The sequence below is a fragment of the Silene latifolia genome, chromosome 7, assembly GCF_048544455.1.
Source record: "Silene latifolia isolate original U9 population chromosome 7, ASM4854445v1, whole genome shotgun sequence".
Lineage (NCBI taxonomy): Eukaryota > Viridiplantae > Streptophyta > Magnoliopsida > Caryophyllales > Caryophyllaceae > Silene > Silene latifolia.
Genome location: NC_133532.1, coordinates 115,490,486 through 115,553,305, shown reverse-complemented (window position 1 = coordinate 115,553,305; position 62,820 = coordinate 115,490,486). Strand labels below are relative to the sequence as shown.

The 62,820-nt window shown below is 37.0% G+C and overlaps 2 protein-coding genes and 1 long non-coding RNA gene across 3 annotated transcripts; 1 reads left to right on the top strand and 2 right to left on the bottom strand.

Moving 5' to 3' along the window:
• Nucleotides 1-23,330: 23,330 nt before the first annotated feature.
• LOC141592633 (tyrosine decarboxylase 1-like) lies at nt 23,331-44,815 on the bottom strand. The gene is made up of 3 exons (XM_074413373.1): nt 44,334-44,815; nt 24,224-24,604; nt 23,331-24,047 (listed from the first exon to the last, which is right to left on the bottom strand). Exons 1-3 carry the CDS (start codon nt 44,797-44,799, stop codon nt 23,410-23,412), a joined length of 1,485 nt encoding a protein of 494 aa, XP_074269474.1. The 5' UTR covers nt 44,800-44,815; the 3' UTR covers nt 23,331-23,409.
• A 6,617-nt stretch (nt 44,816-51,432) lies between these two features.
• On the bottom strand, nt 51,433-57,379 carry LOC141592631 (tyrosine decarboxylase 1-like). The gene is made up of 3 exons (XM_074413371.1): nt 56,805-57,379; nt 52,478-52,858; nt 51,433-52,307 (listed from the first exon to the last, which is right to left on the bottom strand). Exons 1-3 carry the CDS (start codon nt 57,271-57,273, stop codon nt 51,670-51,672), a joined length of 1,488 nt encoding a protein of 495 aa, XP_074269472.1. The 5' UTR covers nt 57,274-57,379; the 3' UTR covers nt 51,433-51,669.
• Nucleotides 57,380-59,843: 2,464 nt separating this feature from the next.
• LOC141592639 (uncharacterized) lies at nt 59,844-60,816 on the top strand. The gene is made up of 3 exons (XR_012521191.1): nt 59,844-59,933; nt 60,602-60,623; nt 60,712-60,816. It is a non-coding gene; the product is annotated as an uncharacterized LOC141592639 (long non-coding RNA).
• The last annotated feature ends 2,004 nt before the right edge of the window (nt 60,817-62,820 follow it).

Genomic DNA, 62,820 nt, shown 5'->3' with positions numbered 1-62,820 from the left:
CTTCAAACACCTACAAATCACAACTCAAAATAGCTAATCAGTCTAAAATTTATTCCTAATTCTAATAAAAAATGAAATTGCGTAAAAATGTAAGCAATTGATAAGATATAAGTATGAAAGATCAAAGGCAAGAAAGGATTAATCTTATCAAATTGCCCATGAGAGATTTCAAATAGAACCACCGTACTCCACTCGTCAGCAAGAAAAGGAGCATCATTCTTAAGACCATAAAAATAATCGTTAGTGCACAAATTATAATTATAATCGGTCTCAAATTGGTGGTATGAAAACTCTAAGTGGTAGGACTTGTCAAAAATGGGGGGTTCATCCCACTTAACCTTTATATTAGCATCACTAAGTCCTTCATCAACCTTAAAAAGGTCAACCACATCCTCCACGAAAGGATTTTCAAAGGGGTCTAAGGTCTCGTGTAAAACCTCATCCTTTTCATTATATTCGGGCCCAACATTGTCCATGGTGAGTGTGTTATCTACTACAAGATTAATGTCATGAGTCTCTAAATGGTCAATCGGAGTGATGTTATGGGGAATTTTGAAAGAAAAATTAGGACCATCTTCATCATCTTCCAATAGTTCTAAATTATTAGTTACAAAAGACTCACATTGGGAAGGTGGAAGAGTAGAAGCTTTGATAAATCGCTCATTCCTTCTCGCATTTCTGTGAGCATGTCTTCGAGCATTTTTATGATACGAGCCTCAGACACTTGTTGCTCCAAATAATCTTGAAGAAGCATTGCGCGCATCAATTCTTCTTGGCGAGCTACCTCCCGCAATTGACTTTGGCTAGCCATGAAATCAAAGAAATCCCAAAGTTCTAGCCCCATCATGTAGTAGACACTCCCATTACTCAAGTTTAGAGCTATTTTTCGGGTCTCAAAATTCATGCCATTAAGCGCGAATTGAACCATGTAATCCCAATCAAGGACATGTCCAAGAGAGAGGAGACTATCGCAAAAATGGCAGAATCGGGCAAGATAGTCATGAAAAGGCTCATCTTGGAGTTGTGGGACGAATTCGTAATTCATTATAAATGGCCAATAGCTTTATCACCTACAAAAATAGGCACTAAAACTATAAAGAAACCGTGAGATGAATCTAAAGGAACAAGTGTTCCTCGAGACAAAATAAAATAAGATAAAATTCAACAACTAATTAGCAAACAAAACCGTCTCCCCGGCAACGACGCCAAAATTTGATAGGCTATCGCACACCTATGCAAAGATAATATTTATACCCTAGGCAACAAATTAATGTAGTACTTAGGGGTCGAACCCAAAGGAGACGGGAGTTATTAATTAATTGTTATGGATTGAATTTTACCTTGGTCGATTACGTTTGAATTGGTTTGTTGATTGGTTTAATGATTAGAAGGCAATAAACTAACTGATAAAAGGAGTTTAGGGAAGTCGGGTCACACATGAAAATTATGTAAATGCTTAAATTAAACATAGGAGTTGATAAAACGTTAATTGTTTAGGCTTAGAGACACCCACCTTACGATATTAGTGTCAACCATAGATCGGGTCCTAGAGAAACTCTCGTCCATGACTAGGTCGTCCTACTACACATGCTTAGTCTAATTCAATTCCATGCCTCTCGACTTTTAGAATGAATGAACAAACTTAATCGATGAATAAAGCCTTAAACAAAGATTAAACATTATGGTGCAAACATGTGATAGAAACAATTAGACAAAATTATATCATCCTAGTTTATCATGTTACAAATACTTTTTATGCATCGCTCCCTTCATTCCCTAGACAAGGTAAACTACTCTAACATAATGTAAATGCAAACTAAACTAATGACAAATAAAATGATAAATATAATGGAAATGTAAATAGAAATTACCTTGCAATATGGAAATGGAAGAACAATAATTGTAATATAAATAACTTATAAATGTGAATTGGTTTATAACTTGAAATGTAAATGGGAAATGTAAATAACATAAATTAAATCTAAACTAAACTAAACTAAGAGCTAATCTAAACTAACTACTAAATTTAGAGAGAATTATGAGAAATTGTGTATGTGAATGGTGTGTCCGAATGTGTGTGATTAGCATCCTTTATATAGGAAATAAGAGAGCAAAGTTTGTAGAGGAATCCAAAATGGCATCCTAAGCACATTCTTAATTTTCTCTTCAATTCTTGGTTTAATGCTCAAGGTATCCAAAGTTGGTGCTTTAATGTCTTGTTTATGAGTGTGGTTAAGAGCATTAAGGAGGGAATCTTAAGTATTTTGGCATCCTAAGCTCTTCCAAGCATCCAAATTTTCCACCACATTTTGGACTTGAATTTTTGGGCTTTGACTTGCACATTGACTTTGCTTTGATTTTCATTTTGATCCAACACTTTCTTCATGCAAAATCCATGCACTTCCAACACTTAGTCCAATTTTGCTCTCATACTTAGCCTTGCTTCTAGTGTTAGCACATTTTATAGTACTTTAGCTCATTTAGCTCATTTTCCTACAAAACACACTTGAACACACAATTGCACTAGAAACACAATATTAGCTTAAAAACACTTTGATAAGTGCTAAAATGATATGTAAAATCAAACTAATATAAGAGGTTAAAATGTATAAAATATGCACTTATCAGTGGTTACGGCGCTGACAGGTTGGGAAGATAACATTGGGATATTTAGTGAGAAAATCACGACAATCGGATACAATATGACCAGCTTCGTCGCAATAGTGGCAACATCCTTTGTAGGGTTTGGTGTAACCAGTTTGGGTAGAGTTGAGGTAAGACGGTTTGAGTGAATAAGAGAGGCCACGATTCTGATTGTTGGGACGGGTTTGATAGTTGGAACAGTTATTGTTGTTTCGGTAATTAGCAGCATGGGCGGAGGGAGTGAAAGTGGAAGACTCGGAGGCAGGAGCATTTTTGAGGCGAAGTTCCTGTTGAATCAATTTCTCATGAAGAGCTACAAAAGAAATTGACGTATCGCGGGCACGAACTGCTTCAATGAAAGACCGGTATTTGTTATAGTTCAGGCCGTTTAGAATTTTGTTGGTGATGTCATCGACATCCATGGGATGCTTGAGTTGAGCCCTTTGTGCTTTCACATGGGTTTCGTGGCAGTACCTGTGACTCCTCTCTTTTTATTTATTCTTTGGGTACTGATACGGCTTATTTACTATTGTATGTGGATGACATTATTCTTACCGCGTCTAGCACTACTCTTTTGCGTCATATTATTGCCTCTTTGTCACAGGAATTTTCTATGACGGATTTGGGTGCGTTACATCGTTTCTTGGGCATCACTCTGTTACTCGTTCTGGCTCCGGGTTATTTTTATCTCAGCGAAAATATGCTGAAGCTATTGTAATACTACGTATTTATGAGTCTCTGGGTACTCTATTGAGTAGGCCTTACTCTGTCGAGTAAGGGTGAGTTGCAGTTTAAAATAGTTTCTGACCTGTTGGGTACTCGATCGAGTAACGTGGATACTCGATCGAGTAAGGGGGCACTCGATCGAGTACCTTAGCTACTCGATCGAGTAGCCGCCGATTCTGAGGATGATTTCTCGGGTTTTGTTAATAATGCAATTAGAGTATATATTACTTCCGTCATTGTTCTTTAAACACTTTTAAAACCTAATCACTGTGAGAAGAGAAATCAAACTACGTCATTCGCTTTAATCGCATTGTTGGCAAATCCCGGAGCTTGGAAGGTCGGATTTTATCTTTCTTGATATCTTTGTGATCCTTGCGTCGAGGGTAAGACCTACGTACCATTTTTATAATGTTTCCTTAAAGTTAGTTAAACCCTAATTTGGGGATTTGGGGGTTTTGTTGTTTTGTATGATTGGTAGTGATTATATGTTTGTATATTAGGAGGAGGATTCGTAGAGGAAGCGTTTTGATATCAGCTGTGAGATCGTCTGACTGTGTTGTGCTTTCCAGGTAGGGTTTCCCTACTCAGTATTAATTACATAATGTGTGGTGATTGTGCTGTAGTTAGTGATTGTTGATTGATTCAGACGGTTGTTGATGTTGTATTGTGATTGCTGATTGTTTGTCTCTGGTTCTCGAGATGCGTTCTCGGCTGAGTGGAGTCACTTGCGGGAGTGGCTTCACGCCCTATATTCGCCCTTCGTGGAACCCGTCATGGAAGGGGATGTGCACATTAATGGAACAGGGTTATCGCTCGGTATGATGAGCGGGGATTTGGTGGGTACGACTGCGGTCCCCCACTGGCAGGGCTGGTCCAGTGGACAGTCGGTGACGGAGATTGATTGGTGTGGGTGATAGTGTGTGACTTTTGAGCTGTGTTGTTTACTGTATTGTTGATTATAGAAATTGTGTGATTAGTACTGACCCCGGTTAATGTTTTAAAAACTGTGGTGATCCATTCGGGGATGGTGAGCAGGTATTGAGCAGGTATGAGTCGAGTTACTGGGATAGCTGGGAGGTGCCACGATCTGATGATAGAAGTCTTCCGCTGTAGCTAATAGTTTAATAAACATTTCAGTTAGCTGATTAGACAGTGGGTTTGAAACATGTATTCGTATTTTGGTTTTGGTTTTGAGATTGTAACCTTTCGCTAAAGTATTTATATTTAAATGTTGTTTGATTATTGTTTATTTGATTATCATTGCCTCGGGTAACCGAGATGGTAGCATCCTTATACCCGGGTGGTCCTGGTAAGGCACTTGGAGTATGAGGATGTTACAAAATGGTATCAGAGCGACGATCCTGAAACCTGTAACTAATGAATCCAATGAATATAGGGAGTCAATTAAAATGAACACGGGGTAAAGGTTGTAGGAGCTAATGCAAAGGCTTGGGAGACGTCCTAAAGTCGCGAAATCGCCCTACAATTTTGAACCGGTCACATGGGGGGTGTATGTCAAGGTCGTATGTGTTGTTTGTTAGCTTGTGTGTGGATGTGATGAAGTGTGTTGTAATTGTTGGATGTTTGGAGTAGGAGGTTGAGTTTGTGAATGAAAGGTTGATGAAGTATATAGAACTGTTGTTTGAACATGAAGCATGTTGGATGTTTACTATGTGGCATTCGATAACATGATATAATCGTTTTGTTGATCGTATGAAAAGCTTGGTAGAATCGCATGCTTAACTATAGTATAATGTTGAGTTTATAAAGTTGTGTAGTATGTTGGGATATGATATAGCATGCGGGTACCATATTCGAGTTAGCATGACTCGATCGAGTGGGTCTGACTCGATCGAGTGGGTATTTGACGTTTTGCAACCAGAATCGTGTTTTTAGGCACTCGATCGAGTACCTCGGGCACTCGATCGAGTAGGGAGTCACTCGATCGAGTAGCCTGGCTACTCGGTCGAGTATGTTAGAGATCAGAAGGTCTGTTTGGGGTCTGTTGTCAAGGCACTCGATCGAGTATGGTGGGCACTCGATCGAGTAGCCTCTTACTCGATCGAGTAGGGTTAGACACTCGATCGAGTGTGTTCTGGGCAGTCCGCTTTCATGTTTTGAGGTTTTAGTACGTATGTTTATGTCTGCCCTTTCTTATATAGTTTCAAGATGTCGCCCAAGAGAAACGCTTATTATGCGAGAGTTGAGACCATGAACATAGATGATGTCGTTAAGATGTTGGAGCATCAAGATGCTCTTACTGAGGCTTTAAAGAAAGTGGGAAAGGAAAAGGAGGTTGATCACTCTAAGATCAGTCTCTACATAGCGAGGTTCAACCCAAAAGAGTACACGGGAACCGGGGAACCAAACCTTCTTGACAACTGGCATCGTGAGATGGAGAACATACACTACTACAAATCCAGGCAACTACAACGCCCTTTAACAACGATTATTCACGAAAATCACAATAGACGTTGTAGAATGTATGGCGCGAATTTTACTAAAATCAATTACAACGGGTATGGTTATAAACACCGTTGTTATTCGTTTTATCAACGGGTCACACATGCACAACCGTTGTTAATAATTTGGCGCAAAATTGGCGCAAAGTTAGTGAAAAGTAATCACAACGGTTATTTTTGAAACCCGTTGTTAAAACTTATTTAACAACGGGTGTTTTCTACAACCGTTGTTAAAACATATTTCACAACGGTTGTTGTCTAATAACCGTTGTCAATACCTTCCATACTATAAACCACACAAACACAAGTCTGCTGCAGCCACAAAACACAAACCTTAATACACAAACACAAACCCAAAGAAGAAAAACACAAACACAAAACACACACTTTCTCATCGTCTCTTTCTCTCTTTCTCATCGTCGCTTTATCTTCTCGCCGTCACTGTTGATTTCATCGTCTCTTTACGTACGTTCTGTAATTATCAGGTTTGTTTCATCGTCATTATTTTATTTTTCTAATTATTTCATTTCCATGTATGTGTTTTTATCGACCATTAGGTTCCGTTCAACATCTGCTAATTATTTCATTTCCATGTATGTGTTTCTAATTATTTCATTTCCATCTTCTTTGGCGTCCTTGATCGGATCGAGCATAGTAAGAGTCTTAAGGATGATATATCATTCATTTTGTTGGGGTTTGGAGTTTGTTTTGAAAGATTAAGGAGAGGGTTAATTTATTTGGAGTTTGTTTTAGCAGTTAGGGTTTGGAGAATATATTCAGATAATGGAAATGCATGTTAGTTGAGATAATGCAATGTATTTATACTAAGCAATATGTAGGTTGAGTTGTTTTTTAATTAATATATATGTTAGGAAGTTGTGCCATAATCAAAGCATCATCATATCTCTCAATCTTTGCTTCAAATCTTATTGGACGATGATGGCGGAATAATCTGGATCTTGATGATGACTGATAGATCTATCGAGTTGAAAAAATGGAAGCAAATCAAACAAGCATAACTCAACACTTTCAAAATGATCATTTCATTTAATTTTAAACCAAATACATTACAGCAATTATCGAAAATCAAAAGATGTATAATAAGCGGAACAACCCCTGGTTAAGCGTAAAAAGCGCTTCTCAACCTGCCACCAATCACGCCACTCTGGTATACCGCTAACTTCCTGGTCATTGGCTTCATATTTTGCAATAACAGATTGAATATATGCAAGGACACGACTTGCATGTGGAGATAAGGTTGGAACAAAGACAACTCAACATATCTCTGGCTGCACCAAGTTGCGAGTAACAGTAAGACGAGGGTATGAAGATGATGATGATGATGAGGCTTTGTTGACAAGGCGGACTGCTTCACGCCTCTTAATCCAATAATTCCGTTGATGTTCAAGGGATGCTTTGATTAATGGGTGTTGATCGGCGAAGAAGCTTGGCGAGAACCTTCCCATCATCTTCAATCGTTTGTGTAAGCCATTCTTCGTTGTTGATAAAATTAGGGTTCATTGCCATGTTGTTTCAATTAATGAATGTTAGTAAAGGATGCTTTAATATGTTAGTAAAGGATGCTTTAATATTTATAGCTAGTAATATTTAATTTAATTTTTTTTTATTTTTTAAGAACAAACAACAACGGTTATTTACAAACAACCCGTTGTTATAACTTTCCCCCCAAAATTGAGTCACACTTTCCACAACGGGTTTTTATACATAAAACCGTTGTCAATATTTTTCACAACGGTTTCCTTAAGAAAACCAACCGTTGTTAAAACCTTTTACAACGGACGCTTTAACAACGTCCGCTTTTTTATATAACAACGGTTTTTGACCGTTGTTATAGCCTGTATCTGTAGTAGTGATACTAGACCTGGTTCACTGTCCTGATGAGATGAGAGTAGAACAAGCTGCGTTCTATCTGAGGGAAGAAGCTGGCAAGTGGTGGGATACGGTGAAGGTGGGTGCTAGGGAGATGTATGCGAACCAGGGCTTACCTGCTATACCTTGGGAAGAGTTTCGGAGGGATATGAGGAAAGAGTTTGTACCGGAGCATGTGAGCAGTAAGCTGAGGGAGGAGTTTGATGGGTTTAAGGTGACATCTTGATATGTCAGTTGCTGAGTACTACAAGCAGTTTAATGAGAAGTCTAGGTATGCTGAGGATATGGGTTTGATTGAGGAGAACCTGACGCTGAGGTTTGAGAGAGGGTTGACACCCAAGATTATGGATAAGTTACCCGTGGGAGTCCTTACCGATGTTAAGGAAGCTTATGAGAGGGCTGGGAGAGCTGAAAGGTTGGTGGAGATGGCTCAGGAGAGAGTGAGTGCGAAAAGAAAAGCTGAGAGTGAGGGTGGTGGCCAATCTAGTCATAAGAAAGGCAACCACACCCAAGCTAGAGGGTTTTCTTCTGGGTCAGGATTCAGTGCTGGGGCTTCCTTTGGGCGTGGCCGTGTGAGTGGTAGCGGTAGTTGGGGGATGACCTGCTATGGCTGTAGCGGTGTAGACCACAAGAGACATGAGTGCACGAGTGCACCGAGAGATTTTCAGGGATCGGCTCGGGGGAGCTATTCTCAGGGACCTGCACAGAGTTATGCGAGCAATAGACCGTCTGGGTCATGGTTTAACCGAGGAAGTCAGAGCTATCAGGGTGGAGGTAACCGCAATGGCGGTAATTCTTATCAGAAACCAGCTACGAACAACAACAACAATCAGGGGTCGAGTGCTAAGCCGACCACATCAGTCAGTACTGTCCAGGGAGGTGGACAGAAGACCAGTGGAAAGCTGTTCATGATGGACAAGAAAGCAGCTGAGGAGGATGCACATGTTATCACTGGTACTTTTCTTGTTAACGGTGTTCATACCTTTGTTTTGTTTGATTCGGGGGCGTCTCAGTCGTTTGTATCTTCGAGTCATGTTAAACGGTTGGGTTTGAGGGTATATGAGTCTGTAAGTGAGAAAGTTTTCATACCTTCGGGTGAGTCTGTATCATGTGGGAGGTTGTTTAGAGATGTGTCTATGATAGTTGGGCAAGTTGATCTACCTGTAGACTTGCTAGAGTTTCCTTTTGACGGTTTTGAGATGATAGTAGGGATGGATTGGTTGGGAAAGTATAAAGCTAAGATAGACTGTCATCAAAAGAAAGTGTCTTTGAGAGGGCCTAAGGGTGTTAGTGTGTCTTATCGTGGGTTTCTAGTCAAACCCAAAGTTAAGTTGATTGCAACTGTCACCTTGAAGTCTTATCTGAGAAAGGGATGTCCTTTGATCTTATGCCATGTGAGATATGACCGGATAGAGAGTCCGACAGTTGATCAGATACAAGTGGTGGGAGAGTTCGCAGATGTTTTTCCAGAGGAGATTCCGGGGTTGCCACCGAAGAGGGAGATAGATTTCACCGTTGAGTTGAACCCGGGGACGGGGCCAATCTCTAAGACACCGTACCGGATGGGTCCTAAAGAGATGGAGGAGTTCAAGAAACAGTTAGATGATCTGATAGAGAAGGGATACATTAGACCTAGTGTATCGTCGTGGGGAGCACCAGTTCTTTTCGTGAAGAAGAAAGATAGGAGTTTGAGGTTGTGCATAGATTACAGAGAGCTGAACCGAGTGACAGTGAAGAAAAAGTATCCTTTACCAAGGGTAGATGACCTGTTTGATCAGTTGAGTGGTGCATCAGTCTTTTCTAAGATTGATTTGAGGTCGGGGTACCATCAGGTGAAGATTAGAGAGGTGGACATACCGAAGACAGCTTTCACGTCGAGGTATAGCCATTATGAGTACGTGGTGATGCCGTTTGGGTTATCTAATGCACCGGCTGTGTTTATGGACTTGATGAACAGAATCTTCAGACAGTTTTTGGACAAGTTTGTGGTGGTGTTTATCGATGACATCTTAGTCTACTCTAAGACTAAGGAGGAGCATGAGGAGCATCTGAGGATTGTGTTGCAGACTTTGAGGGAGCATGAGTTGTATGCTAAGCTGTCCAAGTGTGAGTTCTGGTTAGAGAAAGTTGCTTTTCTGGGGCATGTGATCTCTAAGGAGGGAGTAGTTGTGGATCCGGCAAACATTGAGGCAGTGACAAAGTGGGAAGCACCAAAGAATGTTGCTGAGATCAAGAGTTTCTTGGGTTTAGCTGGATACTACAGACGGTTCGTGAAAGATTTCTCCATGATAGCTAGACCTATGACAGCTTTGATGAGGAAAGAGAATAGGTTTCGCTGGGATGAGAGTTGTGAGAAGGCGTTCCAAACATTAAAGGAGCGTTTGACCACAGCTCATATCTTAGCATTGCCTGAAGGGATAGAGAACTTTGAGGTTTATACAGATGCCTCAAAGAATGGGTTGGGATGTGTGTTGATGCAGAACGGTAAGGTGATTGCCTATGCTTCTAGGCAATTGAAGCCATATGAGGAGAACTACCCTACACATGATCTAGAGTTGGGTGCAGTGGTGTTTGCTCTCAAGATTTGGAGACATTACCTTTATGGGGCGACCTAAGGTATTTTCGGATCACAAGAGTCTCAAGTACATCTTCACTCAAAAAAAGTTGAACATGAGACAGAGGAGGTGGATGGAGTTGATTGGCGATTATGACATGGATATTATCTACCATGAAGGGAAAGCCAATGTTGTTGCAGATGCTTTGAGTAGGAAGAGTGTACATTCCCGATGTACAGCTCTATCTTTGATAAGGTTGAGAGATGAGGTGGGAAAGTTTGGGATACATATGATGCAGAGAGGGGATGCTGTGGGAGATTTCACAGTACATCCTGATCTTTATGATGATATTCGCGGTAAACTGGCTTTGGATCCTAAGATGGTTGAGTGGAGAGCTGGAGTAGAGAAAGGGACAGTGTCTCGATTCTCTATTCATACAGATGATAGTTTGAGGTTCGATGGTAGGTGGTGTGTCCCTAATGATGAGGAGCTGAAAAAGACAATCATGACAGAGGCACATTGTACACCGTATTCAGTACATCCAGGCGGTGACAAGCTATACAAGGATTTGAAGAACACGTTTTGGTGGCCTGGGATGAAGAAAGAAACAGCTGAGTTTGTGGCCCGTTGTTTGACATGCCAGAGAGTTAAAGGGGAACAGCGACGACCACAAGGTAAGATTCAGTCTTTAGAGGTACCTGAGTGGAAGTGGGAATCCATTTCTATGGATTTTATCGTGGGTTTGCCAAAGAGTCAACAGGGTAACAACATGATATGGGTGATAGTGGATCGACTGACCAAGTCATCTCACTTTGTACCAATGAAAGATACATGGACTAAAGCACAATTAGCTATGGCTTATCGAAAGAATGTGCTAAAGTTACATGGAGTCCCTAAGGACATAGTGTCAGACAGAGATGCGAGATTTATCTCAAGGTTTTGGAAAGAGTTTCAGGAATCTTTGGGAACAACTTTGAAGATGAGTACAACTTTTCATCCTGCGACAGACGGTCAGACTGAGAGAACAATCAAAACTCTTGAGGATATGTTACGAGCTTGTGTGATGGACTTTGGTGTTAGCTGGGAACAGAGGTTGGATTTGATAGAGTTTTCTTACAACAACAGATATCACACTAGTATTGGCATGGCACCATTTGAGGCTTTATATGGGAGGAGATGTAGGAGTCCGATTTGTTGGGACGACAGTGTTGAGGCAGTGGTTCTAGGACCAGAGATGGTACATGAGATTGTTGAACAGATAAAGATGATCAGGGAACGGATGAGAGCAGCTCAGGATAGGCAAAAGAGTTATGCAGATCTACATCGCCGGGATATAGAGTTTCAGGTTGGGGACAAGGTTCTTCGGAAAGTGTCTCCTATGCGTGGGGTTATGAGATTAAGGAAGAAAGGCAAGCTGAGTCAGAAGTTCATCGGGCCTTATGAGATCTTAGAGCGAGTTGGGGAGGTTGCATATCGTCTGGATTTACCGGCGTTAGAGAGAGTGCATAATGTGTTTCATGTATCGCAGCTGCGGAAGTATGTGAGTGACCCGTCACATTGTGTTAGAGGCAGAGAGCTTAGAGCTAGATGAGTCCTTATTATATCTTGAGGTACCTAAGCAGATTCTTGACCGGAAGGTTAGGAAGACTAGGAGTGGTGAGACAATTTTGGTTAAGATCCTTTGGTCTAACCACGAGACTGAGGAAGCTACATGGGAGGCAGAGGAGGCCATGAGAGAGCGTTACCCTTTCCTTTTTGATCAGGTATGTATGGTTACGGGGACGTAACCTTGTTTCTTTTAGGGGGGTAGGAGATGATCGCAAAGAGTTTTTATACCCTTTTTGTGTTGTGTCGGTATGGTTGTTGTCGTTGAGTCGGGTTGAGTTTGGGTTAGTAACATATTTTGTGTTGAGTTTGCTTTGGTTGTTGAGTCGGGAGTGTTGTAGTGTGAGTCTTTCTTTTGTTGTGGTTTGAACTTCGGGGACGAAGTTCTTTTTAAGGAGGGAAGACTGTAACACTACGTATTTATGAGTCTCTGGGTACTCTATCGAGTAGACCTTACTCTGTCGAGTAAGGGTGAGTTGCAGTTTAAAATAGTTTCTGACCTATTGGGTACTCGATCGAGTAACGTAGATACTCGATCGAGTAGCCGGTTTACGGGGGATGATTTCTCGGGTTTTGTTAATAATGCGATTAGAGTATATATTACTTCCGTCATTGTTCTTTAAACACTTTTAAAACCTAATCACTGTGAGAAGAGAAATCAAACTACGTCATTCGCTTTAATCGCATTGTTGGCAAATCCCGGAGCTTGGAAGGTCGGATTTATCTTTCTTGATATCTTTATGATCCTTGCGTCGAGGGTAAGACCTACGTTCCGTTTTTATAATGTTTCCTTAAAGTTAGTTAAACCCTAATTTGGGGATTTGGAGGTTTTGTTGTTTTGTATGATTGGTAGTGATTATATGTTTGTATATTAGGAGGAGGATTCGTAGAGGAAGAGTTTTGATATCACCTGTGAGATCGTCTGATTGTGTTGTGCTTTCCAGGTTGAGTTTCCCTACTCAGTATTAATTACATAATGTGTGGTGATTGTGTTGTAGTTAGTGATTGTTGATTGATTCAGACGGTTGTTGATGTTGTATTGTGATTGCTGATTGTTTGTCTCTGGTTCTCGAGATGCGTTCTACCGAGTGGAGTTACTTTATGGGAGTGGCTTCACGCCCTATATTCGCCCTTCGTGGAACCCGCCACGGAAGGGGATGTGCACATTAATGGGACAGGGTTATCGCTCGGTATGATGAGCGGGAATTTGGTGGGTACGGCTGCGGTACCCCACGCGGGTAGTCCGTGGACGATCGGTGATGAGATTGATTGGTGTGGGTGATTGTGTGTGATTTTTGAGCTGTGTTGTTTACTGTACTGTTGATTATAGAAATTGTGTGATTAGTACTGACCCCGGTTAATGTTTTAAAAACTGTGGTGATCTATTCGGGGATGGTGAGCAGTTATTGAGCAGGTATGAGTCGAGTTACTGGGATAGCTGGGAGGTGTCACGATCTGATGATAGAAGTCTTCCGCTGTAACTAGTAGTTTAATAAACATTTTAGTTAGCTGATTAGACAGTGGGTTTGAAACATGTATTCGTATTTTGGTTTTGGTTTTGAGATTGTAACCTTTCGCTAAAGTATTTATATTTAAATGTTGTTTGATTATTGTTTATTTGATTATCATTGCCTCGGGTAACCGAGATGGTAGCATCCTTATACCCGGGTGGTCCTGGTAAGGCACTTGGAGTATGGGGGTGTTACAGCTATACTTAGTCGCGCCTCCATGTCATCCTGCAATGCCACTTCCACTCCTGTTGATGTCGGCGCTAAGCTACGTGCCACTGTCGGCCCGCTCATATCTGACCCGTCTCTTTACCGTAGTTTGGCAGGGGCGCTCCAGTACCTTACTATTACCCGCCCAGATATTTCCTATGCTGTTCATCAAGTTTGCTTATTCATGCATGCTCCTCGCGATCCGCATTTGCACTTCTTAAAACGCATTCTTCGCTAACTGAAAGGTACACTTGTTTATGGCCTTACTTTTACCGCATCCCGTTCTCTTGCTATCACTGCTTATTCGGATGATGATTGGGGTGGATGCCCCGCCTCTCGTTGCGCCACCTCTGGCTATTGTGTCTTTTTGGGCGATAACTTGGTGTCTTGGTGTTCTAAACGCCAAGCCACTATTTCTCTCTCTAGTGCTGAGGCCGGATATCGGAGTGTTGCTAATGCTGTTGCTGAAACCAGTTGGCTACGTAATTTGTTACTTGAGCTTAATGTCCCTATTAAACGTGTTAGCCTTATTTATTGTGACAATATTTCTGCTGTTTATCTTTCTGGCAACCCGGTTCAACATCAGCGAACTAAGCATATCGAGCTCGACATTCATTTTATTCGCGAAAAAGTACAAGTTGGAACAGTCCGTGCTGCGTATCAATACGCTGGCATTTTTACGAAAGGGCTTCCTCGTTATCTCATCGGTCGTTTTTGTTCCAGCTTGAGCGTACGGCCTCCTCCCGCTCCAATTGCGGGAGTGTATTAGTGTAAAATATGTAAATATTTTATTTTGCATATCTTTATTATAGCGTGTATCTCGTAATCGGATATCTCGTGTATCTTTTGTATTTACTATAAATATTAATGATATCGCATCACCCTAATTAGGGGATTACGTTAACTTACAGTAGCAGCTGTAGGGTTACATCATACATGCATAACTTGTATCAAAATGATAAATCATTGCTCAATAAATCTCAAAGTACAGCTCAGTAACGAAGCTGATTCCTGGGACTCCTGCTGATAGACCTGTCTTAGAACCCAAATCATTTAAAACACGTGTTAGCCCGTTTGAAAATGTTTCAATCTCGAATAAGCTGATATTTTTAGAGCTATGGACAAAGACACGCAGTGTTGGATCTGCATTGCATGTAGGAGGAAAATAAAATTAGAGACGGTCTCTTATCAGTACAGAGGATATCCTGTTAGGCGCGCGAGTAATGAGGAACGAACCCCTATTTACTTAAATTACTACCTTCTGTCATGGTTTTCCATTATTGCTTGCATTGTTGCTTTCAAAGCTGTGTGACTATTTGGCTATATATTCCGAATCAAGAAAAATATATTTTTGGACTTAAATCCTGTAGAATTACTGTTTTTCAGGGGATACTGATTTGACGAAATCCAACAGTGGTCGAGATCAAGCCTCACTAATCACTATCATCTCTTTCTGGCATTTTGAAAATTTCTGAGTGTTGTCTAAAATTTTTTTGTTGGGACTGTTATTATAAGCTCACCGTACAAAATTGACGTGCTTCATATGTTCACATTCAGGTCCTGCCTGTGTTGCACGCTAAAGAAAGGCTTTTCGAAGATTAAGAGAAGTGTTGGTGTTACTCAAGACTCGGGTATGGGTGTCCAACATACATGAAAAATCACACTGGTTTTCAAGCAAGTCCGCATTGGAAAGTGCCTCATATCATTGAGTGTCATGTCGGACTGTTGGACACGGACATGGCCAGGGAAGTAGAAAGAGTCCAAGTAATACTTCATTTCAATTACTAAATATCTCGTTGTAGTATACTGTAATGGGGATTACATGATTAACTCCATCTAACGTCTGATAACTGACTAAATAATACAGTACTTCTAACTGAGCTGCCTCCATGTTTAAATGCAGGCAACGGTACCCCTTAACATTGCTGGGTCTTTTGGCAAAATAGCCGTTTAACTCAAACTATTTTCCAAAATGACCATTTTTTAAATCTAATTACCAAAATGACCATCTAAGTTATAAAGTTGCCCTAAAAAAAGCTAAACAATTTTTTTCTTTTCAAATTTATTTATATTCCCTTAAAATATTACAAATATATAAAAATTATGAAAAAATTCTACAAAACTAAAGAACAGTAATATTTCAATATTATTTTCAGAAAATTAAGAAAATTATCGTGAATCTACTTTTGACTTTTGAATGAAAACAAGTGATTTTTTTTAAGTTTCACAAGAACATGCATTTTATAGATACACTTTCATAAACTATTGTTTACAAAAAATAAGAACATTTTAAAAAAAAAACATGCAATTTTCTTTCTAATTGTCAAAGCAATATCAGCAATGTAATTATGTAATTAAGAGTCTTTCTACTCTTTTAGCTACTATCAATGCAAATTTTATAGATAATTTCAATTTGTAAAAAAAAAGATTATGAAAATAATTTTTATATATCATGAAAGTAAATGATTTCTTTATTTATCATGATAAACTTAAATAATTTTTTAAATAAAATTTGAATACTATGGTTAGTTAATTACTTAGTTATAGTCATATTACTATGTTATATAGTCATTTTGGTTAATATAATGGTCATATGGTCATTATAGTAAATAGTTTATACCAAATGATTATTTTGGTAAAAGATCCAACATTTCTTGAGTGAAAAGTTTAGGACTAATACACCTAATATGGGGAGGGGGTAATTAGGTGTCCTTTTTAAAAAAAATCTCTTAACTTAATATTGAAGGACTGAAATGAATGTTGTTTAATTTGATTTGCAAGAACTTAAGATACTTAATCGTTTTAAGTTCACAAGTTGAATCGGCATGCCTGAGGTATTGAGGATTGTTGCATAGACAAGAGTAAGGGATAACCAGTAAATAATCAAGGCAGCTGAATGTAAAAATAAATGAACGAACAAGTAAACCTAGCAAAACTGACTAGACCCGACATGAATAGCCCAATCTGAACCCGAATTGAGGGCCCGAAGCTGAATCGAAACCTGAATTGACTCGAAGTTATTCAAGTCGACCTGAATGTTTATTAAGACCATGTTTATCAGTTGTTCCTGCAACCCTACTTAGACCTAGGTCCTGCATTAAAATACTAACATATATTTCTTAACCTACTTAAAGACCTTAGTTCCTGATTTTGTTGTTTTATCAGTTGTTCATGCCGCCCTCCTTAACCTAGCACACTAAAAAAAAAAAAAAAAAAAATTAAATGAGCGGTTTTTTTATCCAATTTTTTTAGGCAGACTTGAGATGAATATTTTAATTGATGTGCAAAAATATAGAGTATTTTGAATTTTTATTATGTTTTATTTTTATTCTAGATGTGTTTAATGGTGAAACAAATAAAAGTAAAACGAACCCCAAAATATATCATATGCGGTCTCTATTTATGTAGCACGGAAAGTTACAAATATTGATGCAATTTTTATATATTTTTAGTTAATAAAATTTAAATTATACTAATTTTTAGATAAAATCAAAGGTATGCAATACTAAAATGATATTTCCACCTCATTTCCTCCCAGCAGTCCCAGGTGCCCCATTCCCAGTAAGGAAAATGAAATGGCGCCACCGGGTGGCACCCAATTTGGGCGCCACCCTCTCACATGGGGTAAGTGGGGACCCCTTCAATAAACAATTGTTGTGAGAGGGTGGCACCCAATTTGGGCGTCACCCGGTGGCGCCCTATCACTCCCAGTAATGAAGTTGGTTTTTTTGTTTTGAAAAATGAACCCCTCCTCCAATAAATGACTGCCACATGGCCCATAAGAGTAGGTCTCATATCAGTTCCAAGAGTTCCTATATGGAACGGCTGGAACGAGTACAAACATTGTTGTCAGAATCGCGATTCGATCCAACGATTCTACGATTTTACGATCCAAAAATGCTTTGACCGATCCTGGGTCCTACGATTCTATCATAGTTGTAGAATCTTACGATCCTATTAATTTGAAAATTTCTAGAGATGGGATCATAATACGATCCTACGATTTTACGCTCCTACGATCCGATTCCATAATAAAAAAAAATTAATATATATTTTTATATAGTGACACCGTAAAACCCAAATTTCGTGTAACTTGTTCATACAATGATACTAAAATCATTAATTACCAATATTTTATGAATAAATATTAATAAATAAGTGTTTTGATTTTCAATTATACGTTTTTACCAAATAAAAAATTATATTTAGTGAGTTTGTTGAATCTTGCGATTCTACGATCCGATTCTACCGATTCGATCCTACCCTCCCCCATCGATCCAAAGTAGAATCCCGATCCTGACAACATTGAGTACAAAGGTCAGGGTTGGTATTTTCTTTTTATTTCCTTTTTTTCTTATTTTGCTTTATTTTGTCTTATTGAAGACCTACATTGCCTTAACCTAGCGATAAAAGTAGTCTAATAAAAACTGACTGTTATTCAAATAACTTGAAAATAACTCACCCGAATATGACCCAAATCCAAAAGGACTTGACCCGGCCCTACCCGATCCTACCTGATTTACCCGTTTGCAAATCTACAAACAAGACAAAAATTTTCAATTGGTTCAGTCAACTATCTAAAAGCCTGCGTTCTATGTTACTTTAATACTTGTTTAAAAATTAACTAAAAACTACTTTCTCCATTCAACTCCACCCCACTATTTTACTTTTTCACGTTCGTCAAGCGTATTTTACGCGGTAAATATCGTTAGTTACGTATTTTTAAAAATTATAAAAGATAGATATTTTTAATGTAATCGTAAAGACAAATCAAACAAGATCCCACATGAATATATTTTCACTTATATTAAATAGTATTGAAATGGAAATAGGTAGAGTGGAGTTGAATGGAGACTCCGTACTAAACTCCTTACAATAGAAATCGCAAAAGTGGTAATTAAGCCCCTTAACTTTGTTCAATTGTGAAATTAGGCCCCATAAGTTTTATTTGGAGCAATCAAGCCCCTTAAGTTTCACCAAAAGTGAAATTGAACCCCATTTTTATAATTTTCACAAGAATTTTAATTAAAAATATTTTATATTAGTATTAAACAATTTATTATATAATTAAAAATTACTAATTGCAACTTTACGAATTTCTACATAATTTATTAATCATTGAAGAGCACTTTTACATACATATTTAGTAGATTGTTTATAATTTATATAATATTCATACATATATAATAAAATGTCTATATACTATAAAATTCAAAATAAAACAATTCTCAATTTTTAATATAAGTATAAAAGTTCTAAAATTATAAAAGAAATATTTTATATTTGATAAATTGTATCAAAAGTGATTTTAATATGAATTTGGTGAAAATTACAAAAATGGGGTTGAATGTCACTTTTGGTGAAACTTAAGGGGTTTGATTGCTCCAAATAAAACTTATGGGGCATAATTCACAATTCAACAAAGTTAAGGGGCCTAATTACCACTTTCGCGCAATAGAAATTAGACTAACTCGCCGTCCTATTCCGATAGTCCGATTGCATTTAAACTTGGAACTACTCCGCTTTAAGTTTGTTCTTAATTCTTATCAGCAGATCAAAACCAACAAACACAAAAGATTGTCCGCATTTCCAGATCCAATACTACTGATGTGTCGCCTCCCTATCAAAACCGCCATATCAACCCGTTACCGTTCTATATGAACCCAAATCACCTCTGTCGACTGCCGTTTCAACTCCCACTCCCCGGACTTCTACCCCCTCGTCGACCGCCTCCTTACTGTTGGTGATTTAAGTTAATCACGATGTCAATTGAATGCAATCGGGATTTGGCCAAAAATCGTAGCAAGTTTGACCGTTGTAAAGAATAGGTTACAATGCAAATTAGTCGATGTTATCGTAGCTCGGAAATTAAAAATAGGCTAACCCCGACAGGGGTTACTAGCCTGATCAGGGTTGATGATGCATAGCCAAATTTCAACAAGTTTTATCTACGTAACTTGGGAAAGCTACGTCCCCGATCGTGGACACCCGATCGGGGTGAGTGATGTTTATCGGGTTTTTGCAATTAATTGCTATAAACCGTGTTACATTGTTTCATACTTGTCCCAAAAGGTACCTCTTGGAAATAACCGCTTATTTCCTTTAGGATATGCAGATGCATGATTGAAAATGATGAGAAAAATTCATAAACTTTTTGATCTTGAAAGAACAAACAAATTACAAAACTTCATTTGTATTCTCTCGATTCTATTTGCCTAGAACGAGAGGGAATCGATAGTCTTATCCTACAAGAGATTTCGTGCAACCCAAGGCAAATGTAAGGGTCGAAATATTCTTTAAGGAAAACGATTCGTGATAACGTCGTTATCCAAGTTTATCATTTGCCATTGGCGGTCGACGGAGTGTCAACCACCCTGAATATATCCAACATTCTTAAAGAGTATTTCCGCTTGGATGATGTTGAATCAGTACGCGAGATGGTGTCAATTTATGAATTCAGGTGTAATCTAATTTACGTTTGTGATACTGGTTGAAGTTATATGCGGTTTGTCCACATTGTTTTCGGTGCGAGTCTATTAGGCGATTACTTGCCTAATTGTTATGTGCATAGTCAAAATCAGAAATGGATGTGTCTTCAGATAAGTGTCTTATCAATTTTTATGTGATTTTTAATCCATTAAATCCAATGCATATAATAGTAATGTATTTATATGATGTTGGCGGTCTTTATTTAGTGCCATGAGTTACGCTTACTGCATTTATTATCAAAGTTGGCATCTTTAGATAATTAAACATGATGATGTTTGATTGTATTCTTAATCTGGTTTGGTTAACTTGCATCGTTGGAGAACACGATGCTTGTTTTGATCATGGTTTTGTCTTTGAATGCAACTGGGCAAGGTTAAGAGGCTAAACATCACAAGATACGTACATTATTTTTTGTGATGTTCTGATCCGTGGATTTTTGATCGGTATTAATAATGTTAATAGTGTGTTAACTGTTTTCTCATGTTTGTTTAATATGTTTATGTTTTGTGTAAAGCATTTTAAAGTTTGATTATGTAATTGATTTTACCATATAATTTCGGAAATGATGGTTTGTGATAACCATGGTGAGATTATGGAGTCATGATGGTTTATCCATGTAAGAGGTACATCAATAATATTGAATGTACAGTTATTTGACGTGTCCGGTAATGGAGTAATCATTTGTTGTAGGAGATTATTGACAAGTTGATCTTTGGCACAGACCAAAGACGATTTACCTTGTAAAAGGTGGTTCTGTCATCATGTCTTTCTATGAAGGACATGGGGGAGGTAATATGATTATTTGTATTAGGATCAAATGTGAGAGTATGATTATTATTCTCCGGTAATTGCTCCCATGGGTCGAGTATGATGCTTATATTCAATATGATACAAGCGGAGTCATATCTCAAGTATTCACATGGTCTTGTATTGTTTATGCAATTCATAAGATTGAGTAAGAATGGTACTCATGTTTGACAAGAATTAAGACAAGTGTGAAAGTATAAAAGTAAGCCATGATTAATGATTTGTTTAGAAAAATGGTTGTATGCAAATGGTATTACCTTGGTAGATGTTATTTTCTACATATGGTAGTGTATTATTGCTTGGGGAAGGAACCATTAGTATATGTGTTTCTAAGAAGCTAATTTGCATTACAAGGTCGACATTGGAGTATGAATTCGTAGTGTTAGCTATAGCCGGTAAAAAGGCTAAAAGGTTATAGAAATTGATCTACGAGTTTCATTTATGAATGAGACCGAGTTTACCCGTGTTGATAGGGAATACTAACTTGGCTAAGTTTATAGTCAAGTGAATTATGGTGACGGCCGCACCGGGACGTTATTATAACGTGATATAAAAACTATTAAAAATGGGTGGTTATCGGTTGTTTTGTGAGATCTCAATGTCTAGTTAATCAATTTGCAAAAAGGATCAATTAGGGACTTGGTTCATAAGTTGGTGTCGGGATGTTTAAAGCCTATATAAATATTTGGTGGTAGGACACTCAGTTCCCCTCTAATATGACGTTAGAGGCAAAATTCAATGTGGAAAGCCTATTATCAAATATTGGAGCACATTTTTTATATTGTCCCGAAAGTGTGTGCTCGGACCTGCATGATAAGTTAGGGTGAAGTTTATCTTCTTAATGGATCTTTTGAAAAAGTGTTTTGCAGGGCACGATTAAAAGAGTCCACCTATATGAGTGTGAAGTGTGGCCGCTTCTTAAAGCTCGGGCTTGGCTTTGTAAGCACTCATGAACGGATAGGGACACTTGGCCATGTAAAATAGTGTCGGTAATAAACTTATGGAGTTGTCTTGAACTTGTATGTGTTCTATCTTCATGTATTCATATGACTTGACGGGTTCAATCCATAGAGACACCCCGATACTCGAATGCAGAATGCATAGTTCACTAAGGTGGAAATTCAATCTTCGTGATATTTTCACTTTATGTATGAGTTTGTTTTGGTTTGTTGTTTTGAATCAAGGATTGCATTTAAATGGGGGAGGAATGTTGGTGATTTAAGTTAATCACGATGCCATTTGAATGCAATCGGGATTTGGCCAAAAATCGTAGCAAGTTTGACCGTTGTAAAGAATAGGTTACAATGCAAATTAGTTGATGTTATTGTAGCTCGGAAATGAAAAATAGGCTAACCCCGATAGGGGTTGCTAGCCCCGATCGGGGTTGATGATGCATAGCCAAATTTCAACAAGTTTTATCTACGTAATTTGGGAAAGCTACGTCCCTGATCGGGGACACTAACCCCGATCGGGGTGAGTGATGTTTATCGGGTTTTTGCAATTAATTGCTATAAACCGTGTTGCATTGTTTCATACTTGTCCCAAAAGGTACCTATTGGAAATAACCGATTATTTCCTTTTGGATATGCATACAGAACATGTATAAATACGTGTTGATGCATGATTGAAAATGATGAGAAAAATACATAAACTTTTCGATCTTGAAAGAATAAACAAATTACAAAACTTCATTTGTATTCTCTCGATTCTATTTGCCTAGAACGAGAGGGAATCGATAGTCTTATCCTACAAGAGATTTCGTGCAACCCAAGGCAAATGTAAGGGTCGAAATACTCTTTAAGGAAAACGATTCGTGATTCTATCGTTATCCAAGTTTATCATTTGCCATTGGCGGTCGACGGAGTGTCAACCACCCTGAATATATCTAACACTTACCCGCCAACTCACCTCCCCCTTCCTCCGCAATTTCTCACTACTTGGAATCCTGCTATGAATTACCATCAATTTAAGTCAATGATGTAGTAAACAGAGAACGGGTCTGGCAAGTCTATCTGTTTTTGGAGAACTTCATCCAAGGTAACGAGCTGGTAAGTCTACCTTGTCGTCATAGATTTCATACTTTATGTCTCTTTCCATGGCTTCAGGGTAGTTTTATGCTCGGTTCTTAGTTAAACAGCGTTTACAATTTGTATCCTAACGGGAACTCGTATTACATTACATGTCTGTTCCCTGAAATCTCATGACAATGAGTGGAAACATTTCCCTATAAAAACACCAATAATGTAGTAGTACCATAGTACCATTAATCTCATACAAACATTTCAAATAACAAACAAGTATCATAGGCCTTTTTTGTGATACAGTCTTTCGGAGTACATTTAATTAGATAGAGTCTAATTTTACATTTCTAATAGATAATCCAATGCTTTATTTTACTTTCTTGAATAATATATATATCGAGGACGTAGATTTGATTAAGCTAGCTAGCTAGTCTTCCATCTTAACCACTAGGTTAAAACCCGCTTGCTAGTATTTTTAGTTCTTAGATTGCCATCAATGCATTGTATAAACCTCTACCCTCTTAGCAGCCTTTTCTTGAATAAGGTTCCAAAGCTTATCAATGTGATTCTTTTCCGTTAAACATCCCCCAATAGCACACCGTATGGTAAAGGTACCACCTAAAATTGCGTGAATCATGTATGCTTCACCACTGGAGTTTATGTCTTCAAGTAACTTTTGGTTCATCACATTTCCACTTGCATCAACCCCAATTGGCCTTAGCCTAAAGCAAACCAGAGCGAATTTCCGAGGCACCACTAGCTCGAATCTTGTGTCTTGCTCGATCAGTGATTCGAAATACTTAGCCAACTCTATGTCACTTCTTATATGAGCCATCAGATTAGCTGAACCACATCGGGAAATCACTATCCATAGCTTAAGAGCTCGAAAGCGACGACTTAGGGCAATTTGCCAGTCCTTATAATCTATTACATCCCCGAAGTCAGTAGCTTTATTGCTTAAGATTTCGGGTTTTGTAGAAAGTGAATCGACTAATGTTTTAGGGGTCTTGAGCCATAGGCATGAGCAATCCATGTTTGATAGGAGCCACTTGTGTAGGTTCATGCTTATTGAATCAGCGAGTTCGACTCCATCCAAGTAGTGCCTATATTCTGGACATATACAAGCACTTCCTGCAACCAATAATTAAACATGAGCGAGATTGTCACATCTAAGAAAATATAGCCCTAATTGGTTAGATTTGGTAAACAGGATCATATACAAGCACTTCTTAGTTTCAAAGGTTAGATTTAGTAAACCGGTCAATCAGAGTATATATGACCTTAATGCATATACTAAAATGAAATACCTGCATAAGCCGCATCAACATGAAGCCAAGTACCATAAGCTCTAGCAACTAAGCCCAAGCCATGAATAGGGTCGACAGAAGCAGACGGGGTAGTGCCAATGGTGGCACAGACATACAGCGGCACTAACCCTTGGGCAATATCGGCTTCAATTGCCGTCTTCAGAATCAATGGTGATAGTTCAAAGTCCTGAGATGATGAAGTTGGGAGTGCCCTGATATTTTGAGGAGGAATTCCCACGAGTTTAGCGGCCTTCTGGAATGAAAAGTGGGTTTGGTCCGAACTGTAAACAACCAACTTGCTTATTTTCTCGAAACCGTGTTTGGCTAAGGCTTGATCTCTTGCTGCTGCTAGAGTGCATACTAGCGCCTCACATGTACTCCCTGTTATAAAAAAATATAAAAACAAATAAATGAACACTTGGTATTCAAAACTAGTTTTGTATCCCGTGAAAATCACGGGATTTTTAAAGGCCTTTTTTTTATTTATATTTTTACTATATGATTCTTTTGCACGGTTTTAATAAAAATTTTAGTCATGAATTGATTAAACGATAGATATGTAGGTTTTATAATTTCAACTTCAGGTATCTCATAAATGAAAGTACATGATACAAATACCTCGACCCTCGGAAAAGTAAGAAAATGTAGTAACATCGACAAGATACTTCAATCGTATTGGAGTTTGTGGAACTTGATATGCATTAAAAAAAATCTTAAAAAGAAAGAATCTTACCTAAATAAACGAAAAAAAATATGACCGGTAAATTAATAGAGCAAACAAAATATGAGAGTTCAAAAGAATATAACAAATATTAATGTTGAGTCTCTTTTGAAATGACACGTGTCATATCATATGTTATTGCCACCTAGCATCTTATTTATACAATAATAAATCAATAAATAATAATAATTTTCTTTTGTAAAAAAAATGAATAACAATAGATTTGCACTTAATAATACGGAATAAATGCACATAAATCTAAAGAAATCAATACCTATTTTCCTACCCTTCAATCTTCCCAAGAAAAATATTTAAAAGTCATAAAACACTCTAAATAACCCAATAAATAATAATAATAATAATAATAATAATAATAATAATAATAATTTTTTACAAAGAAATGAATATTTTTCACTTAATAATACGGAAGAAGTGCACATAAATCTAAAGAAATCAATTGCTATTTACCTACCCTTCAATCTTCCCAAGAAAAATATTAAAGAATCATAATACACTCCAAATAACTCAATAAATAAATAAATAATAATAATAATAATATTAAAAATAATATTAAATAATAATAATAATAATTTTTACAAAAAAATAAATGATAATAAATTTTCATTTAATAATACGGAATAAATACACATAAATCTAAAGAAATCAATAGCTATTTACCTACCCTTTAATCTTCCCAAGAAAAAAAATTAAAGAGTCGTAAAACACTCTTTTACAATTTTAGTGACCTTCATAACTACAATCCCTCCTATATTGTGTCATCTTTTTATTTTTATCTTCTTTGTTTACAAAACATAATAATAAATTTCACGAATAAACAAGAATCAACCCAAAACACATTTTATCGTCATTCTTATCATAAAAACAAGGTAAGTGTGAACTTTTTTTTATTTAAATGTTATGATTATTAAACTAACCTGTGTTTACCCGTGTTTTGATAATATTGTTTCAGATTGAAAGTCAAATGAGGTATTCATCAAATTTATTTATTTCATTATTCAGGAATTGAGCTTATTTAAACATATATTTTTGTTTTTCAATTAAGCGAGTGTCAAAATATGTTTATATACTGCTTATAAATGATTAAGATTTGAATGACAGGGAGAATTAAAGAGAAGAAGAGAAATCGTCCAAAGTTGAAGAAAAAAGTAGAATATGAAAGAAATAATATAATTGGTTAGGTGAAGACTTTCTCTAGAATCCCTACTACTTTGAGATAAAACACCTTTTTTTTAGTTTTGAATCAATTGGCACAGTAATCTGCTATTGTGAGACGATTTGCAAAATTTGGTATGTAAGTTTCTGAATCAGTTGGTATGATAATTCGTCTTTTGAATCAATTGGTATTTATGTATATAGAATTCTTATTATAGACGGAAGATATCTATACAATATTATTAAAAGGCTAGCAAAAGCATTGCTTAATCTACGTGTAATTTTTCTATAGGTTAGTAATAATTCACTTATATTAATTACTTGATTATCTAAGTAGAAATAATCTCTAAATATCATGTGTTACTTATAAATACTAACAGAATAAAAAATATTAGTTGCAAACACAAAAAAAATAAATTAATACAAACTCGTTATTTTCCTCTCATAAATTTGTATCAATCTACCTATTCGTTTAACTTTTATTTATTTTTATTTAATAGATTGTCTTTTTGTTTTTCGTCACAATTATTATACTTTGTATTTATTTTACCATGATTTGTTATCTCCCTCTTAGTTCACAAAACATTCTTCTTCTCTCAAATAAATTCTTGAAATTAATTAGATAATTAATTACAAAAATTTCCTTATATAAATATTACAACAATCCTATTTTTCATTTGTCTCTAAAAATTTGGTAGGTAAAGTATGCATATATAACCAAATGAATTATTTAACTTTTTTTATTCTTATTATATTTTGAATTAATTAATATTTATAATCTTATTTAGTTATTATTTTTTTGTTTAGATTGAAATTGCAGGAGGATGACATACTCACATATCAATAACATTGCATGAAATCTTGAAATAATGGTTATGGAACATCTTTGTAATTTTCTTTTGACTTGAATATTGTTAAAAGGCTACTTAAAACATTTAATTTTTTAATCCACGTGTAATTTTTCTATTGGTTAATAATAATTCACTTATATTAATCTATAAAATCTTATTAGAAGGCTAATCTAAAAAATGTGACATGGCAAGTTTAATTGTGAAGTGGCAAATTTTAATGTGACATGGTAAAAAAAAAAAAAAAAGTGATATGGATTACCAATTTAAGAAAATTAAAAAATATAATGTCAAAAAATTTAAAAAAATATAAGTTATAAACACAAAAAAGAAAGAAAAAAAATTGTAAACCATTAATCTCCTCTCATAATTTTTGTTATTTATTTACCTTATTTATTTAACAATTATTTTCTTTATTTAATGAAATGACCTTCTAACTTTCCTTTCATCATTACTATATATACTCCGTAGTTATGTACCATATTTTTTTATTTTTCTTTCATCCAAAAAAATTTGAGAGAATTTGTAATAGAATTTTTCATATATATAACTATTATATTCACCCTAATTTTCAATTTTATTAAAAAAAAAGCACCTAAAGTATACATAGAAAAGTAAACTAATTGTTTCGTTTTTTATTTTTCTTATGTTTTGTATTAATTTGTTATTATTTTTTGTGTTTGTATTAATATTGCAGGAGAATGAATTTCCAACTTTATTCAAAAAGTTGGTAGGTAAGGTATAGCTAAAGAACTAAATTATAATTCGCTTTTTATTTTTATTATGTTTTTAATTAATTAGAATCTTATTAGTTATTTTTCGGTGTTTATATTTATATTGCAGGAGAATGAATTCTTAACTTTATTCAAAAAATTGGCAGGTAAACTATACATAGAGAACTTAATTAATTGTTTCACTTTTATTTTTATTATGTTTTGAATTAATTAGAATTTTATTAGTTATTTGTGTGTGTGTGTGTGTGTGTGTGTATGTGTGTGTGTGTGTGTGTGTGTGTGTGTGTGTGTGTGTGTGTGTGTGTGTGTGTGTGTGTGTGTGTGTGTGTGTGTGTGTGTGTGTGTGTGTGTGTGTGTGTGCCAATATTATAGGAGGATGACATACTCACATATCAATAACAATGCACGAGGTTCAAAATAATGGCTATGGATCTGCTTTACAGATTTTTTTCTTGGTTTAGATGACTCTTTCATTTTTGTCGGTTTTTCTTTTTTCTACAATGATGTATTTGTAATATCGAATGGTAACATAAATCTTTAATAAATTGTTGACATATTGTTACATTATTGTCCTTACTTTTTCCTACACTTTAGTCTCCTTTTTAACACTTAAGTTCTATTTTTATTCTGTCAAACAGATTACAAATCAAATTGCTTAGCCAAATTTTTAAAGTACGATGCACATATGTCAATTTGATCTTATCATAGTGTTATAATATGCATAAATAGTAATTAATTAGAAACCGATTCTTATTCTCCAATAATTCATTGTTCCAATTCCAATGCTTTCAAGCCTTTAAATCATTTTTTTGTTTTCCGTCAAATATACTATTCTGTAACTCACAATATTTTTTGGATAAATATTTTTTGAATGATTTGTTTATATTTTATTTTCTCACGAATTAGAAAAGGCTAATATTTCGTATGAAGTATAATAGTATTGTTTTGATTATAATTTTTGTTGAATGATCGAATATGAAGAAGCTATGTTTAGAATCGTATATGCATAAATCTCTATTTATTGCGTGATTCCGAGAAATGTGTAATTAGTTTTGCTCATCTTATACTACTAATAATGATTATTAGGGTTCACTTATAAAGTTTTGATCCTTACTTTACTCTCTTACTTTTGTCTCAAATCTAATCATATATATACTACGGAGTATATTATTATAACACAAAATGTGATATTTTAAATATATGTAACATTTCCTTGGAATTATTCGGAATAGTTGTTAAAGGTTCTCACATAAAAGTTCACGATCGTTTCTTTGCAAGATAAACATAGGGCCAACTACTTTAAAATGCATCAAAATGACAATAAAAGCAATATCTGCATTCAAACAATAAAGAGGCAAGTTGCAATGTTTGTTGGTGAAAAAAATCATTCATATTCTATAATTTTTAAGCCGATCATAGCAATGGTCAAATAATAAAGAGACAATTGAAGAATCACTAATTAAAGACGCAATTGAAGAACCATTAATTAAACAGGCAATTGAAGAATCATTAGCAACTCAAACGAGAAAATTGAGAGTCATTGATTTTCTTTCTATAAAATCTCATCAAAATACCAATTCATATTGTCTTATTTGATACCAGGTTGTCCAAACCAACATTACCCATCCTTACAAAAGTCGATTTTTTTTGTTCTCTCTGTAATTTAAAGTATTTATTGGAATTGTGTGTCTGCTTTTTCCTTTTCTTTTTGTTCATGTATTTATATTTAATACTCTTAATTGGAGGTGCCAATTCAATTAATTAACTTGATAATTTATTAATGATGTTATTGTAGGAGGTATGTATATGTTAATGCGATCCTAACATCGATGTGCTTTGAACTTCGCGTAATTATTTTGCATACCTAATAAGAAATATTTTTACGAGACTAGCATAATTATCCATATTGTACGAGTTTTAGGATTTTGACGGGAGTATTTATTTAAATTTCATATCTATATGTGTACTTACTGTAAGTGAAATAATAAGAATGTTATATTTTGTTGTAACACTACGGATTCTCTTTGGAGCCTACTCGACCGAGTAGAGCCTACTCGGCCGAGTTGTGCTCTGGGTGCGTGTTATTTTGGTTCTGCCGAGGAATACTCGGCCGAGTATAGTGAATACTCGACCGAGTATTGGACACTCGGCCGAGTATGCACTTACTCGACCGAGTGTCCGGTTTGGCGGAGTGTTATTTCGACGGTTTGATTAGGGAATGTTTAGGGTATTTTATACAACCGCGTCAGTTTCTAATATCATTTCATAAGCGTTATCATTTCTACGTTAACCTAATCACACCCAAATCATTCCCTAATCCTTCTCTTAAGCATTTCGTAGCGTCATTGTGTGGATAATCGTCGTGGTCCTTGCGTATAAGTTCTCGTTGCACTGTTGGTAAGTTTTATCTTCATGATTATTTGTATTGTTGTGAGTTACTGTACATTTATATGAGAAGAAGATTTTGGGAATTGTACAAAGTGTAATCGTGTTGCATGATCATTGTATAGGAGAAGACTTCGTAGAGGAGCCTTTTTGATTGTTCGTGTTGCATACTGCTGTTTATTGCTAAGGTAGGGTTTCCCTACTCAGTTTACTGTGCTTTACATGACTTGTTGTTGTAGTTATCGTCGTCTATTGATCATCGTAGAATGAAGGTTTTGTGACAGTGTTGGTGTGAGGGGATTGAGATGACTGTGATGTCATGTGATTGTGATTGTGGTGGAGTCACTTGCGGGAGTGGCTTCACACCCTAGTTCGCCCTCCGTGGAACCCGCCACGGGAGGGGATGTGCACATTAAGGGACGGGGATCGTTGTCGCTCGTTGAGGAGCTGGACTAGGTGGGATCGGTGCGGTCACCCATCACAGCGGCGAGGATTACCTTTGCGATGGGTAATCTGGCAGGGCTACACACTTTGGTGTGTAGTCGGTTACTATGTGAGCTTGGGTGATTGGGAGTTGGTGGGATCGGGACGATTATTGCATTTGTTTGTCTTGTTAGTTGCATAATACGACCCGTTGTTGTTTGTGGAATCTGCACGGTGATCCATTCGGGGATGGTGAGCGAGGCTTGACGAGTTTGCTAGTGAGAGCTTGGGGATTATCTTGGGAGATTTGCCACCACGAGTCATAGCATCACCGTCTGAGTCTTAGCGAGGTTTCTTTTAATGTTAAGACTTTGAAGTTGTATTTCGTTAGACAGTATTTAGTTTTGGATATTGTAAACTTTGCATTTCACATTACTTTAATAATAATTCTCAATTCGGACGCTTTGGTATATACTAACCTCGGGTAACCGAGATGGTAACACACTTTCATGGTAGGGTGGTCTGGTAAGGCACCTTGGTATGAGGGGGTGTTACAAAGTGGTATCGAGCCAAGATTCCGGCACCTAAACAAATGAATGTAATGAACCTAGGGAGTCTAAATAAAATGAACCCGGGAGAGTTGTTTGGAGCTACCGCAGAGACTCGGAGACGTCCGGAGTCGCACATTGGCCCTTACGACTCGGCGGTAACATGGGGGAGTGTGATGAGAACTAGGCTTAGTATGTGTACGTATGTGAAGATGTATGCTAGTAAAAGTCGATAGTTGCATATATGTGTGTTGAAGTTCTTAATTGTTGTGATGGGAGGAGTGGTCGATGAAACGTGTTGTGATTACAAGGTTGGATTTAGTATATGTGCAAATTGGATGCTGATATGGTTACAATACGGTATTAAAGTTTTGATATATGCATTGCATGCTGACGTGATTATAACATGGTTTTTAAGTCCTTACGTATTTCTTTGGGAATAGTGAGCATGATAGGGGAATCGTAATCAGAAACTTATTTATAGCGTAACTCGGCCGAAAGCGGGCGGTACTCTCGGCCAGAGTATGGAGTACTCGGCCGAGTAACCGATAACTCGACCGAGTGTTGTTTGATGGAAAGTAGTAGTTGCTACTGTTTGTGATAACTCGACCGAGTATGAGTGCATACTCGACCGAGTAGCGTTCACTCGGCCGAGTGTTGTTACACTCGACCGAGTGTTGTTTTTGTGTTTTGACGTTTGTCTCTGGAGTCGATACTCGACCGAGTATGATGTATACTCGGCCGAGTGTTCTTATGGCTGAAGAGTGTTAAATTTTGAGCATGTGTTTGCGTTTCTTTCATTCTTATCAGCTCAAAATGCCGCCCAAAAGAACTCCCGCGCAGATCCAAGCTTCAGAGATGACTCTTGATGAGGTTGCTCGCATGATTGAGCAACAAGAGGCTCTCCTTGAAGCTCTCAAAAATGTGGGAAAAGGGAACGAGAAGGTGATGGATGCAACCCAGCTTAGCATCAACATTGCTCGTTTCCACCCTCCCACCTATGACGGGGTAGGTGAACCAAAGCTGCTCGAGAAGTGGCACCGTGAGATTGAAGCTCTCATGGAAATGGTTAAGTGCCCCGAGGATATGATTGTGGAGCGGGTAGTGTACTACCTAAGAGGAGAAGCGGCGATTTGGTGGCGAAATGTCAAGGATGATGCTAGAGCTTACTACCAGGCGGAAGGGCTATTCCGTGGCCGGGTTGAAGAGTGCTATGAGAGAGCGATTTGTCTTGGAGCATATCCGAGGCACAAGATGAGATCCGACTTTGATTCTTTCACCATGTCGAGGAGATGACATCACTGATTACTATCATCGGTTTTTGGAGCTATCTCGTTATGTGGAAGATATGCAGCTCGGGCAAAGAGGTTTGGCTCTCCGTTTTGAGAGGGGTTTGTCTGCTAAGATCGTGAGTCGTATGCCGGCTGGGGTTGCTACTAACCTCAAAGTAGTGTATTTGAGAGCGGGTCAAGCTGAGAGAATGATGGATCTCTCATGGGAGATCGAGGAGAGGACTGCTACAGAAAAGAGGAAGGCTGATAGTGGGAACAACAATCAGCCAACCAACAAGAAAGGGAATTTCAACCATGCTAAGGCTTTTTTCTAGTGGAGCCGGTTTCTCTGGAGGTTCTCGTGGCTGGGGAAAGAATGGAGGTCGGGCTGTAAGTGACAACACCAACCTTACGTGCTTCAACTGTGGTGGGATAGGCCACAAAAGGCGGGAATGCACGAGCTACAAGCCCGGCAATGGTTCAGGAGCTCGATCAGGAAATTTCTCTCAGGGGCCAACTCAGAGTTTTGCTAGCAACCGACCGGGAGGTTCATGGGGCAACAGAGGTGGACAGGGTAACCAGGGCGGTTACAACCGCGGTGGTGGTGGATCTTACCAGCGTCAGAATAACAGCGTCACCCAGGATTCGGCAGCTAAGCCAAGTACCTCCAACGCTTCAGTTCAGGGTGGAGGATAGAAAAACAGTGGAAAGCTCTTCATGATGGACAACCAGGAGGCACAAGATGATGCTCATGTAGTTACCGGTACCTTTCTTGTTAATAATGTACCGTCCTTTGTTTTGTTTGATTCCGGGGCTACACATTCTTTTGTGTCTAAAAGTCATGCTGTGTCTATGGGTTTGGGAAAGTTTGAGGTTGTAAAGGATGATGTGTTCATACCTTCGGGGGAGTTTGTGTCGTGTCTCAGGTTATATAAGGGTATATCTATGGTGATTGGAGGGGTAGATTTACCAGTAGACCTGTTAGAGTTTCCTAAGGATGGGTTTGAGGTGATTGTCGGGATGGATTGGCTAGGTAAGTATGGTGCCAGGATAGATTGTAGACAAAAGAGAGTGTCTTTAAAGGGTCCCAAGGGTGTTAGGGTATCCTACAAAGGGTTTGTGGTAAAGCCTAAGTGTAGGTTTATAGCAGTTATGACCTTAAAGTCATGCTTAAGGAAGAAGTGTCCCTTAATTCTTTGTCATGTGAGAGATCACCGAGTAGAGCCGCCGATGACTTCGAGATTTCCGTGGTGAAAGAATTCGAAGATGTCTTTCCTGAGGAAATACCGAGTTTGCCTCCCAAGAGGGATGTCGATTTCAGCGTGGAGCTTAAGCCGGGAACGGGTCCTATATCTAAAGCACCTTATCGTATGGCACCTAAAGAGTTGGCTGAGTTGAAGAAGCAGATTCATGAGTTGTTAGGCAAGGGTTATATCAGGCCTAGCGTGTCACCGTGGGGAGCTCCAGTTCTTTTTATAAAGAAGAAAGATGGGAGTATGAGACTGTGCATTGATTACGAGAGAGCTCAATCGGGTCACGATGAAGAATAAGTATCCGTTGCGAGGATTGATGATTTGTTCGATCGGCTAAGTGGAGCTGGTGTGTTCTCTAAGATTGATCGAGGTCGGGTATCATCAATCGAGGATAGCGGATGAGGATATTCCTAAAACAGCGTTCCGATCTCGATATGGTCATTACGAGTGCGTGGTGATGCCTTTTGGGTTGACCAATGCGCCAAAGACTTTTATGGATTTGATGAACCGGATCTTCACACCGTTTTTGGATAGGTTTGTGGTTGTTTTCATCGACGATATCCTAGTTTATTCTAAGACTAAGGAAGAGCACGAAGAGCACTTGAGGATAGTTCTGCGACTTTGAGAGAAAATCGCTCTATGCCAAGTTATCCAAGTGTGAGTTCTGTTAGAGGAAGTGGCTTTTCCGGGGCCATGTAATATCCAAGAAGGGGGTATCTGTGGATCCTAGTAAGATTGAGGCCGTTACCAAGTGGGAATCGCCAAAGAATGTTCTTGAGATTCGGAGTTTCTTAGGCCTTGCCGGCTACTACGGGAGATTTGTGAAAGATTTCTCTACCATAGCGCGGCCTATGACATCCTTGATGAGGAAGGAAGTCGGTTTGTTTGGGATGAGAGTTGTGAAAAGGCGTTTCAGACCTTAAAGGAACGCTTGACCACAGCTCCTATCCTAGCCTTGCCAGAGGGTTGTGAGAACTTTGAGATCTATACCGACGCTTCAAAGAACGGTCTAGGTTGTGTCTTGATGCAGGGAGGGAGAGTGATAGCTTATGCTTCGAGGCAGCTGAAGCAATATGAGGAGAATTACCCTACTCATGATCCGGAGTCAGTGCGATTGTGTTCGCTCTTAAGATATGGAGGCACTACCTTTATGGCGCAACTTTTAAGGTGTTCTCTGATCATAAGAGTTTAAAGTATATCTACACTCAGAAGGAGCTAACATGCGACAGAGGCGGTGGATGGAGCTGATTGGAGATTATGATATAGAGATCATCTATCACGAGGGTAAAGCTAATGTTGTTGCGGATGCATTGAGCAGGAAGAGCGTTCATTCGCTATGTACAGCTATGTCCTTGCTGAAGTTGAGAGATGAGATGTCTAGGTTGGGGATCTTTATGATTCGAGAGGGGAATACCATCGGGGATTTGACGATCGAGCCAGAGTTGTATGAAAACATCAAAAGCAAGCAAGAGCTTGATCCTAAGATCCAGGAGTGGAAGTCTAAGGTAGAGAGTGGAGCAGCTTCCAGGTTCTCTATACATCCAGATGGGAGTGTTCGTTTTGATGGGAGATGGTGTATTCCTGATGATGCAGAGTTAAGGAGAATGATTTTGTCAGAGGCTCATTGCACTCCTTATTCAGTTCACCCGGGTGGTGACAAGCTTTACAGAGACCTTAAGAAGACTTTTTGGTGGCCGAACATAAAGAGGGATGTAGGCGAGTTTGTGGCTAGATGTTTGACCGCCAGAGGGTCAAAGGTGAACAAAGGAGACCCCAGGGTAAGATTCAGTCTTTGACAGTGCCCGAGTGGAAGTGGGAGTCGATCTCCATGGACTTCATTGTGGGGTTACCTAGGTCACAACAAGGTAACAACATGATTTGGGTGATTGTGGATCGGTTAACCAAATCAGCCCATTTCGTCCCCATGAAGGATACTTGGTCTAAGATGCAGCTGGCATTGGGTTACAGAAAGCATGTGGTTCGGTTGCATGGTATTCCGAAAGATATCGTTTCTGATTGTGATGCGAGGTTCATATCAAAGTTTTGGCAAGAACTGCAAGAGTTGATGGGTACAACGTTGAAAATGAGTACAGCTTTTCATCCGGCAACCGATGGTCGACAAACGGACCATCAAGACCTTAGAAGACATGTTAAGGGCATGTGTTATGGACTTTGGGGCGATTGGGAAGACAGACTTGATTTAATCGAGTTTTCATACAATAATAGTTATCATACAAGCATTGGGATGGCACCTTTTGAAGCTTTGTATGGCCGAAAATGCCGAAGTCCAGTTTGTTGGGATGATAGTTCCGAGGCAGTAGTTTTAGGGCCACAATTGGTTCAAGATATGGTTGAGCAAATCCAGTTGATTCGCCAAAAGATGAGAGCAGCTCAAGATCGTCAGAAGAGCTACGCCGACTTACACCGCAGGGACATTGAGTTTGCCGTAGGTGACAAGGTTCTTTTGAAAGTGTCACCTATGCGAGGTGTTATGAGGTTTGGGAAAAAGGGTAAGCTAAGCCAAAAGTTTATAGGTCCTTATGAAATTTTGGACCGTGTTGGCGAGGTAGCCTACAGGTTAGCTTTCCCACCCGCTTTGGATAGAGTGCACAATGTTTTTCATGTATCTCAACTCCGGAAGTATGTGAGTGATCCGTCGCATATCCTCGAGATGGAGAACATCGAACTTGATGAATCCTTGTCCTATGCCGAGATTCCTAAAGAGATTCTTGATCGCAAGGTTCGTAAGACCCGGAATGGTGAGACGGTCTTACTCAAGGTCCTTTGGTCTAATCATAATGTGGAGGAAGCCACATGGGAACCTGAGGAAGCTATGCGAGAACGTTTTCCTAACCTTTTTGATCAGGTATGTTTGGTTACGGGGACGTAACCGTTGTCTTTTTAGGGGGGTAGGAGATGGTCGCGATGGTGTTTTGTTGTGTTTTCTTTGGTCGCGATGGTGTTTTGTTGTGTTTTCTTTGTTTGGTTCGAGTCGGGAGATGAGTTTGGGGTAACTTGTTGTGATGCTTGTATAGTTCCTTGAAGTTGTCTCATGTAATTATTATAGTCTTGCGACGTAGTGTTGTGCTTGCTTGTGTAGTAGAGTGTGAACTTCGGGACGAAGTTCTTTTTAGGGGGAAAGATTGTAACACTACGGATTCTCTTTGGACCCTACTCGACCGAGTAGAGCCTACTCGACCGAGTAGTGCTCTGGGTGCGTGTTATTTTGGTTCTGCCGAGGAATACTCGGCCGAGTATAGTGAATACTCGACCGAGTATTGGACACTCGGCCGAGTATGCACTTACTCGACCGAGTGTCCGGTTTGGCGGAGTGTTATTTCGACGGTTTGATTAGGGAATGTTTAGGGTATTTTATACAACCGCGTCAGTTTCTAATATCATTTCATAAGCGTTATCATTTCTACGTTAACCTAATCACACCCAAATCATTCCCTAATCCTTCTCTTAAGCATTTCGTAGCGTCATTGTGTGGATAATCGTCGTGGTCCTTGCGTATAAGTTCTCGTTAATCGTTGGTAAGTTCTATCTTCATGATTATTTGTATTGTTGTGAGTTCTTTGTACATTTATATGAGAAGAAGATTTTGGGAATTGTACAAAGTGTAATCGTGTTGCATGATCATTGTATAGGAGAAGACTTCGTAGAGGAGCCTTTTTGATTGTTCGTGTTTGCATCTTCTTGTTTATTGCTAAGGTAGGGTTTCCCTACTCAGTTTACTGTGCTTTACATGACTTGTTGTTGTAGTTATCGTCGTCTATTGATCATCGTAGAATGAAGGTTTTGTGACAGTGTTGGTGTGAGGGGATTGAGATGACTGTGATGTCATGTGATTGTGATTGTGGTGGAGTCACTTGCGGGAGTGGCTTCACACCCTAGTTCGCCCTCCGTGGAACCCGCCACGGGAGGGGATGTGCACATTAAGGGACAGGGATCGTTGTCGCTCGTTGAGGATCTGGACTAGGTGGGATCGGCTGCGGTCACCCACTGGCGGCGAGGATTACCTGTTGCGATGGGTAATCTGGCAGGGCTACACACTTTGATGTGTAGTCGGTTGCTATGTGAGCTTGGGTGATTGGGAGTTGGTGATGATCAGACGATTATTGCATTTGTTTGTCTTGTTAGTTGCATAATACTGACCCCGTTGTTGTTTGTGGAATCTGCGGTGATCCATTCGGGGATGGTGAGCAGGCTTGACAGGTTTTGCTAGTGAGAGCTTGGGGATTATCTTGGGAGATTTGCCACCACGAGTCATAGCATCACCGTCTGAGTCTTAGCGAGTTTTCTTTTAATGTTAAGACTTTGAAGTTGTATTTCGTTAGACAGTATTTAGTTTTGGATATTGTAAACTTTGCATTTCACATTACTTTAATAATAATGCTCAATTCAGACGCTTTGGTATATACTAACCTCGGGAAACCGAGATGGTAACGCACTTTCATGGTAGGGTGGTCCTGGTAAGGCACCTTGGTATGAGGGGGTGTTACATTTGTAGAGAAAGAAGGGATAATGAATGAAAAGTAATCACGCTATATATTTCGAAGTTATGAGGTTTTTAACTGCATATGGAGTAGAAAATAATTTTCAATGCAATTTGTTCATATATGAAAGTGTGACTTCTTTTAATGTTTTGTTTTATTGGCAGCAACTTGTACTCATATTTTTAAATCATTTGAAAACAGGGGACGACAATGGAGCGCAAATTCATGTTCCAATACTTCTATGGCATCAAGATTGTCCATAAGACCAGAAGTACCCGGAAATTCAATTTGACGGATTGTATCTTCGCTTCAAAACAACCAAGCTATTCACATTTTGGTTTGCGTATCATCCCGAATAAAAAATTTGGAGTGTATTAAACTTTTGTTTTAAAATACTGCTCCCTTTGTCGTGTTCATTTATTTACCTTTTTTTTTTAATTATTTGTGAATGGTTTTTTAATTAAAATTAAACAAATGATTGAAAGAGGGGGGGCTAATCCATATAAGTTATTCACAAATTAAACACTTAAACAAAGTTAATTATTAACGATCCCGTGATTTTCACGGGCTCCAAAACTAGTTACTTTATTATCTAACTAGAAGTAATCTCTAAATATCATGTGTTACATGCTTATAGATACTAACAAAAAAAAATATATTACTATATTAGTTGCAAACACAAAAGGACAAATTAATGCAAACCTTTTATTTTCCTCTCTTAAATTTGGTATCAATCTACCTATTCATTTAACTTTTATTTCTTTTGTTTAATAGAAGGTCTTTTTGTTTTTCCTCACAATTAATATACTTTGTATTTATTTTACTATAATTTTTTATCTCCCCCTTAGTTCACAAAACCTTATTCTTCTCTCAAATAAATTCTAGAAATTAATTAGATAATTAATTACAAAAACTTTCTTATATAAATATTACAACAATCCTATAAATCATTTTTATCCAAAAAAATTGGTAGGTAAAGTATGCCTTTTTAACCAAATGAATTATTTAGTTTTTTTATTCTTATTATGTTTTGAATTAATTAATAATTATAATGTTATTTAGTTATTATTTTTCTGTTTGTATTGAAATTACAGGAGGATAACATTGCATGAAATCTGGAAATAATGGTTATGGAACTTCTTTCAACTTTGTTTTGACTTGAAATCTTGTTGTTGTTGTTGTTGTTGTTGTTGTTGTTGTTGTTGTTGTTGTTGTTGTTGTTGTTGTTGTTGTTGTTGTTGTTGTTGTTGTTGTTGTTGTTGTTGTTGTTGTTGTTGTTGTTGTTGTTGTTGTTGCTGTTGCTGTTGTTGTTGTTATTATTATTATGGTGTATGCGCAATATAAAACTGTAGTATGGATCTCTAATTATTGGTGAAATGTTACATTATATATTCTAACCCTTGGAATATTAATTGACAAATTTTGTAATTGTACTAAATTGTCTTACACCCTTTTGTGCACTTTTTTAGTTTTCCATGTACTCTTCAACTTTTATTTTGTCAAACAGGTTATAAATCAAACGACAAACAGATTATAAATCAAATGTCTTAATGGAAGTGTCGAAGTATATATGCTCCAAGGATATAAATAGGATCTTTTAATGCGGATCAAGGTAAATATTTTGCATGGTTTTTGGTTAGAATTCGATGATCATTCTTCAATCCATTGTTTCGATTTTGAATGCTTTCAAGCTTTTAAATCATTTTTTTCCATCAAATATTTTCTTCTAGCACTCTCAATATTTCTTCGAAAAATGTTTATTTTTTTTTAATAATTTGTATATATTTTTCTTTTCTCATAAATCGATTGTTACGATTGTTTTTTAATTATCATCCCACTTCTCTTTTTTGTCCATTTTTACATTATCACCCTTTTTCTTTTATTTCTAGTTTGGGATTTACTTCTACCAAATGCTCCTTATAACTTTTTTTTAAAATTTAAAATAAATGTCATCCATTAAGGATAAAATTCTTACATTACTCCACCAATTACAAACTTTTTCCTTTTATTTTCAATTGGTTTTTGTCTTTTCTTAATTTGAATTATTGCGCACAGGAAAATGAGGTGATAATTAAAAAATTGGAAGAAGTATAATAAGACAAATTGTGTATCCTTATTTCTTTGTAATTCATTGGCATAGACGTTAAAGCTCCTCACATAAAATTTCATAAACAACAAGAGTTATAGAGAGGCCTCTAATTGACAAGAGATATAGAAATGAAACTAGAATTAGGTCCTTGTTGAACAGATACATTTTCTCGCGTATCCTCTCAAAAATTGCTCACGTAAAATTTATTTTAAAAAATATTGAATACGTATTTATTCTAGAATTTTATTTGTATTAGTCACATGTCATCAACTCCTTTCTAATGATTTACGTATATCACGCACTTAGGTCTTCCGTTATTCAAAAATTATTTCAATAATATTTTTGCCAATACGTTTGAAATCAATTGAATTTACAAGAAAGATGTTGCAAGACTAACGAATCGACAAGAATTGTAAATGTATTTGCTGAAAAAGTTTAACAAACCCCATCGCATTTAACAAAATAAACTTGTAATTTTAGCCTAATTAGTAAGAGAAACATAAGTTGTATTTTAACGGAGCTCTTTCTACGTATCATTCATATCGTCTCTAATTGACTAAAGATAATATGTAAAATTCAGTTATAAAGTATCATTACTATCCATTCATTTTGATATTTTACATTTCTTTTTTCATTAAAATACGTTATGTAATAAGGAATAGAACTAGATGTCTAAGTGTCCAACCTTTTACGTTTTCCCATAATTTATTTGTATTGACTTTTGCTTCTAGACTTTGAGAATAAGTTTTTTTAAAGTGCTCTGGTGAAACACAAGCAAGACAGTACAATTTCCCATTTAATTTATATGCAACAGCAACCTTCAAAATCAGGGAACGGACATTCGTATATTCTTTTAATTGAAAGATTCATGGGTTTTGGTGTCATTGTTCAATACAGAGTTTGTGATTTCCAACAAGTTCCAACTACTCTCATATCAGAAATTCCTAACCGCCTAGCTATAATATATCTTACCCTCAAAAACTGTGACATGACCCTATTTGTTGCCTACTTGCCTTGTTTAGGTATCCTACCAACATATCTCCAAGATATAGGCAAGAAGACAAACAAGCCGAATAACGCATTCATGAACGATACCGCAAAAACAAAAGAACATAAACAATCAAACCCGTGATTCTCACGGGTCACAAAACTAGTTATATAGTTTAAACAGGTTAAATATCCACCCACTTTAAGCATGAGACAAGCAACAAGTTGCATCGTGGGCCCAGAATTGTCATCACTTTAAACATATTTGGCCCGTCTTTTGGTTAAAATTTGATTAGTGGTCACAACTCACAAGTACTTTACCGACTACTTTTAGTCGGTAATGTGATTTACCAACTGATTTTGTCTCAAAATTTAATTGGCCGGTAAACTTTATTTTAATAATAATAATAACTAGTATAGATCCCGCGGCATAAATGCGCGGTATTTATAAAGTTTTTACTTTTTAGCTTATTACTTATCCATTCAAAATTTATACCGTAATATTTTTATATTTCACCTATTTTGATATGAGAAAAAAATTAAACTGCAAAACTAATTAAAAAATTGGGTATGTTATGAAATCTTTTTTTTATCACAAAGGTAATTATTTCATTTTATATCTTTTCTAAAATTATCTTAATGATTTTTTTTTCCCGAAACTAATAATATTAGTTTATTTTATTGTTTTATACGGTGTAAATATGTATCATGTCATTTTCTAAGAAAAATTAGAAATTTTGTATATTATAATTTTATACACCTTTTATTTTACATTAATTAAAACATTGTAATTATAATTTAGAATTTAATAAAAAAATCATGCTTTAAAGAAACGATAATAGTTTAATGAAAAATCTCTTGTCTTTCCTTATATAAGCAGACGGAGTTTGTAGGGAAAACTTTTGTAGGGAGTTTATAGTCTATGAACTGTAAATAAAAGAGGGATTTTATGAAGTGTCATAAAAAATAATTTTAAATGGTATATGTATAATTTACACAAGCTAACGCAATTATATTTCCTACAAAATAAAATTTAAATGATAAATTTAGGTAACCTGAACCGAGCCAGACATTAACACTAATAATTAGAGGTGGCAATTATTGACACGACCCGAAAACCCGACACGAACCCGACACGAAGTTAGCGGGTTAGGGTCAAGACGTTGTGACCCATTTAAGTAATTGGGTTGACACAGACACGACACGAAACTTAAATGGGTCGGGTTAGGGTTAAGCTCTTTTGACACGAACCCGACACGATTAACCCGCTTATTTAAAAGTGTCATGATATATTTGGATTGAATCAATAATCCACCCAAATAACTTAAAAATAAATATTTCATTCCTCATTTTTGGGATAATAGGCTTATAAAGCTTAGTTTATTCTATTAGTTTATTGGGTTAAGTGGGTTGAAAATGACCCGCTAAAAGATAAATGGGTTAAACATGACCTGTTAAAAGATAAATGGGTTAAACAGGTCGGGTTGGGTTATAGAAAAATTAAATGGGTTGGGTTAGGGTTGAGACAAATGACCCGTTTATTTAATTGGGTCGGGTTAGGGTTGGGGTTGTGGTGACCCGTTTAAAGTTGACACGAACACGAACACGACACGACCTGACCTGTTTGCCAGGTCTACTAATAATCCCTTAATCCCTTATAGACTAAAAAAAATAACACACCTGTGTTATTCCCGCTCATGTTTCCTGCTCAACTGCCCCCATATGGAAGAATATTCCTTTTTAAATTATCCCCTTTTAAAATATTGTACTCAATAATATATTATCACATAATTCCTGTCAATATATTTTAAGCAATAATAAATATATATATACACAGAAAATTCCAGAAAATCAAGAACAGTAAAATGGCAACTTTACATACACTATACAATATTCTCTACCGAGATTATCATCCAATACACAATACTCAAATTACATACACAATACAAAAATTATATACACAATACTCTACCGAGGTTATCCCCCAATTTATAAATCTCCTTTTTAGATTCGTACTATATCGTTTTTACTGGATTTCTTTATAAGGCTAATACGTATTTTAATTAGAGAACGTACATCTAACTTAAAATGTATTATTAAGGTCATCAATTAGTTGCATATAATACTTATTTACAATTATAGTTTTATTAATACTTCAAAACAGATAATGTAACTTAAAGTATCCTTTCATGTAAGTAAACTTGTATTAGTTATATCAAGTCCATTTTAGCATTAAATTTGTTAGGATGCAAACCCATGTCCCACATCGGTAGAATAAAGATGGAAGATCATCTTTATAAGTATCTACAAAATATAATAGTACGAGGCCTTTTGGGAAGGAGCCCAAAAGTAAATCCGTGAGGACTTTACCCAAAGCGGACAATATCGTACTATTATGGATTGTGGACACAGATGCAGCAAAGCCCCAACACAGGGATATTCACGCTTCCGCACAAAAAGTGGTATCAGAGCCCAAGGTTCGACTTGGCTAGACATAGAGATTCATCAGGCCAAGACTTGAAGGTGGTCGTACACTATAAGACGTGGAACTCCTATAGCTCGAGGGAGAGCTAATATGTTCGCGAGAAGCGACATGGTCTCACGGCGTTGAGACGACAGGTCGTCCAAGAGAAGATCGTCAGCAACCCGGCGAGGTGGGCGGAGGCTTAATGGAGGCAACAAAAGCGATCCATGGTAAGTCCAATGGCGGTTCCGGGGCGACGCACTGAGGCACTGGATACGGACCCGGTGTGGAGAGTTCTCCATGGAGGTCAAGGTCCGAGTCAAAGATGATGGTCCTTGGTTTGAGGGGAGGATTGTTAGGGTGCAAACCCATGTCCCACATCGGTAGAATAAAGATGGAAGATCATCTTTATAAGTATCTACAAAATATAATAGTACGAGGCCTTTTGGGAAGGAGTCCAAGGGTAAATCCGTGAGGGCTTGGCCCAAAACGGACAATATCGTACTATTATGGGTTTGTGGACACAGATACAGCAGAGGCCCAACACGAGATATTTCACGCTTCCGCGCAACAAAATTAAAATTATATTTAATTTATATAAATAATATTAATTCGGACACCTCTCTAGAAACACTCCCTATAGCACGGCTCCTATAGTAGTATATTATTATTCTCACTAGCATTGAGTAGTTGATTTCATAAACAAGGTACGTACCATGCATGACACCTCCTCCTCCACCGGAAAACAAGAACTCTTGAGGAAGATTCAACAATTTTGCCATCCAATCCATAACAATAACCTCGAGCTCCGTGGCAGCCGGCGACGAAATCCAATTGAACCCCACGACATTGAGCCCTGAGCAAAGTAACTCTCCCAATAATCCAGCATTGCTTGCATTAGCTTGAAAATAAGCAAAGAAATTAGGACTCTGCCAATGAGTTAAGCCAGGGACTATCTTTGTATTAATATCCTCAATTATTTTATCTACGGATTCGGGTAAGGACGGAGGACAATCCGATACGAGCTCTCGAAGATAACCGGGTTCAAGTTGACAGCGTACCGGATATGTTTCGACATCATTGTAGTATTTGGCTAAAAAGTCTATTGCCTTAGAAGTTTCATTGTGTAATGTGTTTGTGTCTAATGGTTTAAAATCCGTTGGAGTTAAGTTAGAATTCATTGTTTGGTTTATGTTTCGTGATTAATGATTTATGTTTATCGTGTTTACGATTAGTGAAACTCTAATAAAATTGAATTTATAACAAATTGTAATGGTACCTAAATGACCACGTTAACGTGCTCTATTGATTGACCATGACTATTCAAGTAACAAAGTGATCAACGTGCTCTCTATGCAAACGTGCATTTGCATGGCTAAATTATCTAATGCATAAATAGAGTATATCATACTCCCTCTCTTTTGGTTATTTGTTGTCCTTCTCTATTTTGGATATCTTAATCAATTATTGTCCTTTCTATTTTAAGAATAAATTTGATGATCAATTTGATTATTCACACTCAATTTATTCCACTTGTCATTTAGTGTTTGACCCACTCCCCTTTCCTTGGTCTTTGTTCCAAAACCAAATGACAACAATTGACCCAGATGGAGGGAGTAGATATTAGAGATTAGAGGTGGTCATGGGTCGAGTTCTTTATCAGCTTAGCGTTAGGCTAGGGGTGTTAACGAGTCGAGCCGAGTCCGAGCTTGGCATTGCTCGGTTTATGCTCAAGAACCAAAACTTGAGCTCGAGCCAAACTCGAGCCCAAATAAGAGCCTATATAAAATTGTTTATTTTTAAAAAATTTTCTTACTATTTTTCAATAACAAGGTTCGAAGATTATATGTAAAAATATTTGGTAAATCAGCGAGACATTTGATATGTGATACAAAGATATAATCATGATAAAATATGTATAAAATATGAGCAATATCTTATGTAATCATACAAGTTCGAGCCGTTCGCGAGCTTTTCGAGTCGAGCCAGCCTTTTCTCAGCCTGACTCCTTATGCTCTCGAGCCGAGGCTGAGCCAAATATATACAAACTAGCTTTAGGGAATAATGGTCATTATTCAGTTAGATGAGGTTCTCTATAAGTAGGCCACCTGATTCGATCTAGGGAGGCCACCTAATTCGATATAGGGAGGCCGATAAGTAGTGTCGGACTGCCGGTTAGGGGAAGTAAAAAAACTAGTTTGATCAAAGGGTTTTTTTGTCAGAAATTACCTTTTATTTAGGGTCATTTGTGAACAACTACCTTTCATTTTATTTTTGGCTTTCAATTACCTTTCATTTCTTCATTTTGCGAAACACTACCAAAAATCCACTTCCGGCAAAAAAAAAAGTCAACTTTGGCATTGACTTACCATTTCATGTTGAATCTAACTCTTTACTTCATAACCCTAATAATGGATGATAAAGATTGATTAAACCCAACATTAATCACCTCAATTTGTATATCTCTTACCCGAAGCAAAGTCCTAATCACTGAAACAAAATCATCATTGATATTAATCTTAACATGATAAATAATTCTTCAACAATAATGATCTATTATGACCTTGTTGGCAAAATTAACTCCTAGTGTTAACTATTCGGAAAAAAAAAAACATGGATTCATTCTTAGGATCACTTGTGTGCTACTATCTCATTAGTTTTCTTATACCCATCATCTTACCATAAAGAGAGAAAGAAGGTACTTTAATATGACTTAGATGGACAGTAGATTGATGAATCATATGAGTAGTCTATAAGATTGTTGAAATGTAAGGGTGAATGTGAAAGTGGTAGTAAAGGTGACGACGGAGATGGAGATGGAGATGGTTCATACGTTGGTATTGCTTTGAACAAACTTTTGATAAGGTGTTGAGCATGGAGAGGAGCTTTTTCGGATTTTGTTGGGTGAACAAAGGGAGAAATATAGGTTATATGTGTGAAAAAAGAGAAAAGAGTAAGTCAACGCCGGAAAGTTGACTTTTTTTCGCCGGAAGTGGATTTTTGGTAGTCTTTCGCAAAATGAAGAAATGAAAGGTAGTTGAAAGCCAAAAATAAAATGAAAGGTAGTTGTTCACAAATAACCCTAAATAAAAGGTGGTTTTTGACAAAAAACCCTTGATCAAATATATACAAACTAGCTTTAGGGGATAATAGTCATTATTCAGTTAGATGAGTTCTCAATTTTCACTAATAATTCTTTATTTGCTTCACGTATATGGAGAAAATATTAATCTTATATGTATAAAATATAGAAAGACTAAAATCCTACAAAAATCTCAAAATATACAATATCAGGCCACCCATAGGATTAGATCCTAGAAAATCGTGGAGTAATGTAAGCAGACCCCTTATAGAATGAATTATTCATATGAAATAACCCTAAAATATACCCCCTCCATCCAGATCAATTGTTGTTCTTTGATTTTGCCACAAATAAAGACCAAGGAAAGAGGAAATGACCAATTACTAAATGACAAGTACGTGGAACAAATATGAGACACTCGAAAATTGAAAAGATGAACAAATGACGAAGGAGGGAGTGATAGTTTGGCTTGGAATAGTTGAATGTGAGTAGCTAGAAGCTACAATCAAACATAACCAAATATTTATTGGCAGTGTCAAAAAGTAGTTGTAGCAGTGTAGCGGAAGACGAACTGCATGCATTCCTGGTGATAGAACCAAAATCAACTAAAACACGTGTTGCCCTCGTCCCCTTAAAAATGTTTTAATCCCAAATAAGCTGATATTTTCAGAGTTCTGGACAACGAGCAAATAAAAACAGATATAGTAATAATTAGCTGATGAACCAGGTGTTACAAAGATTTGTGGAGATCCCAGTTGTTGACTTGTCGCTCCATTTTTCAGGTATAATAATTAAGTAGGGTTTTTCCTTTTTACTTGGAGAAAATAGCATTTAATTCTTTCCTTTTTTGATTTCTTATCCTATGCCTAGTGGGCATAGGTTAGAAAAACCGAAGTAAGTTAATTAATTATAATTACTCACCCTTGTTCTTTCTTGACTCATACTAATTTTGTTTGTTTAATTTGATGGATCATGTTTGAAAATGGTATCTCCGAATTTATTACTTGGAGAATCGCAAAATTGTATCCAATTGTGACTTGTGAGATTGAGCCTTATAACTTACAAATGTAGTAATTAGGTCTCATAACTTGGCAAAAAAGTAAAATCTAACTCAATTTCTCTTTTCATTTTAAATCATATCATTAAATCATTTTATATATAAGTTCATTGTACACAAAATAACTATTAACATTTTAAAACTATTTATTTAATTTATTAACATAATTTTTAGAATATTTTACAAAAAATTTACTAATTTTATTATAATTCACGTACATATGAGAGTACGCTTACAAGTTTTCAATTTTATTTAATTCATTCAAATATTAGTTTCCAACTGTTGAAGTTATGGCTCACATTTATCATTTCAATAAGGGTTTTTTTGTCAGAAACTACCTTTTATTTAGGGCCATTTGTGACCAACTACCTTTCATTTTATTTTTGCCTTTCAACTACCTTTTACTTCTTCATTTTGCGAAAGACTACCAAAAATTTCACTTCCGGTTAACAAAAGTCAACTTTCCGGCGTTGACATGCTCTTTTCTCCCTTTTTCACACATATAACCAATATTTCAACCTTTGTTCACCCAACAAAATCCGAAAAAGCTCCTCTCCATGCCCAACACCTTATCAAAAGTTTGTTCAAAGCAATATCAACGCATCAACCATCTCAATCTCCATCTCCGTCTCCGTCGTCACCTTTACTACCACTTTCACCTCCACCCTTACATTTCAACAACCTTACAGGCTAATCATGATTCATCAACCTAATGTCCATCTAAGTCATATTAAAGTACCTTCTTTCTCTCTTCATGGTAAGATGGTTGATATACGAAAACTAATGAGATAATCGCACACAAGTGATTCTATGAGTGAATCCATGATTAATTTCGAATAGTTAACACAAGGAGTTAATTTTGCCAACAAAGCCATAATAGATCATTATTGTTGAAGAATTATTGACCATGTTAAGATTAATATCAATTATGATTTTGTTTCGGTGATTAGGATTTTGATTCCAGTAAGAGATAGACAAATTGATTCCAGTAAGAGATAGACAAATTGAGGTGATTAATGTTGGGTTTAATCAATCTTTATCATCGATTATTAAGCTTATGAAGTAAGAGTTAGACTCAACATGAAATGGTAAGTCAATGCCGGAAAGTTGACTTTTTTTCGTCGGAAGTGGATTTTTGGTAGTTTTTCGCAAAATGAAGAAATAAAAGGTAGTTGAAAGCCAAAAATAAATTAAAGGTAGTTGTTCACAAATGACCCTAAATAAAAGGTAGTTTTTGACAAAAAAACCTTTCAATAAATTGAAATATGTGAGTTTATGAGAAACATACAATTTTATTTAATTATTCATTCAAATATTAGCTCTGCATCAATATCTACGTCGTCTGCCACGTCGTCTTTCAAAGACTGGAAAAAAAAACGCGACTCACTGGTCACTGCAATATAAGCAGAGTCGTCAACGTCAGGTACGTCATCCTCAAGTATACCGAGGATATTTTCCTCTTCGGATTTATCCTTCAAAGTCTGGATGCTAGGGGGCATGCTGGAAAGAGTCGTGGAGTGGCGTTTATTATTTTTGGATCAACTCTCCAAAGGTTGGAGGTTTGTATCAGGTGAAAGTCGTGAAGGCTCCACAGACGGTCGAATTTAAACTTCATAGGGCGTTTAGCTTGAGGGTTCTCGGTTTCACCATGTTTATCGGAAGACGAAGCTCCTGCATTTTCTGATTTTCTCTTCTCACCCGCTAACAAGCTTTTCTCAACACGGTTGTCATCCATAAATTTTGAGGTTTTGGCACCAAAAAGAGTGAGTGTTACCTTCTTCCACCAAGTATCAAAGGACGAACTAATCCGAGAGCTTCCAGATGGACCGTTGCGTGGAATAATAAATTTCGATTTCGTGCCCAAACGAACTGAAGATTCAAAAAAATGATACATCCGTTCACGACCACCGTCGCGAACATCACGCTCTAGCTCACCCGGTAGGTCTTAGAGAAAGCCAAACTGACGCGCAAACCGATGGGGACTGTAAGGCTCGATCACATGGTTGTTTTCATATCTCAACGTCAAGTAACACGACCGCATCATCGTAAAAAAACTCACCTGACTGACGAGAAAGACGAGGATCGTCATTATGTTTTTCATCCTTCAAGCCACCTAGTGAAGTACACCACCATTCTATCTTACGATTGAAGTAAATAAATTCTTTAGCATCACGGGCAGCCAAAGGTAAAAGAGAATCCTGACCACGAAATGAAGTCATCAAAGCACCAGCAAGCACAGGTTCAACAACTTTGTGAGAATGGAAATACGATGCAAGCCAAGCATGTACATAATGCGTAGCAAAGAATGCGGAATTTCTCCCCGGTGAGACGGAGGCAGAGATATCATTCAATCCTTTGTAAATACTCGCTAAAGCAGGGACTGCAAGTGAAATAGTTTGGCCACTGGCAAGTAGTGAAGCGGGTTTGAAGACAGTGACCCAAATATACCCCAAATCTTCAACAGGTAGCGGAAAAGCGCACAACCAGCAAGAAAGAAAAGCAGCCAAGTATGTTTGCCGGTGATCCGGCTCAGGAATATCCAGAGTTTGAAAGATGTAATGAATGTTATCCTCCCATGTCTCTACTTTCCCATAGCAGGAAAAGTCTTTCTTCGGAGTCGGAAGTCGAGGATCCTTTCCAGAAATGGAGTAAACGGGTTTCCCTCTGAACCAAAATCGACACCAATCCTCAAACGTAACCTTAACTTTTCCTCTTGTCCTAGATATGATCATGTGAAAGGCAGCGAATAAATGCCTGCAACTAGAGGGCAAATGCGGTTTTCCTCCTTCGTCGGAATGTAAAAGCTCAACATAGGAAGGAACAACTTCATCATAAAAAAATCCAGTTACAGGCAAACCAGTGATGAAACGCATGTCCCAAAGACTAATGGAAACTTCGCCCTATGCAGTGTTCACAAAGAGATTCCATAAGAGGAGCACTGCACTCGTACAGAAATAGCGACGCATACACTGCATCAAGGAGGTGCACAACTCTGAGAGAGGTGCGATACTTACGAAGGATATCCTCCAACCACTCCCAGTAATTCGGAATGTTTCGGAATTCGAACCCAAAGCGTGGGTTCATGCTCCATTTCACTCCCCCGCTAGCAAGACGAGCATGCAATGTGGGGAATGAAGGCACACCCGTCATGTCCTTGTGATGAAAAGACCGCAACACTAACTCGCGAACCTTAGCACTGGAAGAGTTTTCCTCATAGTCCTGGCACCAGTAGTCCAGAGGGGGGACAAACATTGATGGCCATTTCTCAGCAAAGGCGCCAGTCATAGGGTCGTTGGGGCTGATTGGGAAATTAGCGGTTTCATAGAGCCTCCTTCTACTATCTAATTCTATTTCAAGTCAATCAACTGCCGGAGAAACAAAGAAGAAACCACTGGGACTCTCAAAACAAACCCTTTCTCAGCTACACCATGAGATTTTCGTGAAAGACCAAAATAGCCCTACTCGGACAAGGCAAAACTCTTTGAAAGAGCTGGTAAGTCTACCTTGTGGTCATAGATTTCATACTTTATGTCTCATTCCATGGCTTCAGAGTCGTATTATGCTCGGCTCTACCTGGAACGTGTATTACATGTGTGTTCCCTGAAATCTAGTGATAGTATCAGCCCAAATCTCATGACAATGAGTGGAAACATTCCCCTATAAAAACACCAATAATGTCGTATTAATCTCTCGTACAAACATTTCAATAGTAAACAAGTCTTGTGGGACTTTTTTGTCTTACAGTCTTACATTTCATTATATAGTCTTCTTTTACATTTCTAATACTTTCTTTAATAGGATTTATATCTAGTACCAGAGATTCAAACTTGGTATTTAAGCTAGCTAGTCTTCCATCTTAACCACTAGGTTAAAACTCGCTTGCTAGTATTTTTAGTTCTTAGCAGATTGCCATCAATGCATTGTATAAGCCGCTACTCTCTTAGTAGCCTTGTCTTGAATAAGGTTCCAAAGCTTATCAATGTGATTCTTTTCGGTTAAACTTGCCCCGATAGCACATCGTATGGCAAAGGTACCGCCTAACATTGCATGAGTCATGTATGCTTCACCACTTGAGTTTATATCTTCTAATAACTTTTGGTTCATTACATTTCCACTTGCATCAACCCCAACTGGCCTTACCCTAAAGCAAACCAAAGCGAATTTCCGAGGCACCACTAGCTCGAATCTTGTGTCTTGCTTGATCAGTGATTCGAAATACTTAGCCAACTCTATGTCACTTCTTATATGAGCAATCAGATTAGCTGAACCACATCGGGAAATAACTATCCATAGCTTAAGAGCTCGAAATCGACGACTTAGAGCAATTTGCCAGTCCTTGTAATCTATTACATCCCCTAAATCTGTAGCTTTGTTTCTTAAGATCTCGGGTTTTGTGGAAAGCGAATCGACTAATGTTTTAGGGTTCTTGAGCCATAGGCATGAACAATCGTGGTTTGTTAGGAGCCATTTGTGTGGGTTCATGCTTATTGAATCAACGAGTTCGACTCCGTCCAAGTAGTGCCTATATTCTGGACATATACATGCATTTCCTGCGTATAAGAATAAAACACGCGTGAGATAGTCACATCTACGAAAATATAGCCCTAATTGGTTAGATTTGGTAAACGGGGTCATATACAAGCACTTCTAAGTCTCGAAGGTTAGATTTAGTAAACGGGTCAGCATATGTGACCTTAATGCATATACTAAAATGAAATACCTGCATAAGCCGCATCAACATGCACCCAGGCACCATAAGCTCTAGCAACCAAGCCCAAGCCATGAATAGGGTCGACAGAAGTAGACGAGGTAGTGCCAACGGTGGCACAGACATACAGCGGCACCAACCCTTGGGCAATATCGGCTTCAATTGCCGTCTTCAGAACCAATGGCGATAGTTCAAAGTTCTGAGATGATGAAGTTGGGAGTACCCTGATATTTTGGGGAGGAATTCCCACCAGTTTAGCGGCCTTATGGAATGAAAAGTGGGTTTGGTCCGAACCGTAAACAACCAACTTGATTATTTTTTCGAAACCGTGTTTGGCCAAGGCTTGATCTCTTGCTGCTGCTAGAGTGCACACTAGTGCCTCACATGCACTTCCTGTTAAAAAAAAAATTATGTAAATAAACTCTATGGTTGCCAATTTAAACGTGGTACCACAATTACTCGTGTTTATAAGTTTGTAAAATGACGATTTTTGTCAAATCAATTATCTTCACGAGTTTACGAGAACTACCATTTGACTATCCATACAAGGACTTTTTGTTTGACAAATTCTTTTATCGGATAAATTTTGATTATCTCTTTGGTCACCAGTTCTAAAAGTGGTGATTTTTTTTTTTCAAACATCAGAGCATCTACAATAGAGCAATAGAGAGTATGTTATCTTCCTCTTGATTTTTCTCTTTCCTTCTATTTTTTTGACACCTCATTTTCTTTTTCATTCATCTCATTTCTCACCATCACCATCCTCTTTTATTATTTTTCCCCACAATAGAGAGGATCCTCTTATATTACCTCTCATACTTTAAATAACCTCTAAAATTTTAAAAAAGAAAAAATAAAAGTATTGTTGTATAAAAGACAAATAGTGATTGGTGGATGGGCACTAGGACCAAGGTAAGTTTTCCTCTAGTTTCCTCTAAAACTAGAGGAAGTAAGCAACTTCTGTTGCTAAGAGGACATGTAAAATGGACCTCACAATAGAGAGGATGTTCTCTTAAAGGAAAGAGAGTGTTAAGAGGAACTTAAATCCTCTCTATTATGAATGCTCTCACTTTACAAGATTTTCGGTTTGGCGAAAAAAGCACTTTATGTTCACGGCCTCACGCAGGGGCGGAGCCAGGATTTGAAGTTATGTCGGGCTAAAATTTCGAAACCGTTGAAACAAAAAAAAAATTCTAGGTTCGAAATTGGGTGGAACCTATATTTATAACTTATAAGAAATGATAATATGTTGAATTTGTACGCGGGTAAAATTTAAATAAATCCAAGTACCTCTCGATTTCACAAGAATGTTTTGTTTTACGAGAAATATTTCAATACAAAAAAATTCGTGTCCTCCGGGAGGACCGTACTCCTTATATCCAAGCCTTTATAATATTTTATTGGTAGATTGCCTTTATGTGTAAGGAGGATGGTTCTACCGGAGGATACAAGAATATTTCTTAAATAAATATAAGTACTATTTATATATGCTACTTGTACAAAAAGTTGAGAATAAGACGGAGTAATTTTAAAGAAGAAACATACATATACAGATTTCCCTTTTTTTAAAACAAATTGGTAATTTAATTTTATAAATTATCGACTATAACATTACGGAGTATATTTTTATAAAAATAAAAGTCAATGATTCACCTCGGAAAAACGAAAACTTCATATATGAAACAACGGGGAGAGAGTAATTTAATTATATGATTTACCGACTAATAATTATTTTTTGGTTACACACCGACTAATAAGTTGCGGAGTATATTTTTATAGATTATGAATGTAAAAAATTATCCTCGGAAAAAAAGAAAAACTAAGGGAGTATGATTAAATAACTTTATTTATTGGAAAATTAAAAAAAGGTGATGTGAAGGGGGTTTGAACCCCACCATTCATCCATTGAATTGTTCTTAAATCAAGTGTTCCAACCACCTGTGCTACCTTAATGCCATGCATGTTTTGAAAGCAAATTTTATTTATCCCCAACTTTATATAGGGCTATAGCCCATATAGACCAAAGGCTAGATCCGCCCCTGGCCTCACGGGTAGTAGTTTTTGCTAGCAGAATTTACTTGGGGATTGTATGGTGACTGATTTCAGTCGTCCGTCAAGGGTGTTTAAGGTCACGGGCAACCACGGGCGTGGGAACCGGGCCTCCGCTTTTGGTCATCGTATTACGAGCTTTTATTAATGAAATTCAATACAAACTCGAAGTATAATATACTTAGTGCATTAATATTTGGGGCCTCATTTTTTCGTGTCGCACTAGACCTCCAGTTGTTTTAAGACGCCCTGTCGTCCGTTTAGTTATTATAGTCACCAATTTAGCGACTGGTCTATCCAATCTCTAAATGCAGTCACTTGTTGAGTTATTTCCGAGTTATTTCTTGTAGTGGGTTGCCCAAAATAACATGAAGTTGATTTTTTCCATGTATTGCAAATCTCTCCATAATGAAAGAGTTTAATTATCTAGCCTTCTAGGTAAGGCTAGGTCTAGGAGGCTAGGTAATTAGAAAGTCCCACAAAAATTGAACTCTCATATGTAAAGTTGGACAACATGGCGAGCCAGCCCGGTCTGATGGGCCAGATTTCAGCAGCCTTGTCAGCACATGGCCCGGCCTGGCCCAGCCCAGTCAGCACTACGGGCCGTGCTAGTGTTGGGTTTTTTCAGCCCAACCCGTTTTTAAAATTAAAAAAAAAAAAAAAAAAAAAAAGTAACCAGCCCGGCCCTATAACGTTGCGTGTAAGGTTTTCTTCACTTAGAAATACAATCATATTCATCTAAAAACACAGTAATCATATAGGAAGAAAATAACTTTAGGATTTGGCATCATCAGCACAAAATGACTCAACAAGTTTGAATAGATTAAAATTATTGCAATTGTCGAAAGTTTCTCGAGTCTAAACATGGCCAATAGCATAGGTCAGCTCGGCTCTTTAGTAGCCCGTTTCTGCCTGTACAGCCGAAAAGTTCAGCCCGGCCTATTAAAAAAAAGAATGGGCTTTTCGGGATGAGTTCGGGCTCATATTTTTTAAGTCAAGCCCAACACAGCCTCTACAACCCCAAACGGGCCTAGCCAAAGGAGGCTAGCCCGAATGGGACCTAACCCGGCTCATGGCCAGGTCTATGGAATCTAATCGTAGAATGCACAATAATGGCTCACTTACTAGTTATACTAGGAGTACAATTTTTCTATACACAGTTTTATTGTGATATATACCTCTGATTTTTTTGGTTGTCCCACCTTTTAAGATTTGTGAATATTTTAATTAAATGGGCAATTCATATGAATCGGAGGGAGAACTTTGTAATAAAACTACTAAGGCTCTGTTTGGTAAAACTGACTAAAAAAGGACTAAACCTTATAAGGACTAAACCGATAAGGTATTTGAAATTAAAAAGGACTAAAAGCTAATTAAAATTGAAACCGATAAGGTAGCTTATTAATTGTAGAGTGTTTGGTGAAACTAATCGAAAAGAATCGATTTTTTATAAAATGACATAAAAAGGACATTAATAATTATAATAAATTAATTTAAATAAAGGGTAAATATGTAAAGTAGAACATTTCAAATTTCACTAAACTTTAAAAAGCTACCTGATTAGCTTTTCATTTCAGTCGCGATTAAAAGTCATTTCAGACACTAAAATGACTTTACCAAACATCACTAGTTAAAACAACTACCTGAAATATTAGTCAAATCAGGTTGCTTGGTCAAATCAGGTACCTGAAATGCCTTGCCAAACATAGCCTAAAACTACATTAAACTAGAATACATATATACCCACATGAACTTATTGTGTGCAATCGTCATAAGGTGCGACCGACAAAAATGACAATTTTATGATTATCGGTGGCCATGCCTTAAAAAGTAAGTGACCACTTTTAAAAGTGTCATTTATAATAACACAAAAACTTTGGAGAGACGGTTTCTCACTAAGTTATTGAGAGACCATTTTATCGTACCATTTTATATAGTTTTCGTACTCCTTTTATTATTGAATGTACATTTTATTTGGTACATATTTTCATAACAATTGTACCTATTTTATCGTATATTGTAACCATTGTCTTTAGTACCCCATTTTATAGTATATGTACCCCTTTTATTACCTTTTGTACCACTTTCCCATCAACTTATAATTGATCTCTCACTAAGTTTATTGGGAGACCGTCTCTCATAAGACGATGAGACCTACTGTTATAATAATTTGATCATTTTTTTATGTGATTAAACCATACAACAGTTTATTGTATAATTTTGAGAATACCCATAGGGCCATAGGCCATAACTCGATACATTTAGTTAAGTTCACAATCAAGGCACGTACCATGCATGACGCCGCCTCCTCCACCGGAAAACAAGAACTCTTGAGGAAGATTCAACAATTTTGCCATCCAATCCATAACAATAACCTCGAGCTCCGTGGCGGCCGGCGACGATATCCAATTGAAACCCACGACATTGAGCCCTGCGCAAAGTATCTCTCCAAGCAATCCAGCATTGCTTGCACTAGCTGGAAAATAAGCAAAAAAATTAGGACTTTGCCAATGAGTTAGGCCAGGCACAATTTTTGTGCCAATATTCTCGATTATTTTATCTACGGATTCCGGTAATGACGGAGGACAATCCGATACGAGCCCTCGAAGATAACCGGGTTCAAGTGGACAGCGTACCGGATATTTTTCGACATCATTGTAATACTTGGCTATGAAATCTATTGCTTTGGTAGTTTCACTGTGTAATGTGTTTGTGTCTAATGGATTGAAATCCATAAGGGATGTATTATTGGAGTTCATTTTTACCGTTTTGTCGGTTAAATTGCTAACTAGTACGTAATTTAATAATGTTTAGGTTTTTTTTAACAATTGGAATTATGGTAATAATATTCAGGGTTAGTGAACTAATAATAGTTGTATTTATAGGGAAAAAATTGGTACTCTCTAATAAGTATTACTCCCTCTGTCTCGGTCATTTGTTGTCCTTTTTCATTTTGGGGTGTCTCAGTCATTTGTTGTCCTTTCTATTTTAAGAATGAACTTGATGTGTAATTTGATCATTCTCATTCAATTTGTTCAACATGTCATTTAGTTATTGGCTTATTCCTCTTTCCTTGGTCTTTGTGCCAAAACGAAAGGACAACAATTAACCGAGACGGAGGGAGTACATCATAACTACGTTGTCGTTGCGTATGTACTTTTGTACTCTATATTTTGTTGGGACTTTTGGGAGTGTGCAGGACGAAAAATCAGCGTGTATAATATCTGCAAACTTACAATCTTGTAATCTTGTACTGCATCTGTTTTAATGAATAATTTACCCTTATTTTATTTTATAAACGAGAAATAAAGCAAGTGCAAATTATTTACTGGGACAGAGGAGTAACTAAATTAAATTCAGAAAATTCAAGTTTTAGTGTTTGTCAAATCCAGTCCGCCTATGGTGAGGTGAGGCGCGCCTAAATAGAAATGATGCTAATTGGTCGACTCAAAACTCGGGGATAAATATTTATAAGTCTATCCAATTTTAATTTGACAAAACTCAGGGATACAACCCTAGTTAAAGAAATTATCTCTAAGGTTAAGGTTATCAATTTTTATCAATGACATAACACGTACAGGTTTCAAGTTTCAATAAATATAAATAAATATTTATAGATGAATCAATAGAGGACAAGAAGATGGAAAATCGATTAAAATGGTTTGACCATGTGAAAAGCAGACATATGGATGCACCAGTTAGGAGACTAGAGATTTGGACAATAGAAAAGAACCCTAGGGGTAGAGGGAGACCGAGACAGACATGGTTGAGAGTGATAGAACACGATATGAGATTTCTGGGGCTTGAGGAGAGTATGGTGACGGAGAGACCCACTATGGAGGGAAATGATACATGTGGATTTTTAGTATTTGAGGTTTTTTTTACATATTTAGTGTTTTTTTTTTAATTTTTTTAAAAAAATTATTTGTTCTTCTCTCTTTTATTACACCTTTTTTACCAACCACTTTCTTATATTTTTTACTTGGTTTACTGTTAAGGCATTTCGTATCATTAATTCTATTTCGGCTTTCAAAATCGTTGTAATCTCTATTCTCGATTTTAATTTTAAGTTTTTTATAAAAGAAATCCGAAATTCGATTTTAAAACCTGTAAATTTACATTGACTTTGTATTACATTTTGCTCTCCCTTTTATTTTTCATTTTTCCATTTTCTATTCGCTTTTTAGGGTGTGCGATCACCCATAGACGGTTCTAAAGGATGATTCATGTCAGCCGACCCCAAATCATTTTGGGATTATGTGGACATGGGCCACCCGCGGCGCGCGCGAAAGCGCTTGAAATAAGCGTGCATTTGTGGAGTCGCCACCAATTTTTATGGGAAATTAGAACCGTTCGAATACCCCGTTCCATGTCAAGACACAAAGTAGTGACATGAAAACTAAGAACTCGTTACCCTTAGCATTCTATGTCTAGAATGATTCTCGTGGATGCCAATGAACACGGATGTTCACACAGATCTGGAGTAAGGGGTGAGGGTACATATTAGGAAGCTCTTTAATTGAACACCTAATCCCGTCCGCCTCGATAGCGGCCTCTACTAATGATTAGGGAAATTATTCATATTTGATATGTCGTCGATTATATGCATGCAATGCAACATCCAATGTTTTAGTCCTAGCATGTGAGATTAGACTATGTTGGTGAACACGTATTTTAGCAAACAATTGGGGTCGAAGTTGATGTTAGATTCAATTACGGAGAGAGCACCAAACCTAGTTATTTTTAATTTGATAACATGGGTATCAATTTCATACCAACCCCTTCCCTGGATATGAGAAACTCATAGCTCATGAGTTTGAGGTATAGCCGTCATTTTCGTCAAACAAACACATGATATGGGTGGTTCATTCCAATCTCATATCTCATACTAGTATTTGACCGTATAAAAATTTAAGACGAATACTTTTTTTTTTTTTTTGGTGACGAGGGAACCCGTAGCCGCTACCTTCGGTGCGCACTGGGTAAACCTCGGGTGTACGTGATAGCCTGCAAACCACGTATACCAGGTAAGTCACCCGAGGGTGACATGCTCGAAGCCTCGAAGTCTATTAGATATGGATTCAGGCCAAAAATACTCCACAAAATTTTACTTTTGGGAAGGCTTGAACCTTGTCTCCTGAAAATTTCACCCAAATTTTAACCACTAAATTCCACTCTTACGGATTTAAAACGGATACTTCGTTTTAAGTAAGAGTACACTTCGTAAGTCCCAAGTCCCAAACTTGTTAATATCTCTTCACAGTCCAAATGGAGCTATCCATCCATCTTAACATGAAACGGATTAAGATTAAAATATGCCTCTCATACACGAGATTTTGTGAAAAAATTGATATAAGGATGAGTTCAACAACAATGGTGGCTGAAGCGGTATGGTTGAACATTGAGTCCACACATTCAGGTTCTATTACAACACAAAACCCTTAATTATTCTAGGGATATTCTACATGTTATCCTTTAATTTTTCGACTTTCTATATGGTACTCCTATACTTTTAAAAACATACATGGTACCCCTAATTGTTGTCATTATCATTAAGTGTACCTCTAAGCTTTATTGTTCGTCAATTAAACTCAATTTTAGGCGTTAAGTGATTACTTGGATGCGTAACCAAACATGTCATTTATTATACCATGACACAAGGACTCTATTATGCTCAATATCCATCTCGATCCTAATATTTATTGATATATATGGGCTAAAAAAATTTTGATGAAAAATTTATTGATTCTCCACCAAATTATCACGTCTAAAGATGGATATTGAGCCTAATAGAGTCCTTATGTCATGGGAATGATAAATGACAAGCTTGGTTACGTGTCTAAGTAATCACTTAACGCCTAAAACTACGTTTAATTAACGAAAAATAAAGTTTAGGGGTACACTTAGTGATAATGACAAAAATTAGAGGTATCATGTATGTTTTAAAAAGTGTAGGAGTACCACGTAGAAAGTCGAAAACTTAAAAGAATACCAGGTAGAATATCCCATTATTCTATTTTCAATTTTTCATCATTTAAATGTAATTATTGACAATCTTTCTAAATGTTTGAATCTTATGTGGAACAGTAACTGATGATCAACTGATAATGTGAGTATTACTGACTAATTTCAATTACCCATTTCATGATTTGAATTGTTTTGAATTGGGTATGATTTAATTTTGCAAATAAACACAGATTAAATTTTTTATTTGGGAAGAATTTTGAGAGAGCAACAAGGATTGTTGATCAACGAGGTGTTAAAAAAAATTGTGATGAGCCCAGCGGTCGCTCCATCTTCAGGTATAATTAACTTAATTATTCACCCTTGTTCTTGTTGATTTATACTCCTTCGGTCACGGTTATTTGTTTTCCTATTTCATTAAAGGGTGTGTCGTTCATTTATTTACCTAGTAAGATTTTTATGAGTAATTTGATCATACACGTCTCCTCCTTTTTCGCGGGTCTTTGTGCCAAAACCAAAGGTAAGAAGTAGTACGGAGTAATTTGTTTGTTTAATTTTGATGGATGAAGTTTGAAATCTATGTGTGAATTTTTGAAACAATTGAATGAACTTTCGCAATCGATTCGTGTAGTTAGTTATCTTGAAAATGGTATTTGTATCTTCGAATATACTAGAATGTCATTGAAAATAAGGGAAATGTTAGTAATTGTTAGGTTGGGTGTAATGACCATAACAATTTGATGATTGGTAACGGTTTCAAATGCTGATTCATGTTAGCAAACCCTAAATCATTTTGCGATTTAATTTAAGGCTTGGTAGTTGTCATAGTGATTGTTGTGAAGTTGAATTGATGGAAATAGCGGAACGACAGGCAAATGTGCAAATGTTTTTGTTTGTTTGATACTATACATAGTATTAGTATAAGTTATATCGTGTAAACACCATCGACATTAAATGACTAGAGGTGTTTAATCACTGTAAGCACATTCACACAATCACACTTCTATCATTTTCATTTTGACTCAGTCTCATTCTGTTAATACACTTGTGGTTAGGTACGAGTCTACGAGACTACGACCACACATACCCATTTGTGTTTTATGTTAGTGATGTTATGTTTAAATGCATGTGAATACGGACATGTACATTTATGTGGAATAGTCTTCATAATATCTAGAGATCAAGCTAATGAGTGGTCTGAATGGAGCTTGTGACAGACTCTTGGAAATTTTAGATAGTGATTGGATTTTGTACTCTTGGAAACAATTTGGCCACTAACTGAAAGTGGCTTGTATTAGCAACTGTCATTTCATACGGAGCGCAATCAATTTGGGTTTCATAACTAAGGTCTAAGGATAGTTCTCTTTTGGGCAGAGCAAAAAAATCCGATTATCCAAACTGATCTGATATTCAATCCGTATCCGATCCGAATGTTTGGATATCCGATCCGAAAGTTAAATTTGGTTTGGATATCTGATCCGAAATCTTTGGTTTTGGTTTGGATATGGATATTAGAATTAAAACATTTGGATATCCGATCTGATCCGAAACTATAGTTTTCTAGTATAATTTCGAGAAAATAAAATTTTATTTGATATAACAACTTAATTAATGTTTAAAATATTAGAGAAATATCTAAGTGATACTTAAATTTTATGTCGAGAATATTGGAATAAGAATACTAAAGAAAATCATCATGTAAGACTATGAATATAATCGTGTTTCAAACTTAATTTTAAAGTAAATTCAAAAGTATGGATATCCGATGGATATCCGCATCCGATCCGATTATTTTGGATACCCGAACATTGGATATCCGAAACATTTGGTTTGGATATTGGATATCTAATTTCAGGATTTTTAATATGGATATCCGATCTGAACTAGCACTTTGGATCAAATACCCGATCCGTACTCTGCCCTAGCCCTAGTTCTCTTTACATGAAATTTTCGCTCTTTTAGTCAAAATATTCTACCGACAAGGCTACATCATTAATATATCACAAAATCTCATTTGTGACGGTACATATCCGTCACTTTGGAGTGACGGATACCATTTTCTCTCACAAATGACCTAAATAGAGGAGAGAGGGAAGCACATGGAGGTGCCCCCACCTTGTCTCCCCTATTCGTTTTGTAAGTGGCATTACCCGTCACTTACTCCAACCCGTCTTCAGCAAGACTAATTGTTAATATATGGTGACTCATGGTTCTTTTGAAATCTGCTGTGATTATTTCACGAGTCTAAAATTTGAGGTGTTTCATTGATCCACAGATGATTAATAGGCAGCTCATGAAATCATTTCAGTTTGATAGACCAAGTATTTAGTGTCAGTGCCAAA

Excerpts from the sequence above, each read along its gene's own strand:
- LOC141592633 (XM_074413373.1), bottom strand. The coding sequence starts at position 44,799 with ATGAATTCTAACTTAACTCCAACGGATTTTAAACCATTAGACACAAAC. Across the intron at positions 24,605-44,333 it reads AGGAGGAGGTGTCATGCATG|GGAGTACATGTGAGGCGCTA; the intron begins GTACGTACCTTG and ends TTTTTATAACAG. Across the intron at positions 24,048-24,223 it reads TGTTGATGCGGCTTATGCAG|GAAGTGCTTGTATATGTCCA; the intron begins GTATTTCATTTT and ends TATTGGTTGCAG.
- LOC141592631 (XM_074413371.1), bottom strand. The coding sequence starts at position 57,273 with ATGAACTCCAATAATACATCCCTTATGGATTTCAATCCATTAGACACA. Across the intron at positions 52,859-56,804 it reads AGGAGGCGGCGTCATGCATG|GAAGTGCATGTGAGGCACTA; the intron begins GTACGTGCCTTG and ends TTTTTTTAACAG. Across the intron at positions 52,308-52,477 it reads TGTTGATGCGGCTTATGCAG|GAAATGCATGTATATGTCCA; the intron begins GTATTTCATTTT and ends TCTTATACGCAG.